Source organism: Perna viridis, chromosome 7, assembly GCF_037379345.1.
Source record: "Perna viridis isolate PV_CMFRI_1.1 ecotype Kerala chromosome 7, ASM3737934v1, whole genome shotgun sequence".
Classification (NCBI taxonomy): Eukaryota; Metazoa; Mollusca; class Bivalvia; order Mytilida; family Mytilidae; genus Perna; species Perna viridis.
In genome coordinates, this window is record NC_142451.1 from 14,577,746 (window position 1) to 14,647,686 (window position 69,941).

At 37.3% G+C, this 69,941-nt stretch overlaps 4 protein-coding genes and 1 pseudogene across 7 annotated transcripts; 3 read left to right on the plus strand and 2 right to left on the minus strand.

Moving 5' to 3' along the window:
- Positions 1 to 11,046: 11,046 nt before the first annotated feature.
- Positions 11,047 to 18,501, plus strand: LOC148611473 (uncharacterized). The gene is made up of 4 exons (XM_088592073.1): positions 11,047 to 11,218; positions 14,590 to 14,721; positions 15,037 to 15,780; positions 16,669 to 18,501. The coding sequence occupies exons 1-4, from the start codon at positions 11,074 to 11,076 to the stop codon at positions 17,712 to 17,714; spliced, it is 2,067 nt and encodes a 688-aa protein (XP_088448199.1). The 5' UTR covers positions 11,047 to 11,073; the 3' UTR covers positions 17,715 to 18,501.
- Positions 18,502 to 25,519: 7,018 nt separating this feature from the next.
- On the minus strand, positions 25,520 to 28,720 carry LOC148611474 (uncharacterized). The gene is made up of 2 exons (XM_088592075.1): positions 28,606 to 28,720; positions 25,520 to 28,154 (listed from the first exon to the last, which is right to left on the minus strand). The coding sequence occupies exons 1-2, from the start codon at positions 28,652 to 28,654 to the stop codon at positions 27,745 to 27,747; spliced, it is 459 nt and encodes a 152-aa protein (XP_088448201.1). The 5' UTR covers positions 28,655 to 28,720; the 3' UTR covers positions 25,520 to 27,744.
- Positions 27,372 to 27,731, minus strand: LOC148611475 (uncharacterized). The gene has a single exon (XM_088595250.1). The coding sequence runs from the start codon at positions 27,729 to 27,731 to the stop codon at positions 27,372 to 27,374; it is 360 nt and encodes a 119-aa protein (XP_088451376.1).
- Positions 28,721 to 32,561: 3,841 nt separating the features above from the next.
- LOC148611476 (putative thiopurine S-methyltransferase pseudogene) lies at positions 32,562 to 42,282 on the plus strand (annotated as a pseudogene). Of its 3 annotated transcripts, XR_015924129.1 has the most exons (3): positions 38,706 to 38,830; positions 39,152 to 39,287; positions 41,594 to 42,282. The product of XR_015924129.1 is annotated as a putative thiopurine S-methyltransferase pseudogene, transcript variant X1 (transcript). The 3 variants fall into 3 exon arrangements; XR_015924131.1 differs by lacking the exons at positions 38,706 to 38,830; positions 39,152 to 39,287 and adding an exon at positions 32,562 to 32,652; XR_015924130.1 differs by lacking the exons at positions 38,706 to 38,830; positions 39,152 to 39,287 and adding an exon at positions 39,333 to 39,391.
- Positions 42,283 to 48,378: 6,096 nt separating this feature from the next.
- On the plus strand, positions 48,379 to 59,422 carry LOC148611477 (salivary C-type lectin 2-like). The gene is made up of 4 exons (XM_088592074.1): positions 48,379 to 48,764; positions 50,804 to 50,849; positions 55,840 to 55,921; positions 56,143 to 59,422. The coding sequence occupies exons 1-4, from the start codon at positions 48,481 to 48,483 to the stop codon at positions 56,364 to 56,366; spliced, it is 636 nt and encodes a 211-aa protein (XP_088448200.1). The 5' UTR covers positions 48,379 to 48,480; the 3' UTR covers positions 56,367 to 59,422.
- Positions 59,423 to 69,941: the final 10,519 nt, after the last annotated feature.

Below are 69,941 nucleotides of genomic sequence, written 5' to 3' on the forward strand. Positions count from 1 at the left end.
TTACTATATTACAAATATCATAATTTCATGTATGAAATCTTTAATTGATACTGTGCTGTATATGCCAGTAACCATAGTTAGAGTACATGCACATGTATTTTTGTAGTTTTCAGGGTAAATTTCTTGTTCACAGACATGTAAACTGCAAATTTTGCTAAGAAATATGACTACACTGTTCTACACTGTCAATAAAAACAGTATACCTTTCACCAGTTTTGAAAATTTTAAATACCTGTGTACATACAAAGTATATGAATAAATAATGTATACCTTCAACACTTACCTAGTTCATTGTACATGTAAGAATGTCCATGAAAATCAGCTCTTAGAAAAGGTCTACTTTTGGTATCCTTGATATCCAACACATTTTCAATGCACTTTCATGGCCACAGAATTTCTAACTTAACTGTGTCTTTCTTGTGCCATGAAAACTTGTTTCTCACTTTATGATCTGCATTCTAAATAAATGTATCTGGTATATCTTGACAAAGTACTAAAAAAAGAACCATTTTGATAATCAGTTATAACTTACATGAATATAATGTACACATGTACATGGTATTACTATTTCTTTAAATTCCATACTAGTATATTGCTACTCGGGCGTTAAACCCCAACAAACAAACATTAAATTCCATACTGAATAGTGCATGTCAAAATCTGTATCACATGCAGTATCAACAGGAAACTCCTATATCAACTCAAGGATCACTGGCCCACGGGGTGATATAGGTCGAGGGTTGATTCTGCATATCAAACAGATTTTTGCATGTCATGTTCATTCATTCTTATATTTTATCTATATAAAATATACTTCAATTGTTCTGTGCAAGGTGTGATATATGACATGCAATATATATGACTAGGGGTGTGATATAAGGTATGCAATATAGGTCTGTGGGTGTGATATTATAGTGTTATTAAATGGGTATTTTCATACGAAGCCTGTATTATGTCCGAGGCAGTTGTATTGGGTCGAGGTCAGCTGTATAGGCCCGAGGCAACGCCGAGGTTCTATACAGATGATCGAGACCCAATATCTTTCTTCAACAGACAGTAGGAAACCCCAATGACAAATACTCAGCCCAACTCCTTGCCGATATATTATATGCTCTATAATTTAAAAAAAAATACACGAAACGAAATGGTGAAACGTAACAAATGAACCAGCATATAACTTAGATTAAATGAGTAAACATTTTTAGAACTCGTGACTTTGACATCTGTGTCAACACCACCTGTACAAAGTCCAGCATCCTAGGCCGCTCGGCCAGCTAGGCTATAACGTTTTTGCTGGCCGGGTTATTCCTCCTCGTAGGATTAATCTAACCTGTAACTTAGTACACGATGTATGGTAGTACGGGACAGTTCATCTAGGTATTATTTTGTAGTATAGAGGATCACATTAACGATAAATGTCACAACAAATCAATATTATACAACGTCTCAGCTAAGAATGTGACAACTCTATTTGCTACACTGCTCCATCGGATCAAATTGATACAGGGTAGATAATGTAAATTATAGAAGGGTATGAAAAATTCCCAACGATGTTAGAACTGCTAAATTTGTGTCGTCCTCTTCCGCGGCACTCTAACTCGTACCTCTGTGGCAACATCTCCCGCACTGTAGTCCATATATATAAAGAACTCAATCTATTATTAATCTTCGTTCTCTTTTATTGGAATTAATTGCTACTGAGAAGCAGGACAAGTGTCTTGTAAGATGAAGGGGATACTCAACATTCCGAGGCATAAGTTTTTTTAGTGAGGTTACATAACAATATTTTTTACCTCTTTTATCTATTTATGAGAAATAATACCAAATATGGAGCAGTTTTATGTACTGAAACCTCATTTATAGGTATAATGTGTTTACCACATATTATCACATTTGTAGCATTATGCTGTTCTCCTAAAGTTGCATTTTATAAGAACGCATATCAGAATGAATATCTATTTAAAAAAAATCTTATTTGCAGTTACGAGATATACTGAGGAAGTAATGTCACTGATTGTCTTTATTAGCAACGAATACAATACAGAGTTTATGAAGAAATATCACTAATTGTCATTTAAGCAATTAATACAATACAGAGTTCAAAAAGTAATGTCATTAATTGTCATTTAAGCAATGATTACAATACAGAATTCGTTAAGTAATGTCACAGATCTGATTGTTATTTAAGCACTTGATACAATTCAGACTTCATAAAGAAATGTAACTGATTGCATAAATGCAGGGTTTCACCTGGATCCTCAGGGATTTTTGCCCTCTTTCAAGGTTCAAGGTTGAGAAAAATATTCTCAGGATTATCATAAATAATCAAGGAAAAACATTCACATCTCTTTTCCCAATAAGAGCTTAATTTGCTCCTTGGAAACATCATTAAATGTCCTCGAAATTCCTTATTTTCGTTTTCGACCGGGGCTTCGTCTCCTGTCCCCCACTAGGGCTTCACCCTGGACCCACAGGGGATCTTGAGCAATTTTATCAAGGTTTTCATCATTTATATGTTGGCAAACGTGCTGAATGTCATTTAAGCATAAAATGCAACACAGAGTTAATAAAGAAATGTCATTGTTATTTAAGCAATGAATACAATACAGATTTCTTGAGGTCACTGATTGTCATTGTTAAGTAGTATTTGTATTTCTGCAGGACAATATTGAGGGATACATGTACATGTAGCTTCACAGTTTAGGTGATTTAGTCTGGTTGATCGAACGCACCTCCAACTCATGAATATTATTGAGGGATTAGATTTTCTGAAGGATAGCTCACAAAAAGTATTAGTGCTTTCTTATTCCTAATACAAAAAAAAACAAAACAAAAGTGCAAATGATCGAAACTACTTGGCTATTTCCTCTATACTAATATAATTATCCTCAGTTGTAGCTGTTCATCAGACGGTTGTATGTACATCGTTGGACAGTTTGTTCATTGAGCTTTTAAAATCATTTGACTTTCTTTAAAAAGAATTCACTTGTTGTCACTTGCTACTGTGTTTTACACTACTTGTGGGTAGTTTATTATAATAAATGATTTATTTACTTTTATGTATTAAAAATCATATCTGCTTTATTACTTCCACAATCAAAGTGCTGAGGCACTGAGTCAATGAAGACTTCAAAGTAATCAAAAATATTCATGTAACCAAATTGTAAGCTAAATAAACCGATCAAAACTTAGTCCCTTTAAAGAATAACCATTTCTTTTAATGCAGTGTATATTTATACATTCCTTTTTTCAATATGTATTTTTGTGTCTTCTTTTGTATCATTGCTTTTGGTATTCCTGGCTGTACACGTACGTTGATGTCCTCAAATTTCTTAAATCACATATCTTACAAAATATGAATTCCACTGAGAATCACTGACTATCAATATTAAATGAATTTTCAAAGTAAGATTGGACCCACACCTTGAAAAATCGGTTTGGAGATGCTTGAAGTAGAAATGAATCCTGCAGACTGTAGAAAGTTGAACAAAGGCCCAATCTCAAGGGAGAAATGAGCAAAAACTTTTCCTTGCTTGTGCTCACTTTGATGTAATTTTTTTTGTAATAAATTAAAACTAAAATTTGTCCTTGTCATTGTTGTCTAGATTAGGCTATGGTATGTACAATAAATGATTACCTTTCCTTAGGAATTTTTCAGTTTAAACAAGGATTAAAAACTCTTGTTGTAAAAATTAATATGTAGGTTAAAGATCATTAAACTAATAACTTTGAGGAATTTAAGATTCTAATTAAGTTGGAAAGTCAAGGATATAGAGATGTGGTGAATACAGGGAATATGATTCTTAATCAAGCATGCACTTTGAGTATAAATCCATCTTTTTTTCTCTCCAAAACAAAAAAGTTACTAGTGAACCCATACCTCAAGAGTACCACTTTTTTTTATGATGAATCACTATTTGCTGAGTGTTTTATACCTGTCTGCCTTCAATAATGTATGTGCATTTCTTTCACCTTTTTCTGCATGATTATTTTCACAAATAATTATGTACAAGATTACAATTCAAGTGACTCTTATGTTTTGCAAATATGTAAGTGCTAATGTTTTTTTTACAGTTTTTATTTAGAGATGTTGACATATACATTTTTTACAGCTGCTTCATGCTACACATACATGTACCAGACTTGAGAATCGTGAACTTTGTTTCATGCTTACATATTGTCCAAGCACAGAAATAGTCTGTTTTACTCTTGCTTTCTTCTCACTTCATCTAGTGAAACTTCTAAGTGATAACCACTGAAAAAATATCAAGGGAAAAATCATAACTGTGTCTGAATTATGTAAAATGTTACAATGTAAATTCATGAAAATATACATGTATTTTAATATTCTAAATACAGAAAATGGAAAGCTTGCTAAGGATATTGCTTTAGGGCTACTTCCATGTATGCTTTTAGCTACCTGCTGATTAATAATGATGTTTGGACCCCCATTTCAAAATCTCTGGATCAATCCCTGAATGTTTATTAATCTATGAGCAATTCATATTACATCGTAAAGTAGAAAACAAATTACATGTAGATACATGTATTACTATATTACAAATATCATAATTTCATGTATGAAATCTTTAATTGATACTGTGCTGTATATGCCAGTAACCATAGTTAGAGTACATGCACATGTATTTTTGTAGTTTTCAGGGTAAATTTCTTGTTCACAGACATGTAAACTGCAAATTTTGCTAAGAAATATGACTACACTGTTCTACACTGTCAATAAAAACAGTATACCTTTCACCAGTTTTGAAAATTTTAAATACCTGTGTACATACAAAGTATATGAATAAATAATGTATACCTTCAACACTTACCTAGTTCATTGTACATGTAAGAATGTCCATGAAAATCAGCTCTTAGAAAAGGTCTACTTTTGGTATCCTTGATATCCAACACATTTTCAATGCACTTTCATGGCCACAGAATTTCTAACTTAACTGTGTCTTTCTTGTGCCATGAAAACTTGTTTCTCACTTTATGATCTGCATTCTAAATAAATGTATCTGGTATATCTTGACAAAGTACTAAAAAAAGAACCATTTTGATAATCAGTTATAACTTACATGAATATAATGTACACATGTACATGGTATTACTATTTCTTTAAATTCCATACTAGTATATTGCTACTCGGGCGTTAAACCCCAACAAACAAACATTAAATTCCATACTGAATAGTGCATGTCAAAATCTGTATCACATGCAGTATCAACAGGAAACTCCTATATCAACTCAAGGATCACTGGCCCACGGGGTGATATAGGTCGAGGGTTGATTCTGCATATCAAACAGATTTTTGCATGTCATGTTCATTCATTCTTATATTTTATCTATATAAAATATACTTCAATTGTTCTGTGCAAGGTGTGATATATGACATGCAATATATATGACTAGGGGTGTGATATAAGGTATGCAATATAGGTCTGTGGGTGTGATATTATAGTGTTATTAAATGGGTATTTTCATACGAAGCCTGTATTATGTCCGAGGCAGTTGTATTGGGTCGAGGTCAGCTGTATAGGCCCGAGGCAACGCCGAGGTTCTATACAGATGATCGAGACCCAATACGACTGTACGAGGACATAATACAGGCTTCGTATGAAAATACCCATTTCATGACACCTTTATTAACTGATTACTTAAAATGACTGCCATTAGTTCGTATTTATTCGTACAGAGAACATAATACAAGCTTTGTATGAAAATACCCATTTCATGACACCTATATTAATTGATAACTTAAAATGACTGCCATTAGTTCTTTATAAAATAAATAGCCTCGAACTGTGCCTGTGCCTGTGGCTGTGGCAGTGGGACATCAATCTCGTAAATCGTACACCATTCTTCAGATTCCCCGGCGACAGCCGATGCCAGTGCTAACATTTCATCATTTTCTGCCAATGTTTCATATCTCATGATATCATGTGCTAATACCTCCAGCATATCCTCGCCGCTCTTTGCTTTTCGATCTTACATTCTTTCTGGTGCGGCCATGTTCATTGTTTGTTTATCGTCTGCAAAACTATACTCTGTTACAGAAAATTACAATTGACTATAGTTCATTTCGTATTTGTACGTTTCCGGAAATAGCCGAATTTGCCCGACTTTAATACAGGACATTGCCCTGTATTAAAATTTTTAATACAGGGCATTGCCCTGTATAAATTCGGGTGTAATAAATCCATGCAACTTCCTGTTATATTAAATGGGCAATTTGCACTGTATTTTAAGTAATCAGTTAATAATGTGATATATTATATGTTATAAATATGTAATTTCATACTGGTTCTGATATACGATTGAGGTCTGTCATATTGGTCAAGGCGGTCGTACTGGTCCCGAGGCATCGCCGAGGGCCAATACGGCTGTCGAGGCCAATATGATTAACCAAAACCTGCCATAGGGCCAATATGAAATTACATATTTATTGACAATTTTATTAACCAACTCAACTAGATGATTTATAAAACAGTTGTTTTTGTGTTTTACCACGAACATGTAAGTTTATTTGCATTAATCTGTCTTAAATATCATTTTTGTATAAAATGGAAGATTTCTTTATGTTTCTGCAGCTTTTAGTCTTGGTGATCAAAGTTCATGAAATCCAATTCTAACTCAAAATGGCGGTGTCAAACGACCGAAAGTTATGATGCCGTATTGGCCCTGGTTCGATCCATATTGGTCCTCTTTTTTTCATATTGGCCCGTATAGATGACCGGTTTGAATTCATATCAATTGGTCAGTTTTGACATATTTTAACATATTTTGGGTAGCTGGTTAATAAAGGGTACTTGAAATGGGTTTAGGGGTGTGAAATAGGATATGCCATATAGGTCTATGGGTGTGATTTAGAGAATGCGATAAAGGCCCTATAGGTCTAGGCGTGTGATATAATTTATGCAATATATGTCTGTTGGTGTGATATATAGGGTACTTGAAATGGGTTTAGGGATGTGATATGCGGTATGCGATATTGGTCTAGGGATGTATGATAGAAATAGGACAGGACCTAATCTATAGGGAGAAATGGGCAAAAACTTCTCCTTGTTTGTGCTCAGTTCTCCCATTCGTCTTTGAGAGGGAGAAGTTTTTGTAATAGATTACATGGACAAAAATATTAATATTGTTTTCTCTCACACAGAATTTACAAAAACTTCTTCTTGTCATCAATATCTAGATTAGGCCTTGGTCTAGGGTATGATATACAGAAGGCAATAAAGGTCTAGGGGTGTGATATAGAATGCAATATAGGTCTAGGGGTGTGATATAGAATGCAATAAAGGTCTAGGGGTGTGATATAGAATGCAATATAGGTCTAGGGTGTGATATAGAATGCAAAATAGGTCTAGGGTGTGATATAAAATGCAATATAGGTCTAGGGTGTGATATACGGCATGTGATACAGGTCTAGGGGTGTGATATAGGGTATGCAATATAGGTCTATGGGCGTGATATAGGATATGCGATAAAGACATATGGTCGGTGTGCAAGTTTGTATTTTAGGAACATGTACATGTACAAATGTATGTGTAATGTCATGGCTCATGTGTGCACTCGCATCCCAAGGACATAACTTTATTTCACTTGATACCCCTCCTTTTTGATAGTTCAAGATTACTTACTGAATGTGATGAATATGCCACATGACCTCCTTTCATCCTTACCGTTGAAACAGAGACATTGTTTATGTCTCTGCTTTGAAATCATAACAATTGAACAATTCTGTTTATTTTCTATTTTAAATACTTCATTGTTTTCTACATGTTTGTACATGTGTGTTTACCATTTCATATTATTTATGTACATGTACATGTAGTAATTAACATATATGTACACAGTGCTTGTATTGTATGTACAGAAGTTAAATTCCTGGGATCAAATTAATCACACATGAAATTTTCCGATAAAAGGAGTGGTGTCAACCCCATGCACCCTCCCCTGGATTCGCTACTGTAATCTATACTTACTACATAAAAAGGTTACATTGCAGCTCCGATCAGTCATTAGAAGCTCCCGACATCTTCATTAAAAGGGCCAGATCGAGAGAAATAAATTAGCAAATCTCGATTGAGCTTTCCTCCCTGCGAATGTTCGGGTCAATTTGACAAAATAGTCCAGCTCTCTGCGTCAAAATAATTTTATCATATAATCATTGAAATCTTGAATTTCTACACATATTAAATAGCCTGAATATCGTTACAAGCCCATGTCGCACGTAACGTAAACATCACATATTTGACATGGAGTATGATCGGCGGCGGAGCAATATCTTAATGGAAACTTTGCAAGGAGAATAACCCGCGGAGTGTTATTTTGGTAGTTATATGTTGAACTATCTACCTTGGTTACGTAATTTGGTTGCCGACGATCTCTAAGTCAAGTTCAGTCTATAAATAGACTTCCTTGACAACAAGTTCAGTCTATAAATAGACTTCCTTGACAAAAATGAGTCTAATTATATCCATATATCATTAAAGTAAAATATAAACAAATGTATAACCTTTTTAAAGAATAGAATATAACAAATAACGTTATAATCCCTTAGACCATGGGCCATCACAACCCCCTCCCTTAGAGGGATTTTTCTAGGCCTATAAAGGGTTCAGTATTGATGTATTTGAAATACATTCCTGACTGTTTGCAAAAATACATGAGCAGCGCTAGAGTAGGATTAAAAATATAGTGAAGACGGTGACGTGAAAATTGCGAAATTTTGAAAAAAAAAGAGTTTTCCAAAGAAGACAATGCAGATACAAAGAAATATTAGATAACATTAAAAAGTTCAGTAGTTTTCAATCTTTCGAATGAATGTATGGTTCATAGTTTTTATTATAAAATTATTGACAGAAAGTAAACAAATACTCCTCTCCCCAAAATTTTCCTTCGAAAATTCCTCAGATTCGGAGTTTACAAAGAGACAGCATATAGACTGGTTAACCGTCAAATGATTCATCGGTAAGCCGTGTACGATAAAAAAGAAATGGGAATTTGCATTGTTGGTTTTGTTGTCTTAGGCTCCCATGACAATGTGAAAACGGCAGAAAGTAGTTTATTGTACACTGTATTTATGCACAACTAATACAAATGACTTACACATATCAAGGATATTAAAATCGTGTCTTAAAATATGACACTCTTGCAAATAAATAATTTAAAACCACAACACAAATGTCACTTTACAAGAATCTGTTGAAGACGATTGAAACAGTCCTTCAGTGTGATAACATCTGACACAAACCAGCGTCCGATATTGATCAAACCAATTACCTGAAGTACAGTGTTTCCGAGGCCAAGATAGCTCCATCACCTGATCGATCTCTCTCATCCACGGCACTATTACAGCACTGTCCTAAACAATCTCAAGGGACGCACCTGCTAAGATGACCAAGCTCAGCCAGTAACCTGCTAACCATCAATCCCAAAAAAACATTTGTTTGAACGCTTATTAGAATTTATAATTTATATGTTAATCCATTTATAGACAGTAAAATCAAAACGATTCCTCATTTTGATGTAACAAATAGAATTTGTCAATTTGTACTTTGAGTTTTCGTGTATAGATTCTATGAAAAAAACACTCGCAAGATTGCTGCTCAACTCATTTATAAAATAAAGTATTGATATATAATGTAACAAATTTAAGCATTTTTATAAAAAGTAAACTTCTCCATGGCGCTTCTTACCCTAAAATTTCATTAAAAATTTCCTCGGATAGAAATTTTATTTACCTTTTACATATGTAATGAAAGGCACCATGCCACGCCCAAACCACACAAATCCTTGAACAAGCTCTCCGGTTAACTTTGTAGTCTAATGGCTTTTATATGAGAGGAACTTGTATATGATACATTTTGTATATAATTCATTCTATTTCCTGTAAATTCTCCAAGTTAACACCATTAGTCGGAACTTTGTTCACATGCTAACAAACGGAAATAGTCCGTAGGTTATCTCACTAAAACACGATATAATTATTCTCAGATCAGTTTAAGCAGCACAGGTATACAACAATTAATTTTTAATCGTCAAAACTATAGAATTTTTCAGACAAAACTCATAAAAATATTTAAAATCAGAAGGTTACAGTGACCATTTTATATTATGTATAAATAAAAATACGATTCTCTGTTAAAAAGAGATCTGATGCGCACTTTTTCCACAGTAGCATAATACAAGTGCAGTAAAATTTTTGTAGGACTATTTATGTTCTAAAAGCTCATTGGTTCAATTAGTGGTGTGTAACCCAAATCAACAAAATATTCCAACAATAAAGGTAGGGTCCAAGGGGTCTGATTTAGTTTATTATTTAAACATCTATAATTACCACAATATTTCCTCGTGTCAGGAGGAAGTTATATTTTTGAGCTATGTACAAAGACCCTTCTTTTGAATTTTTTTCTACAAAATTTGGAAAAAAACCTTGTTATTTTACTCAATTATTGAAAAACAAGTACTATATTTAAAGAAAAAGATAGCCGACGCAGTAAAATTTGTTCTTTTTAGTTCTAAGTTTCTACATTTCTTTCAAGAAAATAACACATGGCGCGCAATTTTTAAGGTTCCGATGAAGTTTTTTTCGAACGCAATTCCAAATTTTCGATACAGATTTTTCAACCGCCACTAAGTTATCAGTATTTGGCCAATCGGGAAAAAGAGCTGCGATCAGGTGGCTTGCATTTCCATAGAAGAGCGTCCTTAAGGTCAAACGGTAAAAAGTGAAGCTATACCGACCGTGTCGGTAAAATACAAATTATGATTTACCCCATTACTTAACAGGGCCTTAGCATTGGATCCTTTGTAAAGTTTCATTACAAGTCTGTAGCCTTTACAATAATATTCTATAGATTTCAGACCAATACCCCAGAAAACAATTCTTATTTGTATTAAATTCAGCAGTCAAGGCCTAGAAGGCTAGACATGATCACAATTGTAAATCAAATATTACCGTAACACATACATTTTACACACTCATTTCCTGTATTAATTGGTATTGACCGTAAAAATAGAAAAAAGGGAGATAATCCAATCCTAACAAGGTGGAATACATTATGTATGATTTATTTACATACACTTCTTTCTGTATATTTGTTACATTTACATCGTCACAGAAGGTTAATCATGGGGAAATGCCACAGCATACGTAGGAAAAGAAGAGTTCCAATTTATTACCACATCAAAGGCAGGGAATATAACTGGGGTATGTTATAATGTCTGTTACTTCACTTGCTTGTTTCACTTGCTTCATCTCGCCTGAATATAGCTGAAATATTGCTGCTCGGGCGTTAAACCCCATTAATCAATTACTACTTGCTTCATGTGTTATAAGTATTTTACATGTACATTACTTGTATTTGTCAACCACGACATGCAAGGCCCGAGTACAAAACTCAGTTTTACTGTTGGATAGTGGAATGCGACTTGTTCGATAATAATTAAGATTGTGATATATAATTCATGCGTATTTAAACGAGATGAAAGTGTAATATACGTTTCGTATTTAAAACTATGTTGAGGTGCAGATCTAGTGATTTTTTTTAAAGCGTCGAGGGAGGATGTGTGTTGAAGTTAAATGTTTTTACATATGTATTTCTCATTTTTGTCGTAATTTGGCTCCAAATAAACTAAATTTTCAACAAAATGGGGGATGTTTAAACTCAGTGAACCCATATATTCCAGGATCCGCCACTGACATTCGATTCCCTCGTTTACATTTGCGGGTAGTTTCACTGTTTGCACCAACTAAATAAGTTTCACAAAAATCCAATAAATCTACTAGGAGTACTGTACATCTTACACAGAAAAAGAAATACATGATTTTTGCCTTAATTTTACAAGCGAAGAATCTTTGTAACGAGGAATTTCATTGGATTGCATCAAAAGTTTCAGGCCATGTCAATACCAAGGTTAACTGTCTCAACATTTTAACAGGGACAGATTTATTCAGTGACGGATCCAGAGTGGATGCAGGGGGTTGACACCCCTTTTTACTGAGAAATTCGTCAATTGACAGAAAATGGCAAATTATGACCTAGTAGCCCTCTTTTTCTGAGGAACCTCGGCTGGCACCCCTCCTTTTCAAAGTGTCGGGAGCCGCCCCTGATATTAAATTAATATTATTTTCACAGATATATTTGACAATTGCATTAGAATGGGAATAACCGTATTTGTATTTGAAGATTTGTCGTCGTCAGTGGCAAATATCAGTTTACTGGTTTATCTTACGCATCGCTAGTAAACTTAGTTCCAAGTAATTTTAATTTCCAAATCTTCAGTTACAATAACGTTACAGTTATCTCTTAAGTGTATAAATATTTTATAAAGGTTTCCACTTGAATACTGTGATTACAGAGTTAAAGCAAATTTTAGGCGAAATTCAAATTAATATGCCAAAATCAAATTTTTGATAAAACACAATTGTAAACATAGTAAACCCTTACGTTGGATTGTGTCCAATAATTTACTGGAGTGGACGCAACAGTCATATAATTTGTTTCTCCATATACATCAACATAAACAAGATCACCATATCTCATTGTCATAGTTTATCTTTCCTCGTTTGTCTACCCTGGACTTGACTTTTTATGAGCAACTCGGCGGGTGTTTCTAGAAAAAAAAACAGAGGACGCTTAACCTACCGGTGCACCTGGTCCATGCTCCCAGTTTTTAGTGGAATCCGAGTTACTCATTTGCTTTTGTGACTTTGTTTGTATGATCTTAGTTACTTTATGTTCTTTGTTGTGTATGTCTGTTTTCCATGTCTGGTCTTTGTCCCTGGATTACATTCTTTTGATTACCGCTATAACCTTGGTTCCCTTGATTACTTTTTCTACATCTTTATATAAATCAGACAGGAAGTGATTCATGCATGTAAAAACCCCCATCGAATTCACTTTTATTTCTTATTAAAAAAGTTCGTTTGTAACACTTTCCAGATAAAAATTACTTAGTATATAGACTGTGTATGAAATTTGCCATCTGCAAGAGTTGCAGTTCTTTATTTTGTTTGATTTGGTTGATGTTTAAATAGTGGAAGGTGAATATATGATATTCTCAAAAAATACAGATTTGAATACAGAGAGTACATTATAGCATACAATGTATGTAGACTGAAAGTGCATTCTTTGTTTGGCTGATTTTTCTACACCATGAATCACCTCTACCAGAGACACTGCCAAGAATATTATATGGACTGATGGACTGTTACTTCAATAATAATAATGTGGTAGTTCAAGGGGAGAATTCTTGGGGGTCGGAACCATCTTCTTCCTTTTTGCTGACTTAAATTAATTTCGTGCAGAATTTGGGAAAACATTAGTAAGTACACGTAATAATGGAATCCCCCTTTCTGTAACCCCCTTTACAAAATATCTGGATACGCCCCTGTAATAAGAGACCTTAAAAGAGAACATTCCAAAAAGCCATCATGACTGATCACTTGAGTAAGAGTAATCAAGGGAACCAAGGTTATAGCGGCAATCAAAAGAATGCAATCCAGGGACAAAGACCAGACATGGAAAGCAGACATACACAACAAAGAACATAAAGAAACCAAAATCATACATACAAAGTAACCAAAGCAAATGAGCAACTCGGACTCCTCTAAAAACTGGAAACATGGACCAGGTGCACCGGTAGGGTAAGCGTCCTCTGCTTTTCTAGAAACACCTGCCGAGTTGCTCATAAAAAGTCAAGTCCGGGGTAGACAAACGAGGAAAGGAAAACAATGACCCGTTGAATAAATCAGTTTTCATGGTGCAGATGGATACACCATAACGATCCACGAGTTCATGTTGACGACCATAAAACTTCTGTAGTGATGACTTCAATCTTGTAGCAACATAACCCTGTTCCAGAAGGCCATTTGTTAGAGTTCTAGCGCGATACAAAATGTCTGTGTAGTTTCAGCCAGCTCTGGCATAACGTATGAGTTGTGATATGAACACTCCATACGCAGGTGCCGAAGGGATGTTGCCAAAGATGAAAGGAAAGTCGACGATTCTGAATGAAAAGTCATCACGTTTGTCGTAAAGTTTGGTCAATAGTTTTCCTTTACCATCGATTTCTAAGTGTAGGTCAAGATATGAGGCTGACTTCACACTGTCTGTAGTATCCTTTATCTAAAGTTCTTTTGGGTAGATGCGATGTATCAAATCCCTGAAAGTAGGATTGTTTAAAGATAATACGGCATCTATATAGCGGAAACTGAGATTGAAGGATCTAGCCAAACGATATTCTTTCTTTCTGATCAGATCAGCTATAAAATCAGCCTCATAAGAGTGAAGGAATAGGCCAGCAAGAAAAGGAGCACAATTTGTTCCCACTGGGATGCCGACCGTTTATTGAAAAACACGTCCACCACACTGGACAAATATGTTGTCGATTAAAAATTCCAGCATTTTGTAAGCATCTTCCTCTGTATATTTGGAAGATGATTTGTAACTAATAATACGATTTATATAGATGTCACACACCTGTTGGTATATTATTGGAGACATCATTTCCCATTATCTTTTTAAATCGTCCATGCACTATTGTATATATACACAAACGCGTTTTATTTTATAACAGTAACAGACCATCGCCAGCTTACGCACAGAGAAAAGTGTGATCTTTTGTTCTTCATTAGAGATGGACCAGAGAAAGAAGTCATTCAGTACTTTGAAGAAAACCTTTATTTGTTATCTTGCCTCTTTTGGTTTGGTAAGTATCCTTGATTTATATGTTTCTCTGGATTATTTTTTTACGTTCTAGTGGTCTTATTGATAGAAATTTTATTTAACTCCATTGGTGGGTTCAAGGAGGGACCTTTATATACTCGAGAAATTTGGTTGATTATATAGGAAAAACTGGAAATCACTGGAGCTCACCCCTTTTCGGAATATTTGGATCCGTCACTAAACTCAATGAATACCTTTTCCTTGAGTCATTTAGCTATACACATCTACACGTACAACACTTTATATTTTTTTTTATTAAAAAAAGGTTTGATTAATTTTTGTTTTTCTTCTTTTCCAGAAATATTTTCATCAAATACTGACAAAACGATGACATGCTCGTGTTCGAAAGATCTTGAACTTTGTTATGCAAGTAATATTGAAAAAGACGAAATTGTGAAGAGGCTTGAAATTGCTATTACCTCAGCTGCGTGTCCTCATGTGATCTTTTTCAAAAATGGAATCGACGTCAGTTTCGATCAAGATATAGCTTCATCAGAAATAAAAGGAAAATGTTCCATTATTGTACCGGAAGTTGCGCATCGCAACCATTTAAAACAAACAGCTGGAGTATATTGGATACATTTAGCGGTTATATATCGAAAATTCGAAATTGTGAGGCACATTCTTCCTCTTGCGGTTGAGAATACGATAGCTGACCATTTGTACTCGGAAAAACATTTATTTTCACCTATTTCTGTTGCTATTGGGCTTCGCAACATTGATATGGCACTATTGATCATCAAATATCACGAATCTTTTCTGTTTCGAAGTGCAGTAAAACTTGAGTATCCTAGCTGGTACAGTCCCAAGCCCATTAACATGGCTTTATGGTTTAATGAATATGAAGCATTCAAAGCAATATACGATAAAGTGTTTGCAAATGATTTAAAAACTGCATATTATGTTGACACATTTGACTTTTGGGTTGATAAGATTGTTGATTTGATGAACAATGACAGAATAAATGAGGCAGGCATTTTACTGACTGTAAGGATCGGAGTGATGGCATTCATTCAACTTTTTAAGAAAATACACATGACAGGTATGTATACCATTTTGCAAATAAAGAAAAAGAAAAAAGAGACGTGGCAAAGACTTGTCCGTGAGACAACAAGAACAATTCTATGGCTGGTAACATACCCCAAAACGCCATAATACTTATTGGAGAGTAATCACTTTACTTTAGGAGGGGATATGATCAAATTTAAAATTAAAAGACGGGACTAGGATGAACAATTGAGTTAATCAAGCTGGAAAACGCTTGAGTAAAAATAAAAAGATAGGTCAGAAATCATAAAAAAAATCCAGGGCACTGTATTTGATCTTAGCAACCCCCTTCCCCATTAGAAATCAAACACAGAGTCAAATTAAAATTAACACGACGAAGGGTGGCACGCTGTATGTATTGTTCTTGGTATAGCGTTTGATTTGTAATCCGTTTTAGTAAGTTTTTTTCTGATTCGGTTTCGCTACAATAAACACATTGCTTTTTTGTGTATCATAGGAATGGAATATTTTATATGATTTACGCGGCTTTGGGCAGCCATGTTTCTGTCGCCAACTCCTTTCATTCTACTTTCGTACTTTCGTATCGAGTACAACATTCATTTTTTTTGCGTCGGTCTAGTTTCGCTTTTTACCCTTTGACCTTAAGGGCGCACTTCTATGGAAACGCAAGTCATCTGATCGCAATTCTGTTTCCCGATTGGCCAAATACTGATAACTTAGTGGCGTTCGAAAAAGAAATATATCGATAATTTGTAATTGCGTGCCACGTGTTATTTTCTTGATAGAAATGTAGAAACTTATAAATAAAAAGAAGAAAATTTTACTGCGTCGGCTATCTTTTTTTAAAAGATAGTACTGTTTTTATTATCATTCTTTTGCAACAGTTAATGCCATAATCATTGGTTGAATTTCTATTTCATAGATTCTTATTGGATGTGTAAAAAGATCTTCGCCATCATAGACTTCCGCAAAGAACAACGCACAACAGACAAGTATCTTAAACAGCTTTTAGATGAAGTTTTGATCCGAGCAGTGTTTACTGGAGATCCCCAAATTGTACAAACGTTACTTGATAATGGATTTAACGCCAGTGCAAAGTACCAATCAATAACCGCACTGGCTTTCTCGAATGAGTTTTCGTACACGGAAGTATCGGCGGTACTCAAGTTAGCAAAAGTGTCTGAAAGTTCTCCCCCAAAAATTGAAAGTGTGATAAAGGCACTTGCATTCGACAAAAAACCAGAAACTGACTTCACTTTGACCTTTGACGCTATGCCTTTAATTCATCGTTTGTTTGATGTTGGGCATTACGATCATCTTGATACAGATGTTTTGTTGAAGGAAGTTTGGTTAAACCGATTTGGAAATAAAGAAGAATCCGAAGACGTCTTTCACTATCTCCTACTGAGGGGCTGTGACCCCTCTTTCGTAGCGTACCATTTGTCCAAACAATGTTCTTATATTTGGCGTGACAACACATTTTTGTTTCATCTAATAACAGCTAATTCTTTTATAGATATTCTTAAGGTTGTTAAGTTGTATGCATCATATTGCTGTGAAGACCACGATCATTGTGGTTTAAGAATACATGTTAATGACGATTCCTTTAAATTTGAAATCCAGCGTGAACTTGTTCTGTCATCGTCAGATGTTTCTGATTTTGAACGAACCAACTATAAATCAAGTTCGAATGACATACTAACCTTTATTTCAGGTTGGATTAGGTCGACAGAACAACCAAAAACATTGAAATTACTTTGTCGGAGAAAGTTGAGGGTTCATTTCCGTGGATTGAATTTTTACCGGTTTCTCCAGTGTAAAAAAAAATTGATTCCTGGCCCTATACTTGACTACCTTCTGATGTCAGAATATCTCCACGAACTTTTCAAGCAAGATAACGAAAAATTACAGAATTTGCTAGAAAGTGCGAAAAAAGTCCGAACAATGTTTAACATTGAAAATCTTTAAAGCTGTTCCCAGGAAACCGTCATATTTGGTGCTTATAATGTTTTTATACGGCAGCAAAACATGTGCGAGACCTTGTATAATGGTATCTTAATGTCGCCGCAGACATGTGGTATCCAAACAATATTACTTGAGTACAAATGTGTAGATCTTTATGAAATTGCATCTCTACAAAAGGTTGTTATATCACAAAAAGAGGACTGAGATTGTTACTTTAGCCATTTAGAAATGAAGGAACAAAAAGGGACCAAGAACAAGACTGCTTTGTCATTTCCGGACAATAAGTTGAGTACAAGTGAATCAATCTGAATAAAACTATTACAAATACCCACTAAGTAAAGGAAGGATGACTGCGGTCGTATATTAATATAATGACGCAGTCGTCGTCTTCGTCTGGAGACACTTCGTTTCCGTGCGATAACTGTAGCTGTGATTGACCAATTGTTCTAAAATTTTGACGTAATTTTACTAACTACTAAAGAAAGGTTCCTATGTAATTTAATCGTTTTCAAGTTATGGGTGGTTGAAGTTGGGCAACGCCCAAAAAATTAAACTTTTTTTATTTTTGGTCCGATTTAAATTTTTTATTGGATTCTTCAGAAAAAAAATCCCTGCCTGCATTTTTCAGATCTCAAATATCTCTTACGGTTTTCAAGCTATATGGGGTCATAGGGGACACGCCCGAAAAAATAGACTGTGTGATTTTGAAAAGTTAATTGAATAAAATAATTGTGCAATATATGTCCAAACCATTATTTTGTTGTGTCCATAATAAATTGTAAGTCCTTATGCTTACGTGTGTCAGAAACTAATATGGTGCACGTGTCCTTACTTGCTCAAACTGTTCAGAGTACGCCACCCCACCCCCTAAATCGGTAAGAAAAACATTTTTTACCACAAGTTTCACCCCATAATATTTATTGCCTTTCTTTGCACTGCATTTAATTGAATTAACGCCCCGCCTAAACTCAAATCCTGGATCCGCCCCTGTATCCGGGTTAAATTTATGTAACTCACTAGATGGCACTGGAAGATACCCGCTAAATATGAATGAGGGATGTCAGGGGTTTGATGGCGCGAAGGTGGACTCCAAACCCTGATTTGATAGGATTGATCACACGATACACGGGAAATTAATTTCACATGATTTTCAGCCGAATTAAGAATAAATGTTTTTGTGACGTTTCGGAGTTCCCGTGGAATAAATGTGAAGCGAGCCTAGTTAAATGTCACATGAAATTCTTTAGATCGAAGTTAATTTCGTGTAATTTTAAGCTTTGTTCACACATAAATTTTATTTGAACATTTTGTCTGTTTAATGATGCAAAATCAAATACTGACAAAGTACCAACATATAGCGGCCAAGTGCCATCATCTACTAAGTAGCACGCCCGTTAATAATCATGCAAAATGTGAATCATGGTTGGAAAGCCAACATATTTTTATTTTTGATATTTTGTTAATAAAATGTCATAGGAAACAAATTATCATTTTGCTTTTCTTATAACCCGTGCTCACAGGAGATACAAATTATATAAAATATACTGTTGAATTCAAAATTAAGGGAAATCACTCTGTAAAGGACACTAAATGCAATAGAAACTGTTGGATTTTCAATGTGGATTATATCCTAAGACTAGAATGAAAAGACATTTCATCATATAGACCCACAAAACAACTTAATTACTAAGATAAAAATATGTAGCCTTTTTTAGGTGTATCACATGTTACAGAATTTGCATGATTCTTACAAAGACTGCTACATAAAAAGAAAAAGTTTTATCACATAATGATAAAGTATCATTACATAATGATACAGTGCCATCATATAAAGATAGAGTATTCTCATGATATGACAGCAATGGCGTTCCATAGTTTATTATTAGAGGTGCCGTGTCATAGGTTTTAGTGTACCTACCTTGGAGTAGTTCACAACACACACAATCTTCATTAGTTCTGCCATCTCCATCATTATCTTTAAAGAAATGTCATTTTTTGGAAGCTTCTATGTGATGCTTATAAGACATTCTTATAGACTTCATGTATTATTTTCAAGAGTAGTTCTTTTTCTATTAAAATATATTTTGGCATTTAATTCTCGTTTAAAAAGAAAAGATTTTTTTTTGTTTCTTAATTGTTCGTCTTGTATTCATCATTTTGTTATTCTGTACTTTTCCGTTCGAATTTCTTTATAGCAACCATAACATGAAATAGACCCTTTTGTGGTAAGTTGATGAGCATACTTAATATACACTACCGCAAGGTACGGCTTGGTAGAGCAAAAGAATTTTCCTCGCGGAAGTGTATATTCAGCGTACTCATCACATGCTCGTCGACTATCCAACAGTTAGCACTGAAGGGTCTATTGTTGCGTCCTGCGCCCCATTTTCAAGCGCAAGGTATACATATCATGTTTTAACTGGTGTAGTTAGAGAGAGATTGATGATAATTTCAGAAATTTTACTCAAATACATTTTTATGTAAATAAATTACTTGTACAAAATTCAAAATAAATTGTATGCACAAAACAGGTGGACATTTTATCTATCATGAATGTAGACTGCAGAACATCTATTGACAAAAGAAAATAAGAAAATTTCTACTAAAAAAAAAGAGTTTGAATAACTGTTGGTGTTTATAGGAACCATATCATCTGTGAGGAGTTCATATTGTCAATAACCAAAATAATGATAATAAATAAAAGAAAATTATATCCAGTACACCTAAATGTACAAACATTTCCCGTCACATTCCTTTACGTCTATCTTTCCATCACAGTCGTTGTCAATTTCATCTCCAAATTTCATCGGTTTTGCCTTGCATCCATGTGTTATGTTATGTTATCAGACAAAGAACAGCATGGTCAATTGTTTATTATATAAACTCTAACAAAGGAGAGTGCATGTTACCAAATACAGATAATACAACTAATAACCAATTTGTAATATAAACATTATAAGACCAAGATATGACACCCTGTTGTTTTAGAAAAAAAAAGTATTTGACAATACAATCTGTCCGTATATAGCATGTACTTTTGTATTAAGCAAATAGTTCAAGTTACATCGGGTTAAATTACAATATATGGACTGATTGATTTTGTGAAAGAAACTTCTTCTGAAAGTTCTTGTCTAAATGTTAGATAAATGTTCTGTAAAGATTTATAGTCTGTTATGATTTTGTATCACAGTTCTAATTCAAAATTATAAAAATATTAATGTTCTGTAAGTTAATGTTAATATCACTTCTAATTGCTTAATTAAACTGATTACAATGTTTCTGTTTGAAATTATCAAGTCTCATTTGACCTATCAATATTCTGTTATTGTTGTCTCCCTTTAACCATGTCGCTATTATATTAACGAGTAATCAAGGGAACCAAGGTTATAGCGGTAATCAAAAGAATGTAGGAAAAAAGTCACAATATATATTTTGTTAGGAATAATGGTCACATATATAGGGAAAAAAATTATAAATTTAATTTTGTTTTTTAATATCTTTATCATACATGTATTTAGGATTAATTTGTTATATAGATATATAAAATGTCATTTTACGGATAATTTTTTTTTTGGTAAATATAATTTAAATGCCTTAATATATATTTTGTTTATACTGTAGTTAATTTTTCCTGGATAGAGACCCAGTTGTTTACTTAGTACATGTATTTAATTTATAAATGACTCAGAAACCCTTATGATTGAAATTGAAAGGGGTGATTTATAAAAAGAAGCCACTTGCTTGCTATTGTCATAAATGTCTATACACAGACATACTTCATTAATTGTAGGGTCATATTTAATAGTTAAGAATACAATTGTGAAAGAAATTGTTGAACATCAACATATGGTGAAACCATACCTGGTAAATCCGATGCCAGAGCAAAATATATGGTTTCTTTCACTTTTCATATAAAAAGTACAGTTAACTTTCACTATCAATAAACCAAAATGGAAATTATACCAAGCAACAGAGGTGGTTCCAAACTATGTTACCAGGGGTAAATGTATACCAAACATGCTACCAGAAAGACCAGTCAGTGGTGGAAGTGTGTTAAGTGGTCCAGTACAGGATGCAAAGGAAGCCTTAGTACTACACTGCAGAATGAAAATCCAGTTCCAGGGAAGCCATATAATCACGCTCCCAGTGATACAAGTATCAAGTACACAAAAGCCAGAAATGCCATGAAAGACCTAGCAACCAACACCAGAGACAAACCCAGCCAGATCTTTGCCCAGGTTGTGTCCCAGTGTGATGACAATGTTCAAGCCTTGCTGCCTCGTGAGACAATCGAATTTGATTTTCAATCAAGTCTTGAAACAAAAAGAACAAAACAAAAACAAAAAATAAAACAAACAAACAAACAAAGAAAAAAATCACAAAACTTTAAAAACAAAACAAACATACATACAAAGAAAAAAGTCACAAAACTTTAAAAACAAACAAAAAAAAACCAAAACCAAAAACAAACAAATCATATATATTGTGACTTTTTTTCCTGTGACTTTTTTACTTGTGACTTTTTTTCTTGTGACTTTTTTTCCGTTTACCGTTAAGAATGTAATCCAGGGACAAAGACCAGACATGGAAAACAGACATACACAACAAAGAACATAAAGTAACTAAAATCATACATACAAAGTAACAAAAGTAAATGAGCAACTCGGACTCCACTAAAAAACTGGGAACATGGACCAGGTGCACCGGTAGGGTAAGCGTCCTCTGCTTTCCTAGAAACACCCGCCGAGTTGCTCATAAAATGTCAAGTCCTGGGTAGACAAACGAGGAAAGGAAAACTATGACCCTTGAATACACCAGTTTTCATGGTGCTGATGGATACACCATAATGATCCACGAGTTCATGTTCAACTGAGTATTTTAAACATGACTAGAACTACTGACTAGAATTACTGAATAAAACATACAAATAAAATTAACACAACTTGTATCAATTCTACTTTTCCCTGGCCTGATCTTATTATATTTCAATACTGCACTTTTATAACATTGATATTTTCTTTCAAATGCACTTTTCAAACAATAAACTTCTGAGATTTTAACTAATAATAAATTGCATTTTCACAATTTTTATATACTTTAATATTTTCACATATTGTTTTGAATACTTTTTGATATTTCACTTGAATGCTATTTTGCACTAATATATTCGATTTGATTTCACATTGTATATATAAAACTGACTGAACACACTGATATTCCGATTTTGCATAACAATAACACTTCATTTATATTTACTCTGCTTTTGACATTCACTATTCTATTCACATATTCATTTTAATACATTTTTACTCTGCTTTTAATTTTCACACTTTCGCTGATATTTTATCTTTTCAAAATTTACACATATATTTCATTTCCATTTGAATTGACACTGATTGAATTGCACACATAATCATTATATTTTGTTGGTATTTTAACTGATCTTCCAGATCTTGTGTTGTAAGTTGTTTCGGTGGATTTTGGTTCACTCGGAGTTTTCGGAGTTTGGACAGAATCAGTTACTTATGTTGCCTGGTTGTCAATTATTCTGTTTTCAGTTATGTTAGATTGTTCATTCTGGATTTTCTGATTTGTAACATTTTGTCTTTGTAAACCAGAATAGTTTGGTTCAATTTAATGTTCAGGTTGAAACGATGCTTTAGTTGGTTTCAAATGTTTTCTTCTTAAGTGTTTACCTCCTAAGGTTTCAACAATATACGAACGGGGTGTTCCATGTTTTCGGACGATCTTTCCTGGTTTTAGCTGGTTGTTATGTTCGAACATAACGGATTCATTGTGCTGAAGTTCTCTCAACGGTTTTCCACCATGTTTGTTGAAATAGTATTCTTGCTTTTGTTGTCGTTTGTTCAACAGTTTTTTTCACTTTCTGACTGTTGACAAAAGTTGGTTTCAACAGTGCAGATGATGTTGGAAGACTTTATTTTAAACGTCTTCCTATGTGCAGTTGTGCTGGTGATAGTTCAATCCCATCTAACGGTGTGTTTCTGTAATCGAACAATGCTTTGTATGGATCCTTGCGCTTCCTAATTAAGTTTTTTTACCGTTTGTACGAATCGTTCTGCCTGTCCATTAGCCTGCGGAAAATGTGGACTTGTTGTCGTATGTATAAATCCATAGTCTTTAATATGGCCCATTATCGGTAACCAACTGATCGATGTATCCAAATCTGGACATTTTCTTCTTAAAATAGCAAATCACATTTACTGAGCTAAATTCGTCCAGTTTGAAAAATAGTCAACTATTAGCAAGTAATATTCTCCCTTGTACTGAAATAAATCAGCTGCTAACTTGGACGAAGGTCTATCAGGTATTTTACTAGCCATCATCGGTTCCCTGTGGTTGGTTTTCCTGTTGTTTTAGGCACACGTTTCACACTTTTCTACAATATCCTGAATGTCTGACATCATACCAGGCCAGTACATGAACTCTCTGGCTTTAGTTTTGCATTTTACTATACCCATGTGTATTTCATGGATCAGTTGTAGTATTTCTTTACGCGAATTATCTGGTATGATTAGTTTCAAACCTTTATACATAAGATTGTCTATTCAATTAAAATCATTTCTGAACTGCCCATACGGTTTCACTACATATGGAAGGTCGTCTTTTTATTTTGGCCATCCATTTTCAGTTATTTTCTTAAGCAGTTGCATAACTTTATCTGTTTCTGTCTATTTCTGGAACTGCTGATATTTCTCTGGTAAAACTGGAGGATGAGCATTTAGCCGAATTTTATTGATTTCTATATCAGGTACCAGTTGTTCTACCGTTTCTGGTATGTACATTCGTGATAATGTATCAGACACATACATAGATTTTCTGGTTTATACTGAACAGACAGGTCATACTTCTGAAGTTGTAAAACAAATCTTTGGATGCGCGGTGGTGCCTCCATTAATGGTTTCCCAAAAATGTTTTCAAGTGGTTTATGGTCGCTCTCAACGATTACATGTCTGCCATATACATAATGATGAAACGTTTGGCATCTACAAACAATAGCCAGTGTCTTTTTCTCAATCTGAGCATAGCGTTGCTGTGTTGGAGTTAATTCTCTCGATGCATATGTATAGGTTTGTCATTTTGAAGTAGTACCGCACCTAAACCTTGAGAGCTTGCATCAACATTTAATATTAGGGGCTGTTTTGGATTGTAATATGATAATGTTAGAGCATTTGTAGCCATATATTTGTTGAAACTTTCTGTCTGTTCTTTGTCCCAGAACCACTCATTCTTCTCTTATAGAAGTACACGCAATGGAGCACTTGCATCTGACCTATAAAAATGTCTGCAAATATTTCTTGTTCTCAGGCTGCTTCATCATTTTAACGGCACGCACTTTTTCAGGGTCGGATTTTGAACCATTCTTGCTGATTATGTGTCCTACATATTCGACTTCATCTTTTCTAAATTGACATTTAGATTTGCTTAATTTCAAGTTACATTGTTTTGCTCTGTCGAGCACTTTCTTGAGTCTCTCATCATGTTCTTGGATAGTAGCTCCCCAAATAAGTATATCATCTATGATAACTTCTGCTCCTTCTATGTCTTCAATTAGTTATGTCATTACTCTCTGAAATATTTCAGGAATTGACTTGATACCAAACGGAGCTCTTAAAAATCTGTATCTACCAAATGGTGTATTGAGACATGTTAGTTTGCTACTCTCTTCATCAAGTTTTAAGTGCCAAAATCCAGAAGTTGCATCTAATTTGCTGAACACTTAAGCATACGGTATGTTTGCGACAACTTCTTCTATCGTTTTCATTGGATGTGATTGTTCTATTGCCCTATTTAGGTCCTTCGGAACTATGCAAATTCTGACATCACCATTAGATTTTGTAACTGTCACCATACTATTAACCCATGGGGTAGGTTCCTTCTGCCTGACAATTACTGAAAGTTTTTCCATTCGATCTAATTCATTTTTGATTCGACTTTTAAGTGCAACTGTTACTTTTCTAGTTGGGTGTACTACAGTGTTCATGTTTGGATCAACATATATTTTATGAATTCCTGGCAAGCACTCCAGTCCAGTAAATAAATCTGAATATTGTGTTTCAATACCATACACGATTTTCACTAAACCGACTTCTGCACATGTTGCTGCACCTAAGACTGACTGAGATTTGGTGTTAGCAACATAAAATTCAACAAAATGTTGCTTCTCCTTAAAGTTAATTGGTAACGTGATCATTCCTTCACATTCAATATTGTGCCCAGAGAATGATTTCAAACGGGAGTCTGCTTTCTTTAAGGTTTCTTAATATTAAGTGTTTTAAAGTGTGTTCTGTTGATTACATTACATTTGGCCCCTGTGTCCAGTTGGAAGTTAATATCTTTGTTATCTACCTTAATTGTTTCACACCAGTTGTCACCTTTATTTGTATTATTGTCTAATGTTCCAACAAACAATGCATCAGAATCATCTGAATTGCTACAGCTGTAACTATCATTTCATTTACCCTTTTGTCTCTTCTTTTTTTACACATTTTTGCACAGTGATTTTTTTATTGCATTTTTTGCTTATTTTTCCCATAGCAGGACATTTGTGATCATTATCATGTTGGTAACCACATCTCTGGCAAACTTTTGTACTTGCATATATAGGTTTTGTTCCTTGTTTTGTGAAGGTTTTTGGAAATTTCTATTCGTTTTTCTTTGTGTTTTCTTTCTGTTGATGCTGTTTACATTTGGATCTTCATCAATGTTCGTAGTTTGTAGCTGTTTTTTGTGCTAGTTCATAAGTTCTTGAAATGTCTAGTACTTTTTCTAATGTCAGTTCAGACCGTTCATTTATCAATTTCTCTCTCACTTTTGACGACTTTGTCCCAAAAACTAAACCAAATATTCAATTTTTTCTGACCGGTCTATCTATTGTCATCATGAACTGTATAATTGTTAAATATTACATGTATCACTAGTCCATGCTTCAACAGAGAAGCTTGTTGCTCTATTCTTTTTAAGAAAACGTATGAAAAAAAGCAATTATGACTTTTCCTTTGAGTTTAAGCAGACAAGATAAAAACAGTATTGAAAAATTTTGAAATAACTTAAAGAATCGTTGTTGCCGATTACAAATTAAACGAAAAGAGACCCTGTATACATGTACATGTGTACATGTAAATAACAAATAACAAAACGAAAATGGAAAAGAATGCATATATTATACGTTAACATCCATGTACTTCAGAGTTTTTGACATATAACCATCCAGTTATGCTTATTTGTATCATCATTTTAAACGCGTTGAAGTTGTAGGAACGCATTATTCCAATGGTACAATAGTTGAAGCCGTATTTTATTTATTTATTTATTTATTCATTTTTTTAAGTACAGGTCTTTATTAGAACCATGTTAATTCGAATACTAATAACAATGCTACAAGAATATTAAAAACTTAGTGTTCACGGGGGTAAGAAGGAGTCCAACAGGAAATCCGCACGATTCCAAGGTTGCCTTTCCAAATAAAATCCCACCTGTGGGGTGTGTACCGACGGATATTTTTACATAACCAGCCCCTAAATTTGTTCCGGGTATATGGACATAATGCTGATTTGACGGAAGTGGTTTATTGTCCAATCGAAGTCCTGCATTTTGCTTTGCATCAATTATAAACATGAAATAGTTCGTGTATTGTCCTTATGAATCTTTAGGCGTTGTAAACGTGTAGTTAGCCGCATACTGCTCAAAAGATGGAACTATGATCATTGAGGGGTCTGCTGCTTCGCCGCCTGATTGTGTTTGGGAGAACTCGAAGAATGAGATTGGTTTATCAGAAACAACATGTGAGTACAATGCCGAGTCGTACATCTTCTGTACAAAATGACCTGCCTTAGCGATGATTATTCTGTCATGAAATGGTTTCCCATTGATCACTCCAGTTACATGTATATGAGTATTGTCTTCGCTGGACAGCAATCTAAATATAACGCCGACTTGTCTTTCTGGGATAGGTACGGTAGCGTAATTCTTTCCCCAAGAAGATACCGGAAGTAACATTTCAACAAGGTGATCACGAGACCCATCTGTTGTACCCACCACTGCTTTTTTGTTTCCGCATTGTATAATATTCTTTGCCTAAAATATCCGTAGGCAAAGCTAAATAAGCATCATCTGAATGTTGTTCTCTGTTAATTCCGTACACTGCAATTTCATCATCAGCTCGAATGAGAATAGCCTTTCTTGAAAGTTCGGTTCTATTCAATCGATAGCTTGGGTCGAAGGTCACTAAATGAACCTGACCGTTGGTGACCGTGAACTGTTGATGCAGCTTTGAATGTGGAACACTAGGGGAAGTAACTGTGACGTGAAATAGTTTGTGTTTTGCCGTTGTTATGAAGATCTCGGGTGGAGTGTCATTGCGTGTCACTTTATTCTCCATAAAAGGAAGAATAAATTGTGTCCCTCTGTTGTCTAGGGCACCTGGAAAGATCATTTATATGGATGCAATTTTTGTTGAAAAAACTAATACGAGTAAGAGTAATCAAGGGAACCAAGATTCTAGTGGAAATCAAAAGAATGCAATCAAAGGATAAAAAATTGGACTGGGGACTTGAAACAGACACACACAACAAAGATGAAGTAACCAAAATAACACGTACAAAGAAACAAAAGTAAACGAGCAACTCGAACTCCACTAAAAACTGGAAGTATGGATCAGGTGTACAAAAATCTAGCTAACTGAAGATAACTTTCATTTTTCAAAATGAAAGATCCGAACCAGAGTCAAGAAACAAACGTAGACATATGGACACAACGAATGGTCAAACAGACGGACTGTGCGAGTCTTAAAAGTCTGTTCTTTGAATAAAAAACAAATCAATATAAAAATGACTTCAAAATTTAAAAAAATCTAGAATTAATGCAACTTTACCTGAGGAAAACTGAATAACAGATAGCCATAATCCAAGAAAAACAAACATTGTCCCGGCAATTATGTTTACTCGAGATGTGAATGAAATCCAGGCCTTGTGTTCTCTGGAGATAAGAATTTTACTTACATTTGTCAACAAGTAGGTGGTTGCAGCTCGGACTACATTTTGACCGAAGATGAACTATGATAATTGTATGAGTGGCGGTTCGTGTCATAATAGGGATATTTATATCGGCTTACTTTTTTGAAAGTATCGGCTTACTTTTGAAAAGTACTGGCTTACTTTTGAAAAGTAAGCAGATACTTTTGATAAGTAAGCCGATACTTTTTTCATTCGTGTTATAATTAAACTGACCAATGAAAAAGGTCGTTATAAGTTAATAGGAAAGTGATTCTGCATAAGTCTAAATTCAGTAGTTGGTTCCGCAAGCAGGAAACATCCCTGACCTTATCTTACCGTACCAAACTGACAAATTAAGTAGATACACAATATGGTATAAAGGAAAGCTCTCAATATTATCAATTTAAAAAGGTTATGACGAACAAATGACTATTTGGTTGACACCTGAAATTCAAAAATCTGAATGTATTGCAATGATTTTACAGATGGTTTCCCCCGAGAGAGAACTGGAGATCCTTCGATTCATCGCCCATATATTTATTCTTACATAATGATTATTTTGCTGTTTTTTTTTCCTTTCTATATCTACCTCGTTATCTACCAGTTTCGATATTTATATAGTTACGGGTCTGCAGACTTTCTTAGTTGCTAAGCCTTGAAGAGACTCAAATATTTATAGAAAACTTCGAGAAAACATTTTGTTTTGTAAATTCTACAATTAACTATTTTAGTGAATCGGTCAAAATATATCTACATATATATAAATTAGTATTGTACATTCGGATAAAAATATATATGTTTGCCTCTCGTTACAATATATTACTGTCTAATTGTATATATAAATAACTGGGTGTTAATTGACTGATGGTTGATAAAACTATATAGTGACCACATTTATTAGATAAGATTTAATTAGTGGTGCATGTGTGTGTGGGGGGGGGGGCGGTTGGGGTAGGGGGGGGCGTGAAAATGGAAAACAAACTAGAATTTGCAAGATTTTTATAATCATATAATAACTGAACGATATATTTCTTGGTAACGTGCCCTTGATCCATAGAAATATTCCTAGCCAACCCTTCATCAACATTTCTGTTAAGTGAATTTTACTTGGATGCAATTCATGTAATACATGAAACGCGAAGAAATTGTTATTGAAGTAGATACAATGCATATCAATTGCCAGGTGGAACAACCAAGACCGTTAGGGGGATGGACCTCTTTCAAAATATACCGGTTCATTATGTAAGAGGATTTTTTTTCAATCAAACTTGGTATCAATCGATTGCAAATAAATAGATGTATTTCATATCCAGGTTGGACGATTCTTGTGAGATTTACAGCACCCTGTCCACTTCGAGAGAACACTTATGTTACGGGAACCCCTCCTTCACTCGCCGTGTGCATTTCATCGACTGCAACTGATTCTACATGCTTTCCCATCCAAAAAGGTGGTTCTACATCCTGTATGAATACCGTAATTCCTTATATCCGATGAGAAGTTTCATGATTTTTAATTAATATAATCATTCGGATATTTGATCTCAATCGATTTATATAAATAACCAATGAGTAAATACTTCGTTGGAAGGGAAAAATCACATCTTAAACAAAACAAAACAAAAAAAAACAAAACAAAACAAAGACAAAAACAAACACAAATAAAAATAAAGGAAAATGAGAATCTGACTGAGAGAAAAAAAGGAACTGTCAATATTCATCGACAGTTTTCCTATCTTAAAATTACAAAAAAAAGCTAATGTCCTTTGTATTTGTAATAAAAAGTGTGTACCGTATCTTATATATTATAAATTACTCTTAGACGTGGTTTATTGTTTGTTGGGGTTTAACGTCCGAGCAGCAATATTTCAGCTATATTCAGACAATAAACATTAAATGAAAAAAAAAGGATGGGTCACAAGGATAATAGGGTCGACAAATTTAGATTGCCACTGGAAAAAGGGGGTGGGTGGGTAGGTCGGGCAATTTAGCCTCCAGTGGCGGAGCGCAAAGGTTCCTACTCGTATCGAATACCACAGCAGGGTTCTTTAACGTGCTAGGAACGTGGCATCGTTCCCAATACGGTGCACCACTATGGTTTGCGGTCAGGTTTTCCGTATTATAGCCTGACAACCCCGGCATGTAACACGCCAGGGGTACCCCATTTCACCACCTGGGGCACACATCCCAGTTGCTCTGTGGGCAGAGCGCCTAGCCCCCGGCTAGGTTTCTGAGCACTATTTAGTCGCCTTATACGACAAGCTTAGTGCTGCTGCAGGCCTATTCTTTTAACACCCGGACCTGCACGGGGCTAGACGTGGTTTAAAACATGAAATCAGTACAGTACTCTTGTTAATTAAATAAGTAAATTTAATTAAAATTTGAGAAAACTTCTTTATATAGGTGCTTTTTTCATCAATACACTTGTAATACAAAAGTTTATAAATGCCCTATCAGTGTTGAGCGTGAAAATACACTTGGAATCCTCTCAGAATGTACGGGGTAAATTGGGCATTTTGCATCGGACCCAAGGTTAACGTTTATGCATATAACAATCTTACATTCCCACTCACATTGTGATGCGATAAAGGTACATGAAAAGGCGTGTTGTGACACTGTTTTTTGGAAATAGGAAAACCGGATCAACCTTTATTTAGAAATCAGAAAAGAAAAAAAAAGAATCCTGTAAAACCTTTGGAAGCGGATATTCTATTTCATTTCTTGTCCCTCATTCTTCGTCGCCGTTGGAATCCTGGCTTCCTCGATTTCCCTTTTATTTGTGGTTAACTTTGTTTAAAATGTTTATTAGAACTGATGGTCTTGTAGGTCCGTTTTGATGCGAGGATAAAACTCAACTTTCAACCAGTTCTTACTGGGCTGTAATGAGATATAGTTATGCTCACCACCAAGAATCGATATCACCTGTCATATGTTTACTAACTACACACCAACGTAGTTTATAACAAGGTTGTGAAAGTTATAGAATAGATATCGACTAACAGCTGATTCTCAGTCATTTCTTTTGTGGTGAGACAAATTCCAAGCTCTATTAAACCTTAAGGAAATATATTAACCCTAAACATTTTGTTATAAATTTCCATATTTTTCAAATATTCCACCAAAAAGAACTTTGTATTCATATTACAGTGTCCACAGACATATACCGGTAACTAGAAAGCAGGTTTTTGCGTCAAATAACCCAGAGGTTCTGGGTGCATATGGGACCCCATATCCCCGTTTAATTTATTGTTTCCTGTTTTACGTACATCGAACATGAATCTCAGAAAAATTTGCGCACTGCTACCATGCATCTTAAATTTGTTTTTTTTTTTTGTTTTTGTTTGTTTGTAATATCCTTTGTCATAAAAATGGTATATTCAAAAATAAATAAGAGGAGTTCAATATTAACCATTTAAAACAATAATCTTGTCTTTAGATACGTTTGAATTGACCCCTGTACTTCTTATTTATCCCATTTTTTTTACAATTTGACGATTATTTGAGGCGTAAAATTTCAAACAATGGATATAAATTGATTCAGTACATGAGTACTCTGATTCATTGGTGTGTCCTTTTATTCATATATTAAAACAATGTTAAAAAGAAGTATAAGTATAGTTCGATAAACATTCATGCAAGTTTGTTAAGGTGCCTGGATTGGTCAATGAACTGGGAACGAACTGCAATTTTGTTAAACGCTTGTCTAGCATGCGATTCATTTTGCATTCGTTCTTATTCGCTGTTATTCTTTTGAGAACGTTCAGTGACCGTTTTGAAATTATCAAAATGCTTTTTTTTCAGAGCACTTTCTGTACGGTTAACATTCGTTTCAGACTTTTAAATTTATTTTAGAAATACATGGGTTGCTTTCAGTATTTTCATTTTGATATAAAAACATTTTACAACTGAAAAGGACTTTTTCGATTAAGGTAAGCCTTTTAAAATCTCGATACATGTACATACGTATTTTGGTATTTATATTTGAATAATCGAAAGCGACCACATACTTTAAATAAAAGCTGATTCTGTCTATAGTTATCTACAGATCTCTCATGATATTATTAGAGATCATGAATTTTAAAATTCAATAAAACGAAACAGAAAACAATGAAGCTTACTTATCGCTTTACCACTTTGGTGAAACTGAAAGCGGCAATAGACTATTGAACTTCATGATAAATTTACTTCAAATTAAAGTTTGGTTAGTATGGCCACTTCTCTTTGATTTACCATTCCATTTTTCAATGAAGGAAAACAATGCACAAAATTGATTGATTGATTGATTATTGGGGTTTAACGCCCGAGCAGCAATATTTCAGCTATATTCAGGCGATGAACATGAACGGGATGATAAAATGAACATGAAATGATGATGATGAAATGAAAAAAGGGATGGGACACAATGATAATAGGGTCATCAAATTTTGATTGCCACAAGATAAAAGGGAAGGATGAGTAGGGTCGGGCAATTTAGCCTCCTGTGGAGGAGCGCAAAGATTCCTACTCCTATCGAATACCACAGCAGGATTCTTTGACGTGCGAGAAACGTGGCATCTTTCCCAACACGGTGCACCACTATTGTTTGCGGTCAGGTTTTCCGTATTATAGCCTGACAACCCCAGCATGTAACACGCCAGGGGTACCCCATTCCACCATCTGGGGCACACATCCCTGTTGCTCTGTGGGCAGAGCGCCCTAGCCCCCGGCTAGGGTTCTGAGCACTATTTAGTCGCCTTTTACGACAAGCTTAGCGCTGCTGCAGGCCTATTCTTTTATTTACACCCGGACCTGCACGGGGAAACACAGGAATGCAGTCATAACAGGTCAAGTTAAACCTGGTCCATCTACTTATGAATTGTTAACTTGATAACAGAAACCAACCCATTCATCCAGCATATCAAGCTACATCAGAAGAAATAAAAAGAAAGTGCTCCTTTTGTTGGAGATGTGAAAGAGTTGGAAGAGGTAGCCCGTATCCACCATGGCTCTGTGATTTCCTATATACCATGTTATCAACCAAATTTTGTTGACTTTTGGATCGACCTATGAATTTAAAGTGCTGTATTATAAACATTTTCGATTTTTTGACATTTTTAATACTTGGAGTAGAGACTTGAAAATGGTTGAATTCACTTGTTTCACATCACATACAGAAACTGATTTTATTCTTGCATTTTCACTTTTATTCTACTTTAACTAGTCAAGATATGCTTTACTACACCAAATTTCCAAAAGTTGGCAGGTAAGCAATAAGAATACAAAATACTGACTTAACACAAACATACAAAATCAACGTCCAATATTTGTTGAAAAAAAAACATGCTACGCGTTAAAGTGCCCTCTTCCCTGCGCCCCTCTATTTTCAAATCCTAGCTAGAACATTGCCAATTGATTGATTTTAAGTGAAAACTGACCAATAGAGCATTTTTTATTTAAAAATGACCCTTTCTTATGGCACTTCCATGCAAATTCTAATTCGGCTTATAAAAGAATAGTGGTAATAACATATAAAAAGTGAATTTTCTTAAAAAGTCTGTGTTGTAAGTGGAAACGTTTGTTGGGGTTTAACGTCCGAGCAGCAATATTTCAGCTATATTCAGACAATGAACATGAAATGGATGATAAAATGAACATGAAATGAAGAAAAAAAAAGGATGGGTCACAAGGATAATAGGGTCGACAAATTTTGATTGCCACTGGAAAAAGGGGGGATGGGTTAGGTAGGACAATTTAGCCTCCTGTGGCGGAGCGCAAAGGTTCCCACTCCTATCGAATACCACAGCAGGGTTCTTTAACGTGCGAGGAACGTGGCATCTTTCCCAACACGGTGCACCACTATGGTTTGCGGTCAGGTTTTCCGTATTATAGCCTGACAACCCCAGCATGTAACACGCCAGGGGTACCCCATTCAACCACCTGGGGCACACATCCCAGTTGCTCTGTGGGCAGAGCGCCTAGCCCCCGGCTAGGTTTCTGAGCACTATTTAGTCGCCTTATACGACAAGCTTAGCGCTACTACAGGCCTATTCTTTTAACACCCGGACCTGCACGGGGCGTAAGTGGAAACTTTTTTATGTTTTCTGTGTTTGTTGTTTACTGTTCTTGCAAAATATCTATCTGTGTCTGTGAGATATTTCTCCTTTTGTAACTACCGAGTACATTTATACATGCCCAGGGTACCAAATTTGACTGAAAATCCACATTTTTGGCAACTAAGATGCCTTTTTCATTGAAATGGTGGTAACTATACAACATTTTTACTCTATTGTTTGTTGTTGGGGTTTAGTTGTTGGGGTTTAGCGTCCGAGCAGCAATATTTCAGCTATATTCAGACGATGAACATGAAATAAAAAATGGGATGGGACACAAGGATGATAGGGTCAACAAATTTTGATTGCCACAAGACAAAAGGGAGGATGGGTAGGGTCGGACAATTTAGCCTCCTGTGGCGGAGCGCAAAGGTTCCTACTCCTATCGAATACCACAGCAGGTTTCTTTAACGTGGGAGGAACGTGGCAATTTTCCCAACACGGTGCACCACTATGGTTGGCGGTCAGGTTTTCCGTATTATAGCCTGACAACCCCAGCATGTAACACGCCAGGGGTACCCCATTCCACCACCTGGGGCACACATCCCAGTTGCTCTGTGGGCAGAGCGCCTAGCCCCCGGCTAGGTTTCTGAGCACTATTTAGTCGCCTTTTACGAAAGCTTAGCGCTGCTGCAGGCCTATTCTTTTAACACCCGGACCTGCACGGGGCATTTTAAAGTTCGAGTTTTTTTTTTTTATTTCAATAATCACTTTTATCACAGAAGCGTTTGTTTGTTTGTTTATTGGGGTTTAACGTCCAAGCAGCAATATTTCAGCTATATTCAGACAATGAACATGAAATGGATGATAAAATGAAAATGAAATGATAAAAAAAGGATGGGTCACAAGGACAATAGGGTCGACAAACTTTGATTGCCACTAGAAAAATTGGGATGGGTAAGGTCGGGCAATTTAGCCTTCTGTGGCGGAGCGCAAAGGTTCCTACTCCTATCGAATACCACAGCAAGGTTCTTTAACGTGCGAGGAACGTGGCATCATTCCCAACACGGTGCACCACTATGGTTGGCGGTCAGGTTTTCCGTATTATAGCCTGACAACCCCAGCATGTAACACGCCAGGGGTACCCCATTCCACCACCTGGGGCACACATCCCAGTTGCTCTGTGGGCAGAGCGCCTAGCCCCCGGCTAGGTTTCTGAGCACTATTTAGTCGCCTTTTACGAAAGCTTAGCGCTGCTGCAGGCCTATTCTTTTAACACCCGGACCTGCACGGGGCATTTTAAAGTTCGAGTTTTTTTTTTTTATTTCAATAATCACTTTTATCACAGAAGCGTTTGTTTGTTTGTTTATTGGGGTTTAACGTCCAAGCAGCAATATTTCAGCTATATTCAGACAATGAACATGAAATGGATGATAAAATGAAAATGAAATGATAAAAAAAGGATGGGTCACAAGGACAATAGGGTCGACAAACTTTGATTGCCACTAGAAAAATTGGGATGGGTAAGGTCGGGCAATTTAGCCTCCTGTGGCGGAGCGCAAAGGTTCCTACTCCTATCGAATACCACAGCAAGGTTCTTTAACGTGCGAGGAACGTGGCATCATTCCCAACACGGTGCACCACTATTGTTTGCGGTCAGGTTTTCCGTATTATAGCCTGACAACCCCAGCATGTAACACGCCAGGGGTACCCCATTCCACCACCTGGGGCACATATCGCAGTTGCTCTGTGGGCAGAGCGCCTAGCCCCCGGCTAGGTTTCTGAGCACTATTTAGTCGCCTTTTACGACAAGCTTAGCGCTGCTGCAGGCCTATTCTTTTAACACCCGGACCTGCACGGGGCCCGTAGTAAAGAGAAATTAACCTTCTGTTTTTCATAGCACTCATGTTCTTACATGTAGGAGCTTAAAAATTATATCGAATTCACTGTAGAATTCAAAATAAAGGGAGATTACTCTATAAATCACACTTAAATACAATAGGTCTCAGTCTTGTATTCTATGCCTCATAGGCTTCTATAGTAAACCATGAATTTTCATGATTTTTTAAGAAAATAGACAAGGAGTTTCCATGTTTTTTCATTAAGGAAATGTCAAAAATAATTTCTAGGTCCATTCGAGAAAAAAAAACGCACAAACTTTGGTACACAAGAACAAGTCAAACTAAAATTAGACTACTTCCCAGTTGCTCTGTGGGCAGAGCGCCCTAGCCCAAGGGACAAAGAATATAAAGTAACTAAAATCGTATATACAAAGCAACAAAAGAAGATGAGCAACTCGGACTCCGCCAAAACAAAAAAACTGGGAGCACGAACCAGGTGCACCGCCAGGGGAAGCGTCCCCTGCTTTTCTAGAAACACCCGCCGAATTGCTCATAAAAAATCAACTCCGGGGTAGACAATCGAGGAAAGGAAAACTATGACCTGTTGAATAAGTCAGTGTTCATGGTGCAAATGGATACATCATAAAGATCCACTAGTTCATGATGACGACCATAAAACTTCTGTAGTGATGACTTCAATCTTGTAGTAACATAACCCTGTTCCAGAAGCCTGTTTGTTAGAGTCCTAGCGCGATACAAAGTCTGCGTAGTTTCGGCAAGCTCTGGCATAACGTATGAGTTTTGATATGAACACTCCATACGCAGATGCTGAAGGGATGTTGCCACAGACGAAAGGAAAGTTGACAATTTTGAATGAAAAGTCATCACATTTGTCGTATAGTTTGGTCAATAGTTTTCCTTTACCATCGATTTCTAAGTGTAGGTCAAGATATGAGGCCGACTTCACAGTGTCTGTAGTATCCTTTGGGTAGACGCCATGTATCAAATCTCCAGATAAAACGTTATCTACATAGCGGAAACTGAGATCAAAGGATCTAGCCAAACGATATTCTAGTTCAGGATCAAAAGTCCAGCAATGAGAGGTTCAAATTGTACAATATACTAGTTTTGGAAATACTTTTTATCTGACCTTCGACAATAAATGTGTCTGTTGTTATAGTTAATGATATTCCGTGACAATATATTTCAAAATTATGGACGTCGCATATACATTGTTTTATAAATGAACCAAAAATCGCCCACGTGTGATTCACATGTTGGAATACTGGTCCCTGACCTCTTTATAGCGGATCTTTGTAGCTCCACCTAATCAATTTCGTGGCTATAATTCCAGATTGACAATATTACGAAACATACCACTCAGTTTTGAAATGCTGTAAAAATGTATCCTGTAACATAAGATGCTTTGTTGCAACTCCAGCATGTGGGATTTGACTTAAAATTCCTGATAGTTAAGAAATCAATAAAAACAGTTGTCATTATACAATTATACAATTAGCTGATACATTATGACCTCACGGACAGTATTGTAGAATCGGAAAAAGAATTTAAGGTCGATCCTTTTGCAATACTAATCTTTAATTTGCCTTAATTATATTACAATAGACAATTTTATTTGCACAAAAACATATTGTTTGTTTGTTTGTTTGTTGGGGTTTAACGTCCGAGCAGCAATATTTCAGCTATATTCAGGCGATGAACATGAAATGATGATGAAATGAAAAATGAATGGGACACAGTGGTATTGACAGATATATCCTTGTCATGTTTTGCATGACTTTATTTTAATTTTTATTATATACTTTCCATATTTACACCCGACAGTACGTCTTCAATTTTCATCTTTATATCTTTTCCCCGTTAGGACATCTTTATATCTTTTCCCCGTTAGGACACTTACATCTACATCAATTGTAGACGAGAGAAATCTTATTTTATTAAACATTAAAACAAAGTAAAAAACAAAAAGTCTTTGCGTCAGCCCTAATTATTGTGTGATAGAACAACGTCGAACCTAAAAATCACTTAGATTGTTTCGGGAAATGTACGACTTACTTCTACCGTCTCACTATCACGTTTCTTCTCCCTTATCTTCTCTGATCTACTTTCCCGTCCTCTCCAAAAATGACTCGGAGACCGTGCTTGGATATATAACTTCATTACGGATAATTAACCATACTTTTCTGTGAAGTTGTAAACGTTATAGGCTTATAAATGTACATACGAGAGAAAATTTCACTTGAAATCACTTGTCAATTATACTGCATCGTTTTTTCATGGTTATACGATTTCACTCACGTGGAAGGACGTACTTCCCCGTAAATTGGTTTTAGATTTTTTCCAAACAATTAATTTTAAAAACTTATTTTTTATTAATATACATGTAATACACCATAGAGTGTGGTGCCCACTTAGTCACTTTTTAGTAGTACGTGCAGCGTGTGAATGAACATTAATGTATTAAATCATTACCATGAAAGTATGAACCATAACGTTTTATATTTCATTGATTTTATCATTTATAATCTTGTTCATAGCCCTTCAAACTATGCGTTGTCGAAAGGCCAGCTAGAACAGCGACCTTTAGAAAAATAGATATTTTATGTGTGCACTCAGGTATGAATTCTTCAAAGACGCCATCCAGGTATTGATTTGTTTGGCATCACGTTGAAGGTAAATACACATAATTGTAATTTGCTGCATTGCAAGCATATTTGAGAGGACATTTTTGTTAATGACATGCGTTTTTATTTCTTCCTTGTTTAACAAAGTGGAAGGTATCTGTCATGTAGTAACATTTTTCACATTCGTTTTTGATGTCGAGTTTCATTTTGTTTCAAACGAAGCAAGGATGAGACTGCATTATCTATGCCACAATTAATCACATTTGGTACGACGTGTTTTTCGGCCGGATCCAGAGATTTCGAAAAGATCAATTGCTCATTTTTTCCAAAGTTACAAGAAATTAAAAATATCTTAAACAGTAATGGGTGGTCCAACTATCGTAGCACCTTCCTTTGTGATCCGCGCCACAGTTGTTTACTTTCATAAACGGAGCGCTTAATTATGTCAGTCGAAAACAGTTCATACAGTGCATGTTATATGTGTACATTCATTAGTGACCCATAAACACAATTATCAATCATAACTTGTACAGAAGTTTATAAAAGGTTAAGTGAATTTCGATCTGCTTAAGCTAACATTAAATTGCAGACGATCATCATTTAGTACGTTAGGGTAATATTATCGACTTTTAGCGTGCATAGAGTTCAAATAGACGTAATTAATCGAAGCAAACAACAACAAAAAAGAAAATATAGACCTAAGACATTTTGAGGGTAATGACATTTATCGTGTGAGAACCTTCTATATGAAAAGATTGTTAGGATCCCCCCTTACGAAAAGTAGCGATAGCCTTGAAGGGATCGTTCTGTCCGTCCGTTACAAATCGTGTCCGGGCTGTAACATTTTTGTCTTTCGATGTAGGCTTTTGATATTTATAGCGTTTTGGTTTTAACCGTAAGACCATGAGTAGTAGTTTATGACCGTGAACTTTAAACTCAAGGTCCAATTCCTGTATTTTCGTTGACAAACTCGTGTCCGGGCTGTAACTTTTCCGTCTGTCGATGTGGGTTTTTGATATTTGGCATGTTGGTAGATTATTTAAAGAAACGATGTGTCGCGTGCCGTGGACAATGGCCTATGACTTTGAACTTTGACCTCAAGGACAAATCAATGAATTTTCATAGCTGTTTTGTGTCTGGGCTGTAATGATTTTGTGATAAATTAAATGTGTTGTGAATGGCTGATGTAGTTTTTTTTTACCACAGAACTGGATTTTATATCAAAGATATCTAGAAACACCCACCGCTCGGACGTTAAACCCCAACAAACAAACAAAGCGTTTCTCATATAAAGCCACGTCCGGGTTAGAGGAAAGGAAAACACGGTGAACTAATCGATTCTCCTGGTGGAGATGTATTCACTATAACGATCCTTGAGTTCAAGCTTCTGTTGTGATGACTTCAATATTACAAATTGAGAAAATTTATAACTTAAGTACAAATTATTAATTAGTGTTTATTGCCCAGGCAGCAATATTTTAGCTATATCTGGGCAATGAATATGAATTGGATGATAAATAAACACGAAATGATAGGGTCGGCTGTTTCGATTGCCACTGGAAGTAGGAAAAAGTGGGTAGGCCGGGCAATTAAACCCTCTGTAGCCGAGGCGAGGCTCCTTCTGTCGAATACCGCAATAGGGTTCTTTAAATTGTGGGGAACGTGGCAGTTTTCCTAACACGGTGCACCAATATCGTTTGCCGTCAAGTTTTCCGTATTATTGCCTGACGACTCCAGCATGCCAGGAGTACCCCATTCAACCACCTGGGTCTCCGTGCAGGTCCGGGTGTTAAAAGAATAGGCCTGCAGCAGCGCTAAGCTTGTCATAAAAGGCGACTAATAGTGCTCAGAACACAAGCCGGGGGCTAGGACGCTCCGCCCACAGAGTAACTGGGATGTGTGCCCCAGGTGGTGGAATGGGGTACCCCTGGCGCGTTACATGCTGGGGTTGTCAGGCTATAATACGGAAAACCTGACCGCAAACCATAGTGGTGCACCGTGTTGGGAAAGATGCCACGTTCCTCGCACGTTAAAGAACCCTACTGTGGTATTCTCCCGGAGTAGGAACCATAGGGCTCTGCCACAGGAGGCTATATTGCCCGACCCTACCCGCCTCTCCCTATTTCCAGTGGCAATCAAAATTTGTCGACCCCATTATCCTTGTGTCCTATCCCTTTTTCACTCCGTCATTTCATGTTCATCGTCTGAATATAGGTGAAATATTGCTGCTCGGACGTTAAACCCCAACAAACAAACATCTTTCGCCCGTCTCTTTGTTTGTCCATGTAATCTTATACAATATAAAGTTGTTCCAAATTTTGTAACGATATGCAGCTTATTTTAATCACATTGCAGGTTGTGAAATATGGCTGATTTCATAATGTCATCCCAAGATTGGGCGAAGAAATGGACAATGGACGAAATCGGATTCCACATGAAAGAACTCTGTGAGATGTTCAACAAACACCACAACCAACTCATCAAAGGTCGTGATAACTTAAAAATATTTGTACCATTGTGTGGTAAAGCCGTCGAAATGAAATGGTTATATGACAATGGCCACCAAATAGTAGGCGTTGAGTGTGGCGAAGAGGCCTTGAAGCAATTCTTTGAAGAAAACAATATGGATTATAGTGTTGAAGATGTTCCAGATCTTGATGGGAAAGTTTACAAGGGCAAGGACGGTAGAGTCCGGTTGTATTGTTGCGATTTTTATAAGTTTTCGTCAGAAGTCGAATCAGAATTCGACGCTATATGGGATAGTGGTGCTTTAAATGCTATAAACGAATGTGATCAAGACAAGTACGTTGACATATGTAAATCCATTATGGCGACTAGATGCATTGATCTAGTTGTAATTGATGACTATGAAGGTTGGAAGATTCCTGTTGATATTAACAAATTGAAAAAATGGTTTCCGGAGGGATATAAAGTAGAAGAAGCAGATTATATAGAAGCCAATGCTGAACTCCAGGCACAAGACATTCGAGGTCAACAGCTTTATAAAGTTGAAAAATATTGAATAAATTACAAGTTAGAGCTCATTTACAGTTTGTTTGTTTGTTGGGGTTTAACGTCCGAGCAGCAATATTTCAGCTATATTCAGACGATGAACATGAAATTGATAAAATGAACATGAAATGATGATGAAATGAAAAAGGGATGGGACACAAGTACAATGGGGTCGACAAATTTAGATTGCCACTGGAAATAGGGAGAGGTGGGTAGGGTCGGGCAATTTAGCCTCTTGTGGCGGAGCCCTATGGTTCCTACTCCGGGAGAATACCACAGTAGGGTTCTTTAAAGTGCGAGGAACGTGGCATGTTTCCCAACACGGTGTACCGCTATGGTTTGCGGTCAGGTTTTCCGTATTATAGCCTGACAACCCCAGCATGTAACACGCCAGGGGTACCCCATTCCACCACCTGGGGCACACATCCCAGTTGCTCTGTGGGCAGAGCGCCCTAGGCCCCGGCTAGGGTTCTGAGCACTATTTAATCGCCTTTTACGACAAGCTTAGCATTGCTGCAGGCCTATTCTTTCAACACCCGGACCTGCACGGGCCCTCATTTACAGAGTCCTTATACATACTCATTGGGTGGTGCTTACTGCAGACATACACTGTATTTGCTTTAACTTGTTTAGTACGCCTGCAGCAGCGCTAAGCTTGTCGTAAAAGTCGACTATATAGTGCTCAGAAATCTAGCCGGGGGCTGGGGCGCTCTGCCCACAGAGCAACTGGGATGTGTGCCCCAGGTGGTGGAATGGGGTACCCCTGGCGTGTTACATGCTGGCGTTGTCAGGCTATAATACGTTTTTGTTTGTTTGTTGGGGTTTAACGTCCGAGCAGCAATATTTCAGCTATATTTAGACGATGAACCCGAAATGATGAAAATAATGAAAAAGGGATGGGGCACAAGGACAATGGGGTCGACAAATTTTGATTGCCACTGGAAAAAGGGAGAGGTGGGTAGGGTCGGGCAATTTAGCCTCCTGTGGCGGAGCCCTATGGTTCCTACTCCGGGAGAATACCACAGTAGAGTTCTTTAACGTGCGAGGAACGTGGCATGTTTCCCAACACGGTGCACCACTATGGTTGGCGGTCAGGTTTTCCGTATTATAGCCTGACAACCCCAGCATGTAACACGCCAGGGGTACCCCATTCCACCACCTGGGGCACACATCCCAGTTGCTCTGTTGGCAAAGCGCCCTAGCCCCCGGCTACGGTTCTTAGCACTATTTAGTCGCCTTTTACGACAAGCTTAGCGCTGCTGCAGGCCTATTCTTTTAACACCCGGACCTGCACGGGGCGGCTATAATACGGAAAACCTGACCGCAAACCATAGTGGTGCACCGTGTTGAGAAAGATGCCACGTTCCTCGCACGTTAAAGAACCTACTGTGGTATTCTCCGGGAGTAGGAACCATAGGACTCCGGCACAGGAGGCTAAATTGCCCGACCCTACCCACCTCTCCCTATTTACAGTGGCAATCAAAATTTGTCAACCCCATTGTCCCATGCCTTTTTCATTTCATGTTCATCGTCTGAATATAGCTGAAATATTGCTGCTCGGACATTAAACCCCGAACAAACAAATTGTTTAGTACGCCACGTGTTGTTTAAGCTGGTAGTTTTTTTTAAGGCGTACGCTGATTGTTCTAAAAAGTTTGTGAGTTTGTATGCAAGTAAAGATTTGTGTCGTTTTTTTAATAAATGACATTTTGAGTCAAGCTATTCTATTAAAATTAAAGCCGTCGTATGTATGTTTTCATATTATGAATAGGCAGACATAAAACAAATTTATTTAAATCCCTTTTTTCATTTCATCATCATCATTTCATGTTCATCGAATGAATATAGCTGAAACATTGCTGTTCGGGCGTTTAACCCCAACAATCAATCAATCGAAGGTCTTCCCAATTTGAGATTTTATTAGGGAATACATTTAAAAGTGAAATAAATGATTGAGACAGGAAGTGCATGCAATTGATCCAGAAATATATAGAATAATTAAAATATATATACATAGTGTTGAGGTCCAATCAAAACTATTTCTAACTATATTTTAATTATTCTATATATATATTGCCATGAAATATGCATATCCTTGCATAGAAATCTGTATTGTGTGCAAAGAATTTAGTTCACAAGTCTAAAATTATAAAATATATTGATAATAATATATGAAAATATTCCAGATTTTCACTTAGGAAGGAACTAGAGTGCTCGTTTTGTTTTGTTTTTTAAATTCGTGGTGGAAAACACTTTCTGTTGACAGCTTTGTTTTGACTATTTATCGGCACTGACAACATGATAAACAATGTCTTGTATCGTGATTAATGCAAAGTATACTTACAATGTGTACATTTGTTGATAATCTATTACAAACGCATGCATGTGTTTGTCGTATTTTTGCAAACGCTTCTACCATCGGTTAGAGCCCCGTGCAGGTCCGGGTGTCAAAAGAATAGGCCTGCAGCAGCGCTAAGCTTGTCGTATAAGGCGACTAAATAGTGCTCAGAAACCTAGCCGGGGGCTAGGCGCTCTGCCCACAGAGCAACTGGGATGTGTGCCCCAGGTGGTGGAATGGGGTATCCCTGGCGTGTTACATGCTGGGGTTGTCAGGCTATAATACGGAAAACCTGACCGCAAACCATAGTGGTGCACCGTGTTGGGAAAGATGCCACGTTCCTCGCACGTTAAAGAACCCTGCTGTGGTATTCGATAGGAGTAGGAACCTTTGCGCTCCGCCACAGAAGGCTAAATTGGCCTACCTTACCCATCCCCCTTTTTCCAGTGGCAATCAAAATTTGTCGACCCTATTATCCTTGTGACCCATCCTTTTTTTTTCATTTCATGTTCATTTTGTCATCCATTTCATGTTCATTGTCTGAATATAGCTGAAATATTGCTGCTCGGACGTTAAACCCCAACAAACAAACAAACAAACAATCTACCATCGGTTAGGTCTTACAACATTAATTGACTGACAAGACCTTATAGCATTGGCACTTGCGTAATTAGAGGGAACTTCCAATACCGACGAGATTGCATGAAAGTACATGGACTGACTTTTTTTAAATGACGATTACAAAAAAAAAGCACTTGTGTTCTTGCAGCAAACGGTAATCATCCGTATTAGATTAGGTTATTTATTCCAAACAAACATTAGCATGACATAGAAATGGTGTTAACATTCAATAGCATGTGATTAATATCGTATATGGAGAACCATTTAAAAGTTTATATGACACATTCTACGTGACGAGGTTAGGTCGTCGACTGAAATTTGCATTTAGTAAGTTTTCTTCGAGTACCTTTTTCTTGAATACTTTTGAGCTTTGGTGATTATAAGGAGTCCATATGTCAGTCACTTCTTCCATTGTGGCAACCACTGAACCAATCATTGACTCCCCCCCCCCCCACACACACACATATATAGTAATAATTTGCTGTTTCCTGCACTCGAAATACCCATATCAGTAAAGAAGACTACTGAAAATAAATTAATAAGAAAAGGATAGTGGCTGATACATAGCACATTCAAACGATTTGTGTATATACTCGGCCGTAAGTAGTTACTTTTATCAGATTTCCGCACTTTTGACGGTTGGTGTCTTTGGTTATCTGTAGCCTTTCCTCTACGATCCAGCTGCTACAGCAAACACTTAATAATACAAAAATACATTCAAATGCAGAAAACAGTAACGAGCAAACAAACACATCATTTTAGAAAAAAATATATAACGTCCAGATTTGACGATTTTTCTCTTCTTTTGGTTAGAAGAAAATGTATGTCAATTTAAACAATACACAATGGTCTTGCATTAATATAAAAATTCTCAAGATAAGAATCATACTGGTACCTGCTACATCAATATTTCGGCAAAACGCTAAAAAAATGACAGACTTCATTATTAGCTAGAACACTGTAGACAGTTTTATTGTAATGACAATGCCCCGTGCAGGTCCGGGTGTCAAAAGAATAGGCCTGCAGCAGCGCTAAGCTTGTAAAGGCGACTAAATAGTGCTCAGAAACCTAGCCGAGAGCTAGGCGCTCTGTCCACAACTGGGATGTGCGCCCCAGGTGGTAGAATGGGGTACCCCTGGCGTGTTACATGCTGGGGTTGTCAGGCTATAATACGGAAAACCTGACCGCAAACCATAGTGGGGCACCGTGTTGGGAAAGACGTCGCGTTCCTCGCACGTTAAAGAACCCTGTTATGGTATTCGATAGGAGTAGGAATCTTTGCGCTCCCCCACAGCAGGCTAAATTGCCCGACCCTACCCACCTCTCCCTATTTCCAGTGGCAATCAAAATTTGTCGACCCCATTGTCCTTGTGTCCCATCCATTTTTCATTTCATCATCATTTCATGTTCATTTTATCATCCATTTCATGTTCATCGTCTGAATATAGCTGAAACAATGCTACTCGGGCGTTAAACCCTAACAATCAATCAATCATGTTATTGATTTACAGGCAAGATATCTGTTCTTTACCTTTGTTTGAAATAAACGGTATGGAATTAAAAAAAATTCCGGCAAAAGTTTCAAAGCACATATATCACTAATACTTTTGCTTTTAATAGACAAAGAAATATGATGAATTAACTAAGTATATGATTGTCATGTTCATTTTATCTTTACAATGATCGCTTATAAGATAATAAATTGATTTAAGTCTGAAAGATCATTCAACAATTATTGATTATGTGTAATTGCGACGTGAAAATTAGAAAATGGAAAGTGAGAATCTCACTTTTTGACACGTAATTTGACACAATCATTTCCTCACTAAAATAAATAAACATTTATCATCAAAATCGTAGATGTGCAATGGGTCAATAGTATCATATCCTTGATAAAACACGTTTTTGGTTCAAATGATTTCCGATATCCTGATATTTGAGAAATATTCTGTTCCCGACAAAAAGTGGTAGATGATGGCTTTTAAATCGTTTTAATTTCTGTGCTGTCTCGACTATGGCAATATTGTTGGGCCTTTTGGTATTGATGGGATAATTAATTGGAAAAAGTGAATAACCATATTATTATGAATGCCGAAAAACGCCTAGATTTAACGAGTGTGCGGAACTTAATCCGCGCACGAGTTAAATCCTCATGCGTTCTCGGCACGAGTTATAATATTTTGGTTATTCACGATAACCAATTGATTATCCTATTATAGAGATTTTCTTCATAATTTATCGATATTTTCAGTATGAATTCTGTGATTTGCGGATTGATATCAAAGTTGTGACGTTTTGGCGGGAGAAAGCGCGAGTGAAATTACTTGATATATTTCACAGTGTAAAGTATCGAAATTTATTACACTAGGAACATTCCATAAAACACTGCTATCTATATAATAATCCAATATAATATTCTGGTCCGTAACTGTAAACGGGAAATTAAGCGCGCTATATAATCTGATCAACTCACAGAAATTCAAGTCAGGTTTATTGCAATTATTTCCAACTTTCCGTTTTTTGCTTTGAAATGGACACTTGTTCTATGTAATTCCTTAAGTTTGACTATTACGTAGGGATTTCTACTGGGGTTGGTAATATTACACTAATTGTTTATGATGTTGTAATTTTGGTTGGTTTTCAGTGACGTATGCAAATCTGGTCCACTAATTTTCTGCAAGTTGGCACAACTTCAAGGCAGGGTCGTTTGTACTTTAGTTGAAGACATGGAAACACATATATTATTGAGCGTGTTTATAGAGATTATTCTTTTGTCGGTCTCTACATCGCACTTCCTAGAAATTAACATCACTTAGGGAATTAATTTAAAAGGCCTTTTAAACGCAGTCATACTGAACTTTTCTAATGCGTCTCCTTTGTGTTTTCATTGAAATTATCTTTCATTACATGTACGGAGTAACTGCATTTAATGTATTATATTTTGATTGCTATTCTAGGTCTATTTCAAGGAAAACTGAACAATTTACACAGTCGTATACTTTTTACCGTGTTTTTTTCAAATAAAGCCTTCAAAAAGGTAGTTGTAGATGGAATAATCATTGAAATTAAATACCAACGTCGATTTTTGCATAATTCAGCCCAACTAATATTAAAATACTGGCTTTGAAAATCTTATTCGGAAGAGTTATTCCGAACCTTTATTGTACTGGAAATATAGGTTTTATTTAATACTTTTTCGGTTTGCTATAAATTCAGTTTAATGGAAATAAGAGCAATAAGTCATATTCTATGCTTATCATAACTTGAAACGATGTATTTTATATTTTTAGCAATTCACATTTTTTGTAATTTGATATTTAACGTTGATACGACGAGCATTAAACAGATGAAGGTCAAAAACAATTTCAAAATAATTACACAACCATTTGTTGTTGTTAAAGCAGAATCTATTGCGGATTGTGCCCTACAGTGTCACCATAGTAATTGTTGTGCTGCCAGTTACAATAATGAAACAAACAGTTGCTATTTCAAGGAAAGTATTTGCTTTTTCGATACGGAACCTTCTTCAGATTCTGATTTTCTATATAAACCAGGGTAAGTTTACAAAAAAATCTACTTGACATTTACCATTTAGTTGTGTCATTTTAATTTCAGAAGATCTATGAATGTGTTTAGCCGGGGGCTAGGGCGCTCTGCCCACAGAGCAACTGGGTTGTGTGCCTCAGGAGGTGGAATGGGGTACCCCTGGTGTGTTACATGCTGAGGTTGTCAGGCTATAATACGGAAAACCTGACCGCAAACCATAGTGATGCACCGTGTTGGGAAAGATACCACGTTCCTCGCACGTTAAAGATCCCTACTGTGGTATTCTCCCGGAGTAGGAACCATAGGGCTCCGCCACAGGAGGCTAAATTGCCTGACCCTACCCACCTCTCCCTATTTCCAGTGGCAATCAAAATTTGTCGACCCCATTATCCTTGTGTACCATCCCTTTTTTCATTTCATCATCATTTCATGTTCATTTTATCATCCACTTCATGTTCATCGCCTGAATATAGCTGAAATATTGCTGCTAGAGCGTTAAACCCCAACAAACAAACAAACAGCTAATCTGATCCAGAAAAAGGAACATATTTTAATCTCAGTTTGTTTCCGTAATATAGATGACGTTTTTATCGTCAAACAATCCTAGTTTTGGGGATTTGATACATCGCATCTACCCCAAAGAACTTGAGAGAAAGGATAGTTCAGAAACTGTGAAGTCGGCCTCATATCTACTACGACAAACGCGATGACTTTTCATTCCGTATTGTCAGCTTCCCTTTCATCTGTTGCAACATCACTTAAGCACCTGCGTATGGAGATTTCATATCACAGCTCATACTTTATGCCAGAGCTTGTCGTAACCATGCAGACGTTTTCTATCGCGCTAGTTGTGCTACAATTAGGCTTCTGTTGCCACAAAATTAAATTGAAGTCATCACTACAGAAAATTTATGGTCGTCGTCATTAATTCGTGAATCGTTATGGTGTATCAATCAGAACCATAAAACTGATTTGCTTATCGTGTCATAGTTTTCCTTTCCTCTTTCGTCGGTGGCTTTTCTAGACAAGCATAGAACGCTAACTTGTCGGTGCACCTGGTCCATGCTCCCAATTTTTAGTGGAGTCCGAATACTCGTTTGTTTTTGTTACTTTGTATATATTGTTTTGGTTATTTTAGATTCTTTGTTCTGTGTTTCTGTATACCATGTCTTGTCTTTGTCTCTGGGATACTTTCCTTTGATTTCTGCTAGAATCTTGGTTCCCCTTGATTACACAGAAAAGGATACAAACCATGGAGCAACCATGAATAAAAATCATGCGGGATATCAAAATTGACAATTGACGAAGACCAAATTGCGCATCAAAGTAAATTAATTAAAATAATATACAAAACGGAATATCAGCAGAGCAGATCTCCGCATTAGAAGTGAGGGGAATTTAAGATTCTTCGAAATGGTGATCCATTCTTGCCTTTTTGCAATCATCACTGCGCCCCGTACAGGTCCGGGTGTGAAAAGAATAGGCCTACAGCAGCGCTAAGCTTGTCGTAAAAGGCGACTAAATAGTGCTCTGAACCCTAGCCGGGGGCTAGGGCGCTCTGCCCACAGAGGAACCGGGATGTGTGCCCCAGGTGGTGGAATGGGGTACCCCTGGCGTGTTACATGCTGGGGTTGTCAGGCTATAATACGGAAAACCTGACCGCAAACCATAGTGGTGCACCGTGTTGGTAAAGACGCCACGTTCCTCGCACGTTAAAGAACCCTACTGTGGTATTCTCCCGGAGTAGGAACCATAGGGCTCCGCCACAGGAGGCTAAATTGCCCGACCCTACCCACCTTCCCCTATTTCCAGTGGCAATCAAACTTTGTCGACCCCATTGTCCTTGTGTCCCATCCTTTTTTCATTTCATCATCATTTCATGTTCATTTTGTCACCAATTTCATGTTCATCGTCTGAGTATAGCTGAAATATTGCTGCTCGGACGTTAAACCCCAACAAACAGAAGCAATCATCACTGCAAGATTGAATGACGAAATAACAACTGGATAATGTGATTTATTGTAATTAGTACAAATTTATTTTCATAGGAATAAAGTTCTTGTAAAGGAGGGGAGGACTTTTATGAAGGCGAGAGTAAGTAGGCTAAAAATTAAGTAAAGTAAAACCACTTACCACAAAATATGGAAATATGCTATCATAAATACAATCATATACAATCTACTATGTCCGATGAATAGTTTGATTGGATATGTTAACAACTTGCATCTTTATCTGTTGTTATACCTATTGCGTGGCAAGTGCAAAATATATATTGATCCTCATGTCCGTCATATCTTAGCGTAATGGAGATATATTTTGAAATTTCGGATGAACAGTTTAATACATTGGATATGGTTACATCTGGTATTTTCATTCGCCTATACCTATTGCGTGACAAAGAATATATAATGAGCCTCATGTCCCCCATATTTTAGTGAGCGTCATGGAGATATATTTTGAAATTTCAACCGGACGCTTTGCATACAATTTCGTCTGTGGCAACATCCCATCAGCACCTGCTTATGGAGTTTTCATATCACAACTCATACGTTGTACCAGAGCCTGCTGTAACTACGCAGACTTTTTGTATCGCGCTAGGACTCCTACAGTTAGGCTTCTGGAACAGGGATATATTACTACGAGATTGAAGTCATCACTACAGAAGTTTATGGTCGCCATCATGAACTCGTGGATTGTTATGGTGCATCCATCTGCACCATGAAAACGGATTTGTTCATCGTGTCATAGTTTTCCTTTCCTTTTTCGTCTCTCCCCCGTGCAGGTCCGGGTGATAAAAGAATAGGCCTGCAGCAGCGCTAAGCTTGTCGAATAAGGCGACTAAATAGTGCTAAGAAACCTAGCCAGGGGCTAGGGCGCTCTGCCCACAGAGCAACTGGGATGTGTGCCCCAGGTGTTGGAATGGGGTACCCCTGGCGTGTTACATGCTGGGGTTGTCAGGCTATAATACGGAAAACCTGACCGCAAACCATAGAGGTGCACCGTGTTGGGAAAGATGCCACATTCCTCGCACGTTAAAGAACCCTGCTGTGGTATTCGATAGGAGTAGGAACCTTTGCGCTCCGCCACAGGAGGCTAAATTGCCCGATCTTACCCATCCCCCCCTTTTCCAGTGGCAATCAAAATTTGTCGAACCTATTATTCTTGTGATACATCCTTTATCATTTCATGTTCATTATATCATCCATTTCATGTTCATTGTCTGAATATAGCTGAAATATTGCTGCTCGGACGTTAAACCCCAACAAACTAACAAACAAACCTTTTTCGTCTACCCCGGCCTTGACTTTTTATGAGCAACTCGACGGGTGTTTCTAGAAAAGCAGAGGACGCTTCCCTACCGGTGCACCTTGTCCATGCTCTCAGTTGTTAATGGAGTCCGAGTTGCTCATTTGCTTTTGTTACTTTGTATGTATTAATCCAGTTACTTAATCTTCTTTGTTATGTATGTCTGTTGTCCATGTTTGGACTTTGTCCCTGGATTACTTTCGTTTGATTTCCGCTAGAAGGTTGGTTCCCTTGATTACTCTTAGATCGATATAGCATAATTTGTACTTTTTAAATTTTGTTTTTTTTAAATTGATTCGTAATGACAATTCTGTGATAATCGAATGAAATTTTTTTTCCATCATAGCACAATCATTCTAAACTCTTCATTTCTGGTGCGCTTTTAGCAGTACATTTACACCGCTTCGAAATTGGCCAAATCTATTTTTTATTGCATTACCATCGTGAAGGTCAAGAGTCATCATTTGATGCCAAAAACATAGATGTGTTTATGATACGATTGTGTTACAATTATTTCAGGTGCCCCGTGCAGGTCCGGGTGTTAAAAGAATAGGCCTGCAGCAGCGCTAAGCTTGTTGTAAAAGGCGACTAAATAGTGCTCAGAACCCTAGCCGGGTCTAGGGCGCTCTGCACACAGAGCAACTGGGATGTGTGCCCCAGGTGGTGGAATGGGGTACCTCTGGCGTGTTACATGCTGGGGTTGTCAGGCTATAATACGGAAAACCTGACCGCAAACCATAGTGGTGCACCGTGATGGAAAGATGCCACGTTCCTCGCACGTTAAAGAACCCTACTGTGGTTTTCTCCCGGGTTCGATTAATAATTTGTATAAATTCCAAAAATAGTCGGAATAGTTAACACATCTGTGATAAAAAAAAAAACCAAAAAACAAATATAGAAATTTGCATTTCGTATCATATAAAAACAACTTGATAATACGGTCAGAGCTATATTTTTCAATGAGTGTAAGGTTATAAACAGGCGGTGGAACTGTAGAACTGCACAGAAAGATGCGTAAATACATGAAGCTTTTCGAAAACTTTATTTAAAACAAAGTTCGTAAGTCTCCATTGATTGTTGGGGTTTAACGTCCGAGCAAGAATATTTCAGCTATATTCAGACAATGAACATGAAATGGATGATAAAATGAACATGAAATGAAAAAAAAAAGAATGGGTCACAAGGATAATAGGGTCGACAAATTTTGATTGCCACTGGAAAAAGAGTGGATGGGTAAGGTCGGGCAATTTAGCCTCCTGTGGCGGAGCGCAAAGGTTCCTACTCCTATCGAATACCACAGCAGGGTAGGGTTCTTTAACGTGCAAGGAACATGGCATTTTTCCCAACACGGTCCACCACTATGGTTTGCGGTCAGGTTTTCCGTATTATGGCCTGACAACCCCAGCATGTAACACGCCAGGGGTACCCCATTCCACCACCTGGGGCACACATCCCAGTTGCTCTGTGGGCAGAGCGCCTAGCCCCCGACTAGGTTTCTGAGCACTAGATAGTCGCCTTATACGACAAGCTTAGCGCTGCTGCAGGCCTATTCTTTTAACATTCGGACCTGCACTGGGCTAAGTCTACATTGAAGAAATTCATTTAAGACGAGTGTATATTTTCAGTGATAAAAAATAACGCTTACCTACTTTCTTTTTATAAGCCCCGATAAGCGTCAGTTCCTTGTTATTGTCCGCGGAACTTTATTGTCGAGGTTGGTGCTCACAAATCTGTGGGTTGCTCACTGTGCTCATTATAATCTTTTATCGACAGTTTTCGAGATTTAATGCATAATATTCTATACCATCCACTAAAAGTTACATAGCTAATCATGTCTAATTGGTCGGTTAAGTAAACTAAACAAGCATGGAAATGCAATATGTTGTGTTCCATCTGTAAATCTTTCAATTTACTTTATTTATAGACAAAAAATATGTAGCAATAGTTCATGTTCATGATTAAAAATATGATTAAAAAATGACAAAATTTGTTCTTTGTGTCATATATTGTTGTTTGAATAATGTTTGATTGAACATATGCTTTATACATGTAAAATGTTTGTTTGTTTGTTGGGGTTTAACGTCCGAGCAGCAATATTTCAGCTATATTCAGACGATGAACATGAAATGTATGATAAAATGAACATGAAACGAAAATAAAGGATGGGACACAAGGATAATATGGTCGACAAATTTTGATTGTCACTGGAAAAAGAGGGTATGGGTAATTTAGCCTCCTGTGGCGGAGCGCAAAGGTTCCTACTCCTATCGAATACCACAGCAGGGTTCTTTAACGTGCGAGGAACGTGGCATCTTTCCCAACACGGTGCACCACTATGGTTTGTGGTCAGGTTTTCCGTATTATAGCCTGACAACCCCAGCATGTAACACGCCAGGGGTACCCCATTCCACCACCTGGGGCACACATCCCAGTTGCTCTGTGGGCAGAGCGCCTAGCCCCCGACTAGGTTTCTGAGCACTATATAGTCGCCTTATACGACAAGCTTAGCGCTGCTGCAGGCCTATTCTTTTAACACCCGGACCTGCACGGGCCCCGCTGTACTCTGTCCTTTTGCGGAGTGTGACTTGTACTCTGTCTACTGCAAGCTTTGTTTTGGCAATGTATCCTCTCTGTTGTAATAATTTTTTGTTTGAACATCGTATCCGGTACTATACTAAAATAAATAACATGTATTTCGATTTCTCAACAATTCAATAGAATACTGGATCCTCGAGATACAAAACAAGGCTGTGAAATAAAATATTGGAATTCTAAACAGGAACCGATTTACACATTTACACATGAAAAATGTATTTGATACTACATGTATGTGCAAATCTTCATTTCAAATTTTCCTGAAGCTCTTTCGATTCATTTTGCATTGCAAGAAAACATTTGTGTAATATTTTGTTTGGTTACTCTGACCTGTTTGACTAGAAGCATTGCTTAAAAAAAAACACTTCATATTTTACCCTACTGTCCTTGTGTCCCATCCCGTTTTTCATTTCATCATCATTTCATGTTCATTTTATCATCCGTTTCATGTTCATCGTCTGAATATAGCTGAAATATTGCTGCTCGGACGTTAAACCCCAACAATCAATCAATCATATTTTACACACAAACAAAACAGTAAAGCAAAGGTCAGGACAATCCGGTTAATAAGTTGCATGAAAGCGAACAAAAAAAAAGAAATAGGAAAATTCAACTGTAAAGCAAATGCAATTTAATGTAATTGAGCATTACGTTCAATTTTCTAAAGCAATGCATTATATTACCACTACAAAAATAGGCTCATTACACATTACTTTACTATTACGTCAGAATGTCCACATAAATCATAACACATAACCCAAGGCCTCACAAAAAGTACACGTTGATATATAAAGGCATAGTCACTTGAAAATCGACGTGGTTAGCATGATACCTTATGCAAATGATACATCAGATACACAAGAAAACTTAGATAAAAAAGGTCGTGAGCATCACGAATTGGGCCTATATTCGTCTCCAATGTGTGCATTAGGTCAAATATTTTTTTTATTAGATAAGGTTATATGATTTATAACGCATACTTACGTATTTAAACTTTAAAGTCTAGTCCTCGAGACCAACATATTATTTGATATAAGAAAAATAAGCACTTAAACAGTATACCATCCTTCTTCAAATGGATGATTTTATTATAGTGTCAATTGTAATATATTGTCTTGCCAATTTAATGACAATTTCTATTTAACCAAATAACCGTTAAATTTTGTTGTGAATTGACTTTCAGGAATACTGTAAGACGTTTGGCGGTGATTTGGCAAGTGTTAAGAAACCGCTAGATCACACTAGCATACTAAGTTTACTTGAAGGTAACAATTGAAATTTGTTTATTATCAGCTAGCTTTGACAAGCAAGAACGTGTAGAAAATTTTACAACCACTGTTTTCATGTATAATGATTGTTAATGATTAATAGGTATAATATCTATTCTTAACTTTTGTTTGAGATAAATAGTATTAATTTCTCAATAAAAGATTTAATTTTCCGGCGAAATTTTCAAAATATCACTAATACTTTTTATTGTTAATAGATGAAGATAGGTACTATTGGATTGGTGGTGACGATATAATTGCAGAAGGTAACTGGATCTGGAGCATTAATTCAGACCCTATTAGATTAAACTATTGGGGACCTAACAGGCCCGATAATGCAGGAGCTAGTGGGCAAAACTGTTTGGTATATCGGCATTTTTCAGACTGGTTCTGGGATGACAGAGGATGCGAGATAAAATATCCGTTTATTTGTCAAATTTAAAACAGAATTCATCCAACAGAACTTCAACACTTTTGAACATCTGTAGTAGTGACGGTTTATATGGAAAAACCTATAATCTTCTAGGAATTGGCATTTTTCATGTTTAAATATATTCCCTTGAAATAAAGTATTTATATTTTTTATCTCTTAGGTAGTAACATATTGCTGATGCTTGTTTTTTTTTATCCGTCTTACATGTTCAATTTGACCATTTCGATGATACCAATGAATGAAATGTAATTTCTGCAAAAGGAGAAAATATTGACCAAACCATACGACAAACGCGATGACTTTTCATTCCGAATTGGCAACTTTAAATGGTATTAAAAAGTAAAATCAATCAATCATTAACTTATGTTAAGGTGTTTTTTATGACGTTTTTGTTTAGGTAGAACACATCTGGATTCTTCTGCAGTAGATTCTAAAATTTCTCTGTACATAAAATTATTAAGAGCTCTATGTGCCCCGTGCAGGTCCGGTGTCAAAAGAATAAGCATACAGTAGCGGTAAGGTTGTCGTAAAAGACTAAATAGCGCCCAGAAGGTTGGCCGGCAACTATGGCGCTTTGACAACAAAGCAACTGGGTTGTGTGTCCCAGATGGTGGAATAGGATACACCAGGTAAATTCTATGCGTCATGCTATAATACGGAAAACCTGACCGAAAACTATAGTGTTGCACCGTGTTGGCAAAGATTTAACGTTCCTTGCACGTTGAAGAACCATTCTGTATTATTCGAAAGGAGAAGGAGCCTCAATTTCGCTATAGAAGGCTAAATTGTCCGATCCTAGCCAACTTTTAAGATTTCCTATGGCAATCGAAACTCCTTGACCATATTATAAACCTTATGTCCCATCCCATTTTTCATTTAATCATCAGTTCATGTTTATTGCCGGGATATAACTGAAATATTACTGCATGGGCGTTCAATCAAATAATCCAAGCAGCAATATTTCAGCTATATTCAGACGATAAACATGAAATTGACACATGTTAAATAAGTCTTTGTGGTATTCCCTCGGAGTATGAACCATTAGGCTAAGTTGTCCGACCCTATTCACCTCTCCATATTTCCAGTGGCAATTAAATGTTGTCGACCCCATTATCCTGGTGTCCTATCCCATTTTTCATTTCATGTTCATCGCCTAAATATAGCTGAAATATTGCTGCTCGGGCGTTAAACCCCAACAATCAAAAGTTTGTTATGGGCGGCCATTTCCCGCTAATTTTTATACCTTACTTCGATTTCATTGATAGTTGGTTTATATATTACATATGGTCTCCTGAGTTGAATGTTGTTGTATAGCCATGATTTCACTTCATTTTATGTTCTTTTTCAGCAAATTTGTACTGGGCTAATGCCCACTGACCCGGTTGAATAACACCCCTACCCAATTTTTCTCTAGGGGTTCTAAAACATATTGAAGGGATTCCCAATATTTTACAGTGCCTTAAGTACTCAGTTAAACCTAGCACATTCATCAATATCTGCTCTTTGGCAGAACATTTTTGTCAAATATGGTAACGAAAGCATGATACCTTTACTTATTTACTAAATAGGGCATGGGTTGCCAGATGAGGTATAAGGGAGCCTCTTCTTGTGGTTATCTATAGAAAAGGGAGTCAGCTAAGCTAACATGTAAGTGAACCATGGACTAATGAACTATCCGTTATAACTTCCTCCAGAATTTCACCCATTCTCATTTTTCTAAGTCCGGTATAATTTTTCTCATAGATTGTACCAAACATATGCAGTTGTCGTTTTTTCATCAATACGGTAGTCGTTTTTAGAAGTTTGTTGTTCATTTGTCATACACTGCAGTTTAATTTCCTCAGCATCGAATAATGATAGAGAAAATACAGTATGTCCACATTTTAGATATTAACACATCAATAGATATGCGACTTTAGACTAATTTTTACATTAAGTTTTTAATGGTTCGATTGTTTAAGCACCCGAATTCAAATCGTACCGTGATATGCAACGAGAATCATTTCCATTATGGTACTGAAATCTTGTTACTTTTTTAACTGTTTTTAAGTCATTTCCGTAATGTACTTTATGTAAATTTAAGCTCGCATTGATCAGTTTGTTAATCTTATATATGTGTACTGTTTGTTTGTTGGGGTTTAGCGCCCGAGCAGCAATATTTTAGCTATATTCAGGCGATGAACATGAAATGGATGATGAAATGAAAAATGGAATGGGACACAAGGATAATGGGTGGTATTCTCCCGGAGTAGGAACTATAGGGCTCCGCCACAGGAGGCTAAATTGCCCGACCTTAATTACCTCTCCCTATTTCCAGTGGCAATCAAAAATTCTCGACCCCACTGTCCTTGTGTCCCGTCCCATTTTTCACTACATCATTTCATGTTCATCGCCTGAATATAGCTGAAATATTGCTGCTCGGACGTTAAATACCAACAATCAATCAATCAACTGAAAGTATTTGCTATTTATGTTTTAGGTTTAACGCTAGTGTATTCGGTATGTTTCACCATATTCGATCGATTTTTTTTATACTTAAAAAAGGAGAATTTTCAAGTTTTCGGACAATTACTAAAAAACATTTTCACCTACATTTATGAAATTTTGGTTTATTATTCAGATCTATTTCGATTTTTATAGATTTATCGTTTCCGTGTTGATTTTTTTTTTCACTAAAAAAAGATTTTCTAGTTAATGCACAATATCTCAAAAACACTCTCCCAAACTTTTATGAAACGTTTGTGAATTGTTCATATCTATTGAAGTTAGCTCTCTTCCGATTTAATTAAAAGTCAAATTTCACGTAACGTGTTATGCAGTTTTATTCTTTAAAAAAGGCAGAAACGGCCAAGGGAATTCATTCGTTGAAAACGGACCATTTGTTATGATAGTGCCAAATTTTTTGTGCATTTTTTATTTGCTTTCTTGGGGGTGAGGTGGGTAGTTGACAGTATGCAACGAGTGTATCATGCGCTTAAAGCGCAGTTCTTTATTCAAGTTGTTGTTAAAAAAGTGGTGTAATTGTTATGGCGAAATATTGTTTCCTTTGTGTAATGAAGGGTATTTTTTTTAACATACTTGGTATCAGGTATAGAAAAATTATCTCAGTTCTAGCCCAGTGCAGGTCCGGGTGTTAAAAGAATAGACCTGCAGCAGTGCTAAGCTTCTCGTAAAAGGCGACTATATAGTGCTCAGAACCTTGGTCGGGGGCTAGTGCGCTCTGTCCACAGAGCAACTTGGTTGTGTGCCCAATGTTGTGGAATGGGGTACCCCTGGCATGTTTCATGCTGGCGTCTTCAGGCCATAATACGGAAAACCTGACTGCAAACCATAGTGGTGCACTGTGTTGGGAAAGATGCCATGTTCCTCGCATGTTAAAGACCCTGCTGTGGTATTTCCCCGGAGAAGGAACCATTTCGCTCCGCCGAAGAAAGCTAAATTGCCCGACCCATCCCACCTCTCACTATTTCCAGTGGCAATAAAAGTTAGTCAAACCTATTATTATCCTTGTGTCCCATCATGTACTCATCATTTCATGTTCATCGCCTGAATATAGTTGAAATATTGCTGTTCCGGCATTAAACGCCAACAATCAATCAATCGGAATGCGGATGATCGCTACTGCAGGACTACAAGGCAAATCATTAAGCACAAGACTCGGGTGATATGAGGAATTTCCGCACACAGATGCATGTAGAGAGGAATAGCAATGCGAATAGAGCAAAGCGGGTGATCGAGATTGAGCAATAGACCACTCTTTCAGGAAAAAACCGAAAAGCACATAAGAAGACAGAAAACTGTTACCATTGTTTTTTTTTAAATACAGACAGCCTAAAATGTGAGTTCTTACATAAAGCATAATGTACTAGAATTTGGGTTTTTTGATTGCTGAAGAGAAATGTCTTTTTTTCGACAGTTACTAGTAGGTCATCAATAGACTAATACGGAAAAATTAGGGAACGCCCGAGCAGCAATATTTCAGCTATATTCAGGCGATGAAAATGAAGTGGATGACAAAATGAACATGAAATGATGATGAAATGAAAAAGGGATGGGACACAAGGACAATGGGATCGACAAATTTTGATTGCCACTGGAAAAAGGGAGGGGTGGGTATGGTCGGGCAATTTAGCCTCCTGTGGCGGAGCCCTATGGTTCCTACTCCAGGAGAATACCATAGTAGGGTTCTTTAACATGCGAGGAACGTGGCATCTTTCCCAACACGTTGCACCACTATGGTTTGCGGTCAGGTTTTCCTTATTATGGCCTGACAACCCCAGCATGTAACACACCAGGGGTACCCCATTCCACCACCTGTGGCACACATCCAAGTTACTCTGTGGGCAGAGCGCCCTATCCCCCGGCTAAGGTTCTGAGCACTATTTAGTCGCCTTTTACGATAAGCTTAGCGCTGCTGCAGGCCTATTCTTTTAACACCCGGACCTGCACGGGGTTGGAAAATAGAAAAACACAACAACGAACCGAAATAATACATACAAAGTAACAAAAGTAAATGACCAACTCGGACTGTACTATTAAAGTCTAAACTGTTAAAAATAGCGCTACTTATCTATTTCGAAATTACACGCATGCTCCAGAACACCAGTGATTCACTGAATGAATATCATCAATTATTTCTTTTTGATTCATTGATTGTTGGGGTTTAACGTCCGAGCAGCAATATTTCAGCTTTATTCAGACGATGAACATGAAATGGATGATAAAATGAACATGAAATGATGAAATAAAAAATGGGACGGGACACAAGGATGGAAGGGTCGACAAATTTTGAAAAAAAAGGGAAGGATGGGTAAGGTGGGGCAATTTAGCCTCCTGCGGCGGAGCGCAGTGGTTTCTACTCCTATCGAATACCACAGCAGGGTTCTTTAGCGTGCGAGGAACGTGGCATCTTTCCCAACACGATGCACCACTATGGTTTGCGGTCAGGTTTTCCGTATCATAGCTGACAACCCCAGCATTAACATGCCAGGGGTACCCCATTCCACCACCTGGGGCACACATCTCAGTTGCTCTGTGGGCAGAGCGCCTAGCCCCCGGCTAGGTTTCTGAGCACTATTTAGTCGCCTTTTACGACAAGCTTAGTGCTGCTGCAGGCCTATTCTTTTGACAACCGGACCAGCACGATATTTCCTTTTGAAACTGAGTTTAAAATGTACATTCAGCTTTTAGCAATAATTTGGAACGAGATACATGTATATTTATAGCTGAATTTTTTTACATGCTTTCAAGGTTTATGCAGCCTAATTATGCATTCTATATAATCTTAATTTATAATTTCCTGATCGATATATAAATACAGCATCTGGTTATTTTAAGTTTAACACAGTCTTTTTTTTATACCATGAATCATTCCGGCTTTATTTTTTTGTAAATGGTTATCATAAGAAATGAATTATGTTTTTTGTCAAACAACTCTTTTCTCTAACTCATTTTTTTTCCAAATAACTTCCGGTTCCTCTAACGTATCTTTTCTTCCAAGCAGATCCTGTCAATGATTGTTGTTAATCGTAGTTTTAAAGATAGTAAATGTATACTCTTGGGTTTTCCGCAAATGAAAGATTGTTCCTGTTTGACAACCAGTTGTGGAAGTCTATTATATTTTATAGAATGGAGCAATGTAATACAAAACCAAACAATTGATGTTGAAGGTTTAAACTTGAAAGATCACGATGTTAGGCTTTGTTATCACACAATACCCCTGTATTTTTTGTTTTATTTACTTCCCGTTCCTTGAGATGTTCATGACAACGTTTGAATATAGCACAGAAGCAAAAACAAAATAAATAAAGAAATAAAAAATTTTTAAAAATTGTAAGAATAGCTTTCGCCTTTCCGTTCCCATTTTATTTCCGTAGTTCAACGAAGTATTTTATAAACAGATATTTTAACGTAAACAAGTAATTCATGGTATTATCTATATTCCTCTTAAACATACCAACGAACGAGTGGCACACTCATAACATTGACGAGATACAAGTGATGCACATATACATCGCAAAAAATGTACTTTATGTAATAAAAACCTGACCGCAAACCATAGTGGTGCACCGTGTTGGGAAAGATGCCACGTTCCTCGCACGTTAAAGAACCCTACTGTAGTATTCTGTCGGAGTAGGAACCATACGGCTCCGCCACAGGAGGCTAAATTGCCCGACTCTACCCACCTCTCCCCATTTCCATTGGCAATAAAAATTTGTCGACCCCATTGTCCTTGTGTCCCACCCCTATTTCATTTCATCATTTCATGTTCATTTTGTCATCAGTTTCATGTTCATCGTCTGAATATAGCTGAAATATAGCTGCTCGGACGTTAAACCCCAACAAACAAACAAAGCAAGTAATTAAGAACCAACACAAATTTTAAATTTGCCGACAGCCCGTCGGATGTGATGGACGCCGGATTCATTTGCAGTTGAAACAAAAATGGTACATACATCATTCAATATTCAGATTCATCTCGAATACTTATACCAATACTTATTCCTCACCGGAAGGCAGGGCCCACCAGGAAAAACCCCGAATGTCCAGAAAAGCTATATCCGATGTCAATGCACAAGCCTATCTTAGGACGTGGTGTCGGACCTAACCAAAATATAAAAAAAATTATATAAAAAATCTCGACAATATTGACGAAAGTTTGCTAGTTTGAACGACGGCTAGAAAGTGAAATACTTGTCAAACACACCCTAACGTTACCGAAACGTACCCGTTTGTTTGTTTGTTGGGGTTTAACGTCCGAGCAGCAATGTTTCAGCTATATTCAGACAATGAACATGAAATGGATGATAAAATGAACATGAAATGAAAAAAAAAGATGGGTCACAAGGATAATAGGGTCGACAAATTTTGATTGCCACTGGAAAAAGGGGGGATGGGTAAGGTCGGGCAATTTAGCCTCCTGTGGCGGAGCGCAAAGGTTCCTACTCCTATCGAATACCACAGCAGGGTTCTTTAACGTGTGAGGAACGTGGCATCTTTCCCAACACGGTGCACCACTATGGTTTGCGGTCAGGTTTTCCGTATTATAGCCTGACAAACCCAGCATGTAACACGCCAGGGGTACCCCATTCCACCACCTGGGGCACACATCCCAGTTGCTCTGTGGGCAGAGCGCCTAGACTCCGGCTAGGTTTCTGAGCACTATTTAGTCGCCTTATACGACAAGCTTAGCGCTGCTGCAGGCCTATTCTTTTAACACCCGGACCTGCACGGGGCCATGGTCTAATGAAATCAAGTAAAGTTCAGCTCAACTCAACAGTCCCGTTTGTGCAATGATTTTTTGCCCCGTGCAGGTCCGGGTGTTAAAAGAATAGGCAAGCAGCAGCGCTAAGCTTGACGTAAAAGGCGACTAAATGGTGCTCAGAAAACTAGCCGGGGGCTAGGGCGCTCTGCCCACAGAGCAACTGGGATGTGTGCCCCAGATGGTGGAATGGGGTATCCCTGGCGTGTTACATGCTGGGGTTGTCAGGCTATAATACGGAAAACCTGACCGCAACCCATAGTGGTGCCCCGTGTTGGGAAAGATGCCACGTTCCTCGCACGTTAAAGAACCCTGCTTTGGTATTCGATAGGAGTAGGAACCATTGCGCTCCGCCACAGGAGGCTAAATTGCCCGACCTTACCGACCCCCCCTTTTTCCAGTGGCAATCAAAATTTGTCGACACTGTTGTCCTTGTGACCCATCCTTTTTTTTTCATTTCATGTCCATTTTATGTTCATTGTCTGAATATAGCTGAAATATTGCTGCTCGGACGTTAAACCCCAACAAACAAACAAACTTATCTCACTTTACATTTAGTTTTCTTTGATTAAGCAATACATGGCACAAGGAAATTACAATTTTAAAGTTCGTTTGTTTGTTGGGGTTTAACGTCCGAGCAGCAATGTTTCAGCTATATTCAGTGAATGAACATGAAATGGATGATAAAATGAACATGAAATGAAAAAAACGATGGATCACAAGGATAATAGGGTCGACAAATTTTGATTGCCACTGGAAAAAGGGAGGGGTGGGTATGGTCGGGCAATTTAGCCTCCTGTGGCGGAGCGCAAAGGTACCTACTCCTATCGAATACCACAGCAGGGTTCTTTAACGTGCGAGGAACGTGGCATCTTTCCCAACACGGTGCACCACTATGGTTTGCAGTCAGTATTTCCGTATTATAGCCTGACAACCCCAGCATGTAACACGCCAGGGGTAGTCCATTCCACCACCTGGGGCACACATCCCAGTTGCTCTGTGGGCAGAGCGTCTAGCCCCCGGCTAGGTTTCTGAGCACTATTTAGTCGCCTTTTACGACAAGCTTAGCGCTGCTGCAGGCCTATTCTTTTAACACCCGGACCTGCACGGGGCATTTTAAAGTTCGAGTTTTTTTTTTATTTCAATTATCAATTTTATCACAGAAGCGTTTGTTTGGGGTTTAACGTCCGAGCAGCAATATTTCAGCTATATTCAGACAATGAACATGAAATGGATGATAAAATGAAAATGAAATGATAAAAAAAGGATGCGTCACAAGGACAATATTGTCGACAAATTTTGATTGCCACTAGAAAAAGGGGGTATGGGTAAGGTCGGGCAATTTAGCCTCCTGTGGCGGAGCACAAAGGTTCCTACTCCTATCGAATACCACAGCAGGGTTCTTTAACGTGCGAGGAACGTGGCATCTTTCCCAACACGGTGCACCACTATGGTTTGCGGTCAGGTTTTCCGTATTATAGCCTGACAAACCCCAGCATGTAACACGCCAGGGGTACCCCATTCCACCACCTGGGGCACACATCCCAGTTGCTCTGTGGGCAGAGCGCCTAGCCCCCGGCTAGGTTTCTGAGCATTATTTAGTCGCCTTTTACGACAAGCTTAGCGCTGCTGCAGGCCTATTCTTTTAACACCCGGACCTGCACGGGGCTAAAAAAAAATACATGATTCTATTTCAGATTACATATCATTAAACAAAGCGTTAATCAACATAGTTAATACTATTGATTTGCAGTTTTCAATACCTATTTTATGACATTTTTAAACATAAGTTATTGCGTTTTACAATTAATGTATCTATAGTGTTTATTGACAACAACTTTGTCGCCAAGACGCGTTGATTTGTTTGTTTGTTTGTTTGTTGGGGTTTAACGTCCGAGCAGCAATATTTCAGCTATATTCAGACAATGTACATGAAATGGATGATAAAATGAACATGAAATGATAAAAAAAAGGATGGGTCACAAGGATAACAGGGTCGACAAATTTTGATTGCCACTAGAAAAAGGGGGGATGGGTAAGGTCGGGCAATTTAGCCTCCTGTGGCGGAGCGCAAAGGTTCCTACTCCTATCGAATACCACAGCAGGGTTCTTTAACGTGCGAGGAACGTGGCATTTTTCCCAACACGGTGCACCACTATGGTTTGCGGTCAGGTTTTCCGTATTATAGCCTGACAACCCCAGCATGTAACATGCCAGGGGTACCCCATTCCACCACCTGGGGCACACATCCTAGTTGCTCTGTGGGCAGAGCGCCTAGCCCCCGGCTAGGTTTCTGAGCACTATTTAGTCGCCTTTTACGACAAGCTTAGCGCTGCTGCAGGCCTATTCTTTTGACACCCGGACCTGCACGGGGTCCAAGACGCGTTGAAAAACCAAATCTAATTATTTTGAAAAAATCAAGAAAATTGGTGAATCCTCTACCAGGATGTGGAAATCGTAGTCTTTGTTCATTTGTTTCCCTTCCTTTTACGCTTTATAACACATTTTTACATAAGATTAATTCCTTATTAGTACATTATCGTGAAAGCAATCATTTGTGTGACCGTTCATACTGCTAGTGCAATTTTTCTTTCGTTTGACGCCTTGTTTCCCTGGTCTTATGTGTAATCTTTTTTATTCGGTTCGCAACCTTGTGTATGTTGATCGTCTGTTCCAAGTGTTCACGTTTAAATCATGTTTTTGGCTTTGACGTAACACGGGACTCGAATTCGTACTGCTGTGACATCTATGGCCCGGCCAGCAACAATTTTTTTTTTATATAGCCTAACTGGCCGAGTGGTCTAGGGCGCTGGACTTTGTGCAACTATGTGTTGCCATAGATGTCAGTACTTTCATGTAAAGCTTGTGAGTACATTGACCGATTTTTCCTCCTTCTACGGCTTTTATGTTTGTTTGTTTGTTGGGGTTTAACGTCCGAGCAGCAATATTTCAGGTATATTCAGACGATGAACATGAAATGAAAAAAAAAGATGGGTCACAAGGATAATTGGGTTGACAAATTTTGATTGCCACTGGAAAAAGGGGGGATGGGTAAGGTCGGGCAATTTAGCCTCCTGTGGCGGAGCGCAAAGGTTCCTACTCCTATCGAATACCACAGCAGGGTTCTTTAACGTGCGAGGAACGTGGCATCTCCCAACACGGTGCACCACTATGGTTTGCGGTCAGGTTTTCCGTATTATAGCCTGACAACCCCAGCATGTAACACGCCAGGGGTACCCCATTCCACCACCTGGGGCACACATCCCAGTTGCTCTGTGGGCAGAGCGCCTAGCCCCCGGCTAGGTTTCTGAGCACTATTTACTCGCCTTATACGACAAGCTTAGCGCTGCTGCAGGCGTATTCTTTTAATACCCGGACCTGCACGGGGCATCACAGAAGCGTAGAAACACGATAACACGACGTTGGAAACCGTTCATGACGCGAGGATACAAAATAAAAAAAAGTAAAAATACATGATTCTTTTTCAGATTACATACCATTAAACAAAGCGTTAATCAACATAGTTAATACTATTGATTTGCAGTTTTCAATACCTATTTTATGACATTTTTAAACATAAGTTATTGCGTTTTACAATTAATGTATCTATAGTGTTTATTGACAACAACTTTGTCGCCAAGACGCGTTGAAAAACCAAATCTAATTATTTTGAAAAAATGAAGAAAATTGGTGAATCCTCTACCAGGATGTGGAAATCGTAGTCTTTGTTCATTTGTTTCCCGTCTTTTTACGCTTTATAACACATTTTTACATAAGATTAATTCCTTATTAGTACATTATCGTGAAAACAATCATTTTTGTGACCGTTCATACTGCTAGTGCAATTTTTCTTTCGTTTGACGCCTTGTTTCCCTGGTCTTATGTGTAATCTTTTTTATTCGGTTCGCAACCTTGTGTATGTTGATCGTCTGTTCCAAGTGTTCACGTTTAAATCATGTTTTTGGCTTTGACGTAACACGGGACTCGAATTCGTACTGCTGTGACATCTATGGCCCGGCCAGCAACAATTTTTTTTTTATATAGCCTAACTGGCCGAGTGGTCTAGGGCGCTGGACTTTGTGCAACTATGTGTTGCCATAGATGTCAGTACTTTCATGTAAAGCTTGTGAGTACATTGACCGATTTTTCCTCCTTCTACGGCTTTTATGTTTGTTTGTTTGTTGGGGTTTAACGTCCGAGCAGCAATATTTCAGGTATATTCAGACGATGAACATGAAATGAAAAAAAAAGATGGGTCACAAGGATAATTGGGTTGACAAATTTTGATTGCCACTGGAAAAAGGGGGGATGGGTAAGGTCGGGCAATTTAGCCTCCTGTGGCGGAGCGCAAAGGTTCCTACTCCTATCGAATACCACAGCAGGGTTCTTTAACGTGCGAGGAACGTGGCATCTCCCAACACGGTGCACCACTATGGTTTGCGGTCAGGTTTTCCGTATTATAGCCTGACAACCCCAGCATGTAACACGCCAGGGGTACCCCATTCCACCACCTGGGGCACACATCCCAGTTGCTCTGTGGGCAGAGCGCCTAGCCCCCGGCTAGGTTTCTGAGCACTATTTACTCGCCTTATACGACAAGCTTAGCGCTGCTGCAGGCGTATTCTTTTAATACCCGGACCTGCACGGGGCATCACAGAAGCGTAGAAACACGATAACACGACGTTGGAAACCGTTCATGACGCGAGGATACAAAATAAAAAAAAGTAAAAATACATGATTCTTTTTCAGATTACATACCATTAAACAAAGCGTTAATCAACATAGTTAATACTATTGATTTGCAGTTTTCAATTCCTATTTTATGACATTTTTAAACATAAGTTATTGCGTTTTACAATTAATGTATCTATAGTGTTTATTGACAACAACTTTGTCGCCAAGACGCGTTGAAAAACCAAATCTAATTATTTTGAAAAAATGAAGAAAATTGGTGAATCCTCTACCAGGATGTGGAAATCGTAGTCTTTGTTCATTTGTTTCCCGTCTTTTTACGCTTTATAACACATTTTTACATAAGATTAATTCCTTATTAGTACATTATCGTGAAAACAATCATTTTTGTGACCGTTCATACTGCTAGTGCAATTTTTCTTTCGTTTGACGCCTTGTTTCCCTGGTCTTATGTGTAATCTTTTTTATTCGGTTCGCAACCTTGTGTATGTTGATCGTCTGTTCCAAGTGTTCACGTTTAAATCATGTTTTTGGCTTTGACGTAACACGGGACTCGAATTCGTACTGCTGTGACATCTATGGCCCGGCCAGCAACAATTTTTTTTTTATATAGCCTAACTGGCCGAGTGGTCTAGGGCGCTGGACTTTGTGCAACTATGTGTTGCCATAGATGTCAGTACTTTCATGTAAAGCTTGTGAGTACATTGACCGATTTTTCCTCCTTCTACGGCTTTTATGTTTGTTTGTTTGTTGGGGTTTAACGTCCGAGCAGCAATATTTCAGGTATATTCAGACGATGAACATGAAATGAAAAAAAAAGATGGGTCACAAGGATAATTGGGTTGACAAATTTTGATTGCCACTGGAAAAAGGGGGGATGGGTAAGGTCGGGCAATTTAGCCTCCTGTGGCGGAGCGCAAAGGTTCCTACTCCTATCGAATACCACAGCAGGGTTCTTTAACGTGCGAGGAACGTGGCATCTCCCAACACGGTGCACCACTATGGTTTGCGGTCAGGTTTTCCGTATTATAGCCTGACAACCCCAGCATGTAACACGCCAGGGGTACCCCATTCCACCACCTGGGGCACACATCCCAGTTGCTCTGTGGGCAGAGCGCCTAGCCCCCGGCTAGGTTTCTGAGCACTATTTACTCGCCTTATACGACAAGCTTAGCGCTGCTGCAGGCGTATTCTTTTAATACCCGGACCTGCACGGGGCATCACAGAAGCGTAGAAACACGATAACACGACGTTGGAAACCGTTCATGACGCGAGGATACAAAATAAAAAAAAGTAAAAATACATGATTCTTTTTCAGATTACATACCATTAAACAAAGCGTTAATCAACATAGTTAATACTATTGATTTGCAGTTTTCAATACCTATTTTATGACATTTTTAAACATAAGTTATTGCGTTTTACAATTAATGTATCTATAGTGTTTATTGACAACAACTTTGTCGCCAAGACGCGTTGAAAAACCAAATCTAATTATTTTGAAAAAATGAAGAAAATTGGTGAATCCTCTACCAGGATGTGGAAATCGTAGTCTTTGTTCATTTGTTTCCCGTCTTTTTACGCTTTATAACACATTTTTACATAAGATTAATTCCTTATTAGTACATTAT

Bases quoted from the DNA above. Each gene is read 5' to 3' on its own strand.
- LOC148611473 (XM_088592073.1), top strand. From the start codon at position 11,074: ATGATTTATTTACATACACTTCTTTCTGTATATTTGTTACATTTACAT. The intron at 11,219-14,589 runs GTATGTTATAAT...ATTTTATAACAG, and splicing joins AGGCAGGGAATATAACTGGG to TAACAGACCATCGCCAGCTT. The intron at 14,722-15,036 runs GTAAGTATCCTT...CTTCTTTTCCAG, and splicing joins ATCTTGCCTCTTTTGGTTTG to AAATATTTTCATCAAATACT.
- LOC148611475 (XM_088595250.1), bottom strand. From the start codon at position 27,731: ATGTTACTTCCGGTATCTTCTTGGGGAAAGAATTACGCTACCGTACCT.
- LOC148611474 (XM_088592075.1), bottom strand. From the start codon at position 28,654: ATGTTTGTTTTTCTTGGATTATGGCTATCTGTTATTCAGTTTTCCTCA. The intron at 28,155-28,605 runs GTAAAGTTGCAT...TGATCTTTCCAG, and splicing joins TGTTATTCAGTTTTCCTCAG to GTGCCCTAGACAACAGAGGG.
- LOC148611477 (XM_088592074.1), top strand. From the start codon at position 48,481: ATGTATTTTATATTTTTAGCAATTCACATTTTTTGTAATTTGATATTT. The intron at 50,850-55,839 runs GTAAGTAGGCTA...ATTGACTTTCAG, and splicing joins GGACTTTTATGAAGGCGAGA to GAATACTGTAAGACGTTTGG. The intron at 55,922-56,142 runs GTAACAATTGAA...TATTGTTAATAG, and splicing joins CATACTAAGTTTACTTGAAG to ATGAAGATAGGTACTATTGG.